Genomic DNA, 72,089 nt, shown 5'->3' on the forward strand with positions numbered 1-72,089 from the left:
TCCCCAACTACTAACTGTTCCTTCTCACGACTTGCTAGCATAACAGTCGTGGTTTCAAGTAGAGCCGTCAACTTGTTCACCACTTCATCTCTCTGCGCCGCCTCATACTCAAGTTGGGCAATCCGTTCCTTATATCAGCCCTTTACCCGACTCACACCCCAATATTTACCTGCTGTCAGTCCGTACCCAATCCCTTTTTAAAAACCACATTTCTCTTTTCCAAGCACTAAGGTGACGACATCTGTGCACGGTTCAAGTGTCAGGGCTCTGGAGGCGATCTTCTATTCATGCTGAACCTGCAAGAAAACAAATGTCAAACTGTTGATTCCTTACAAGCATAAAACGTCAGATTTCATGAACTGTTTTTGAAGCTGTTAACCAGCAATCTGTGCATTTCTTTCATGTTAGTGAAATCATACTAGTACTTATTTAACTAAATAAACCAATCACACCCAGTAAAAAATATCCTAGTCCAATATCCCTAGTACTTGATAAACTACAGTAACTAAGTAAATAAACAACTGCTGGTTTGGTAGTATTGTTGTTGACCATCCTAACCAGTTGTTGTATCTGCATCAAGTGTGTGGCAATGAATTGAGTTTAACATGATTTAAAAACTTTAATACTAAAACATACTAATTTGGTTGCCACATCTTCGACAACAGCATTCTTGTATGCACCATTTTTGTCCTCCCTTGCTTTCATCCACATTAATGCACGGCCAGGCGTCTAATCCGGTGCAAGTTCCTTCATTTTTACATTGTAAAATATTCAAGAGAAAGCAGCTGACGGTCATGCATTAGACACATAACCAACAAATCATTGAACTAGAGAGTGAGGTGATTACCAGTTTCTCTCGAAGGTAGGTATAACCCCCTAGTCCCATGTGATGATTGAAAACATTGTTTGCTCGAGCTCCCTTTGTTGAAGCCGAGCGTTTCTTCAGCCACACATTATAATCATTTCATTATATATAAAAAAGCATAAACTTTATACAGTAGAGGATTTATACATGAAACTTCTCTGATAGTGTGTACTCAACGAAGTGATCCCAGTCTTCTTGCCTGATCATCGCCATGTGTCCCTTGGGTATCGCCTTCAGCTTCAGAGGTTTACCGATGTTCGGAATAATGTATTTGGCATACATTTTTCTTCGGAAATTCCGAAGAAGGTGTCCGAGCCGATTCATAACAGAAGGCCTGTGACATGCCTCAATCTCAAAATATTTCTGCATAATATAATACAGTAAATTACTTCTACAAACATAAAATGTACAAATCTAAATAAATAATAACCGTTATCTGTTCCCACAGCTTATCTCTAGGCTCCTTTGTGACCTCCCTGTAACTTAAATGTCTCGAGCCAACTATTTCCCTTACAACATCCCCTAAAAAACTTGCAAACTTTGATATGGTTTGGCCAGTGAACCTACCCGTATTATCAAACTCCACTACCAGTCTGACACCACCAGAGTTTGCATAATCGGTACGTAGCTTAGCTAGCCTCGTCAACCCCCTTGTAGGTTTTTTTGTAGTAGCCAAACTGTTGATGGGTTCGATAGCCGCCGTGGCTATATCGTCGTCTCCTTAGCGTCGTGATCGTTGGATTCCTCACTGGAGTAGTCTCCTTGAGTGTCATCTGATTGAGCGTCCTTGTCAGAGTATAAATCATGTTCATCACCGATAATTGGTTCATCGGTAAGCTTCATCTTCAATTGTTTCTCTTCTGTGCAAGGATTTGAGTGCAAGGAAGTTGATTTGTGGGGGTGAAAAAGTGTTTTTTAATAATTTGGAGTGCAATTTTGATTTTGGATATTTGAACTAATTTGGAGTTTTTGAATATTTGGAGCCAATTTGGAGCTTTTGTCTCCCTTTTAATTAAGAACCAATAGATTAATGGCATATGGCATAGTTTTTAATTTAGATTAAAGGGGATTTCAACTTGATTCAATAACTGATTTTGTACCTAAGCGTGTTACAAGCGTAATAGACTCATTTGACAAATATATAACATATTTTAACCTAATCGTTTACAAAGTGTTTTTTGTTTTATTTTTAGATTTAACAAAGTGTTGTTTATGATTTGATATGCATATCACAAGCGTTTTTAACAAAGAAAGAGATAACCATTAGATGATCAATAAATCATGTTAAGAAAGCATTGTCGGATAATCCATAACTACCATTCATAAAAAGATGCCATACAAAAAGTACCATTACAATACATCACCAAAAAACCAAGAAGAGAGAAGCTAACATCACCATCACTCCGCCTTGTCCACAATCTCCGACCACAGCTCCTTAAACTCATGTTGGTTGACACCGTAGTTATGGTGTCAACCAGAGTCCCACAAACTGAGTCGTAGCATGTAGATTGTTGTTTCAGATAATAACCATCCTTTGCCATAAACTCAGTTTCTGGTTCAATCAACATGATTTTTCATGAGTCGACGATCTTTGTTTTTTCTTCAGCGAGTCTATACTTAGTCTCCTCAATTGTCTTCAACAACTTGTAGGGTGTCTCTTTTTCAAGAGACATCCTTGCTTTCACCATGTTCTTCACGGTTTTATCACAAGAATACATTTTTATGATCTTTTTGAATATGTTAATGTGATTGAATAACAAAATTATATAGACCTAAAGTTTACTTTTTGGTAGTTGAGACAGTAATTTAATTTAGTTAAGTTGATTTGTAGCCTATTTAGTAAGACATATTTTATTAAAGCGTACTACAAGCGTGAGATATAGTTTTTTTATTTTAATTAACTTTAATGTGGGCTATCATTACATAAATATATTTCCAAAATTTTTGACATGTGAGCAGGTATAAATGTAATTAATTTCCCAAATTAATTTTGACAAGTGTATAATATAAAAATATTTTTCCCAATTTTGACAGGTAATATAAATGTAATTAATTTCTAGTTTAAAAAAATCACATGAGACAAGTGTGAGCGTTTCCCAAGCGTGGGACACCCTTTTGTTTGTTTATTACAGAGTTACTATTCGTCCGTGGGTATACTTTAAAAGTGTCTTTTCCTTTTTTAATTTGTGAGGGTACTATAAGCATTTAATAATTTTGCTTACATATTAACTGTTTGGTCCGTGAGCCTCTTGGTTATATATTCCTACACTACATTTGTAAAAATCATATACCTACATAATTTTAAATTATTTTTTTAGTTAATAATGGATTGCGCGTCATCATCATCATCCACATCCTACAAGGATGTCTTCAGGAAGCAGATAGAGGATCAAATCGAGGTAGATAAAGCTTGTCGGGAAACTCTTACTGAAGAACTTGTAAAGACTAGAAACAACTTGGATGCCAGGGATGTCATTGAAAAATTGTCTTACTCGAATGCCCACTAGTATTATCAGAGATCTTGCTATTTTGTTTATGGTTGATGTAGGACAGAAAGAGCTTGACCAGTTAAAACTTTTGGCAAGGAAATTCTTGAACTGAATTGCTCAATGGAATTGAAGTTTAAGTTTCTTATGTCACTCAGAGATTAGTATGTGATGGTGTTTCATGAGTGTTTATGATGTAGTGATGGTGTGTTTTTATCTGTGTTTTGGTAATAATAAAATTTGTATGTTTGTGTTAAAACATGGATTCAACATGTAAAGTATTAACTTACATTACAAAGTGGTAACATAAGACTAGAGATCTCCATAAGTCTATATCATAACATCCAACAAGTATCTTAAAATACATAGCAGTCAGTTTTAAAATTATTCAAATTTGTTGTTGTCTTTTCTCAAGTTTAGCAATCAACTCTTCTCCGGTTAAAACAGTGTTGTTAGTTTCATGGAATACCTTTGCTTTCTTGATAAGAGTATTTCTGTGTTGGTATACATCCTAGAGGAGGATTTTGCACAAATACTTTGCCCTTAACCTTTTTAGCTGCTTTTGTTGTTTACGACCTTCCTGGAAAAAATTACACCCCCATGGTTTCTTCCCATCATATTTCTCCATGTGTCTCATAGAAAAAATACCACAATCTATTCCATTATTTCTTGTTCTCCATACCATCTTCAATCTATTGATTGTTGCTACTTTGATTCGCTGAGCAACGGGGTGTTTGATTGTATTAAAATACATGTAAAAGACGTTTCTCTAAACAAAATAGAAAGCAATTCAAGTATTTTGACAATTTTTATAACATGTATGTATGTTTTTTGGGTTAAAGGTATGTATGTTTACCAGTATATTAGGAGTCTTTCTGTATCTTTCTTCAAAATTCTCTCTAATTGCTTTTGATTTGTCTTCTAAGCTTTTAAACTTTGCATTAGCTGGTATTTCTTGATTTGCACCGTTGTCAAGTAACTATCACTGATGTATGAAGATTGAAGGCAACCACATAGAAATGATCGTGTTGTAGAATTGGAACGAGCATTATAGCAACCTCCTTGAGTGATATGATTCCAAACATTGCCATTTGTTTTTCGATGTTGTCTGAAAACACATCCAGTTGTTATTTGTCTGTGTACCCCTTGACTCAACATAATGGTCACTTGTTTGTATAATAATTAAAATGCAGATGATTAAAGCGTTTATTGAGCGTTTTATAACATTACAAAGAAAGTAGATTAATTCGTACCAGCACAGTGCTTGTAGCAAAGAATCTGAACGGTGATGCTACAGATTTTTTCTTTTCTTCATAGTTCATTATTTTAGTGAATGCATCCATTGCTTTGGTGGTTATATAAATGCCAGGACAGTATCTTTCAAAGGTCACCTTAAACGATTCCATGTGAGTAGACTTGTAGACCTCCTCCCACAGGTTTTCAAGACAAAAATATATATACTCTGGATATGGCAACCTCTCTCTGAAGATATTGAGATTTTAGTGTAATGAAGTTATCAATTGTTGGCAATCTGGTGTGCTCCACATTTTCTTCACTAGTTCGATTACACGTTTGAGCATTTGCATCAGTATGCTCCACATTTTCTTCTTTTGACCCAAGTGGTGTAACTTTCATTCAAATTTAAAAAACAATAATTAAGTCTTTTGAGCACGCGGGTTTTTAAATTTGACTGAAAAAAAATAATTATAACTATGATTAAATACTTTCTTGAGCCGACTCAACATCAATATCTGGGCATGAGGCATTGTTTTCTTGACCTGCATCAGCTACTGGATCACCAACACCAACATCTGCATCAGCCACTGGATCAACCACTGTATTAACAACTTTATCAACTTTATCAATAACAGCATAAGCATTTTATAATCGTTTTAATTATAATTATAATTAATATAGCCCAAATACCTTTTTGAAAAGCCACTGGATCACCAACACCAACGTCTAAATCAACTGAATCTATTGCTGCAGCTGTATAATGTTGAGTCAAGATTTGACCTAAAATGATCATATGGAAGATTGGAATCTTCTCAACCTTCTCAGAAATCGCTAAGTATGGAACCGGGCACACCTCAGAACATCCGAGCAAGGTTTTACTTAGCCGGGCATGATATCTTGCCTACCGGACAAGGTTATCATCAAGATGTCTTCTTTAGTGCATACCTGAGCAAGGTTCACTAGTTAGTGAATACCCGAGCAAGGTTCACAAGTTAGTGTATACCCGAGCAAGGTTCACTGTATCAAGCAAGTTTGTTCTTCATATCCGAGTAAGGTTTACCCCTGGTAAGCTCTTGGCTAACCAAGCTCATTAAACCAAGTGATTGGAAGACCGGGCAAGGTATTCATTAATAATAGTGGTCTGAGTAAGCTTGATGTGAGTAATGATATATTCCAAGTGATATCGGGCAAGGATTAACTCTAGCAGAGTACAGTGCTACCGAGCACACTTTGCTAATAAGCTATTTCATAGCAAGGAGTTAAGGGACCATGGAAGAACAAGGTTGCTCGTAAGATCTTTCCGGGCAAAGTCTGATAAGATCAAGAAGACTGAAGTCTACTCGGTGTATGATAAAAGTCTACCCGGTAATTGTTCCCGAACACACTTCAGGGTTACCAAGTCTACCAAGGAAGGCAGAGCACAAAGTCAACTCGGAGAAGACAAAGCCTACCCGGAAGACTTATTTTACACTTAGCATAGCTTTGAATATGTAATTTCAATATGTACGTTATATTTAGGGTTTCTAGAAGGAATGACAGTTGTAAAGGAGGTGTCAGGCCTATAAAAGGAATATTTAGGGCACGCCTCCTAACAGCGGCTGACAACGAGACTCATTAATTCAGAGAGAATATTTGTGAGTGACGGCTGCTCTAAGAATTATACGGAAATAACTTTCCCATCAAGAAACCCTAGATAGATTATCGTTTGTATGCTTTATATTATATAAATGGAAATATTTTGAGTGAATCTTGTGTGTTAGTTACCTTTGATTGATTGTTCAACCATTCCACTGTTTGTTATTGATTCCGCCTTTAACAAACGGCTTTCTTTCTAAAAATAGCAACCCGTCATTAACTCCATTGTCAACACATTCATTTGTGTGAGTTATGACTTGATTTGTTAACGATCTACCAACAATCGGGGACCTGACATATAACTATTGGGATCTTTCAACTTAAAAAAATAGTTTTGAAATGGGAAAGAGAAACTTGAAAGAAGAAAATATAGTTTTTTTTCTCACCTAAATTAAAGAGTGAGTTGTTTTTTATGGTGACAGATTCTTGTGTTTTAGGACCACATTATTAGTGAATATGTCTTCCAGTTAACAACATCTAGCAAAAATATTGTGATTTAATGGATGTCTATCATTTCCTTCACAGATCAACTCGTTGATCTCTGAGCAAATTTTATCAAATTTCTTCAACTTTTTATCCATTGCCTTATTCCAAGACTGTAAAAAGAAAATATAGTTATTATTAATTCAAAAATATTTTCAAAAACATTGTCTTATTCCAAGACTGTAAGAAGATATCCTAGACAATTGTAATGGAGTTAAATAATAGTCAACCACCTCCTGGGTGTGTGTTCCCAATGGCACCTGCAAACTTAAAGGTGAATAAATGTCATCATCATCATTATCCGAATCTTCTTCAGCTGTTCGATCAGCATTATCTATTTCAGATGCACTTTGACCATCAGTTTTTGATTATATATAATGTTGTTATATAAACGTTGCATTAGATGAAATACATATAGAGATAAGAGATGAAAATAACAAGTTTCTCACCATGTTCTTGTTTCTCCGCAGTTGCAGTGTTTTTTTCAACTCCAGGCTTACAGGCATCACCATATGTACCACCACAGGCAGTCTCATCAAGCACCTTCCTGGCAGCACTAACTGTCACAGCAGCATCAGCCTCATCAATCCCCTTCCCGTCAACACTAAATGTCACAGTAGCAGCAACAGCAACCTCAATAGCATCTGCAACACCAACTGTAACATATACCTCATCTTCATCATTTCCATCATCTTCATCTAAGGGAGGACCATTATTATCCAAGTATTTTTTTCATCTTATTAAGAGTAGTTGTTGTTATGTAGTTGGCAGCAGGCGTTGTGACGGGAGTCCCAAATGGACCATTTTTTATCTGGGATTCATTCGTGTAAAGCATCACAAGGAAGGTGATGGGACCGATGTATTGACCGTTGATATCTATCCAGTCTTCCTTTGTTATTTTCAAGTTTTCAATAACATAGCTTCACCAGTACATATTTGGAATTTCCGAGGTTGTATCTATTGCGGTGATGATTCGTTGATTAACTGTTGTTGATTTTGTGATAAATCCTATACAGGTGTTGAACAACACAAGGAAATTAATCTTAAACAGGTCTTCAACTACTTGATCCGTGGCCAGTTTCTCTCTCACATGCTTTATACTTATTATTGGAGTCGGGAATTGATTTTTGAACAAATCTGTAGTAACATCATCCCTCAATCTTAGTCTACTCTTGTCTAAAACTAGAATCTTACCCATTGGTATCCCCAACACTTCATGTACTTTTTGTGGTGTTATCTTAATAACACCGCTCCCACCGTTCAATTCAGTTAAACGGTTATCATATTTCATGAGTAACCAATATCCCAAAGTTGTTGGAGTTTGGGTTACTTGAAGTCTTAACATTGACTCGAAACCCATTTATTCTATACAAGTTTTTTCGGCAGGGGTCATTGCCTTCACTGCATCAACAACATTATAAGGTGCGCACCTATTTTAAAATTTTTTGTCTACAAATTCAAAAAAAAGGTTTTCTTGATGTCCTCTCGGCTGGCTTCTTTTCTTTAATAGCTTTCTTTTTTCGGACGTTGAAAGTCCGAGTCAGAGGTGTTGTCTTCCACCTCTTTCCGCTTTGACAACAGCCTGTTAATTTTTGTTTCAAGGTCTGAATCAGAGTCTGCTACCACAACATGTTTTTTTTCACCTTTTTCACCACCATAGCAATTTTTTAGTCTTCCTTTTATCTGTATTTTCATCTCTCTTCTTGTTTAGATGCTTAGCTTTATCAGTCTTGTTTTTTCGACAACTGAATCACGTACATACAATAAAACATGGGGGTAGGGGATAACAACACGAATCACAAGTAATCTGAAAACATATCATACAATAAACTGAAAACGCTTATCAAATATCACATTGATAAATCTCATACCATAGCCATAACATGCTTAGCAGACGCTTATAACATGCTTTAATATTACACATATATTTTTAAAAAAAACAAAGATATGTATTACAACAACAACACGCTTATAAAACGCTTTAATAGATGGTGGTAGCTTTACATAAGATGATTTAAACAAATGCTTTGCAAAACTCAATTTCTAATGCTTAAATTCACAACGGTTACATTTTAAGAATAGTTAAACCTAAAACACTAAAAAATCATAAATTAGCACATGTTCCATCTTTATTTTGAGACCTATCGTGCTTGTGCTTCGACCTTCGTTCCATTCCAGAAGTAGATGAGTTAGGGTTCTTCATTTTCTCCTTGTGTTTGTGCTTCGACCTTGTGCTTCACAGTAGAAACGAATCACCGACGGTTTTAAGGGATATTGATTTACTTGCGAGGTTCAGTTGAATTTTGGGAATAATTATCGATGGTTTTAAGGTAATTATTTGACGATCTTACCCTTTTAAAAAAATCTGAGGCGCGTGCTTTTAAATTTTAATTGTACGGTTAGGTATTATTGTACAATATATATATATATATATATATATATATATATATATATATATATATATATATATTAGTGGGTGGTGGTGGTTTCAGGTGGTCATGATGGTGGTGGACGGTGGCCGAGGTGTGGTGGTGGGAGGTGGTGGTGGGTAGTGGGTGGTGGTGGCGGAGGTGTGGTTGTTCGTGGTGGAGGATGTGTGGTGATGGGTAGTGGGTGGTGGTGGAGAAGGTCGGTGGTGGCGGTGGCTGAGGTGTGGTGGTTAGTGGTGGCGGATGTGTGGTGGTGGTGGGTGGTAGGTAGTGTGTGGTGGTGGTGGTGGCGGAGGTGTGGTGGTTCGTGGTGGCGGATGTGTGGTGGTGGGTGATGGTGGTGGAGGTGTGGTGGTTCGTGGTGGTGGATATGCGGTGGTGGTGGTGGGTAGTGGGAGGTGGTGGCTGAGGTCGGTGGTGGTGGTGGTGGCGGAGGTGTGTTGGTGGTGGTGGGTAGTGGGTGGTTGTGGTGGTGGGTGGTTGTGGTGTGTGGTTAGTGGTTGGTGCTGGAGGTCGTTGTGGTTCGTGTTGGAGGTGGTGGTGGTTGGTGCCAGTGGTTGTGGCGAATGTGGGCGGTGGATGGTGGCAGTGGGTGGTGTGTAGTATGATAGAGGATATGTAATCCATGAGACAACGTCGGTGCTATCCCATATGATGACCATGATGATTGGCCCAATTATGATGACGGTGATGCCAATATAATGATACCCACGTGAGTACATAGATATGACAACCCGTGTTGGTGGCGATTATCATAATGTTACTGACGACGACTATAGCTCGTACGATGATCATGATGTCTATGATGATGATCACACATATATATGATGATGATCGATGATAGGTACCTATATGACAATACGCCACACAGATACACACATACACACACACACACACACTAGACGGGTGCCCATGCGATGCAGCGGGTGTTTGACCCTATTATCACGTAACAAATATGAGTGTTTATGGTTCGGTTAAAACCTTGAAATCCTTTAAACCGGTCATTGGTTTTGCTTTTTTCTTCTTCTTTTTTTTTTACTTTTGGTTAGTTGGTCGGTTTCAAATATTTCAAAACGTAGTGAACGATTGGTTCGCGATTTATACTGCCAACCGACAATATGGCACCATACCAGATTGTAAATGTTAAATGCATTTTAATCTTTTTTATTATTAGATATAGTTAAAATGTAATTGAACATAAATCTTTTTATTTCAAATAACTTGGCTATACAACTTTAAATTAACCTAATTGCAATATGATTCTTTTTGTGATATTTGTTGTTATCATTTCCCGTCCTAGATCTTCCATTAGTATTTACCATTTATGTGGCTAAAATTATTATTCTTTATTTATGATCCTCTCAAGTATCATATTATGTTGGTGTTTAGTTATAATTGATGGTACATTTAAATTAATAATTATTTTAAACTAAATTTATTATTAAAGTTTAAACTGTGAAGCCAAACAGGAACCAAGTCGTTGGTAACGATTTGTTTAACTTTCAATGGTTAAGTTTGGTTTTGGACGACAAAAAATTAGTATTAACGGTTGGGCTCACAAGTTTAACTTAAAACCATCAAAACCGACACTAAACACCCATACGTAACATATTAATTTATTTAAATTGAAAAAAATTATAACAATATCATATTCAAATTAAAGAGAATAAAATGTTCATTTTTATGATGTAATTTTTTTTATAAAAATATTAACGTATGAAAAGACTATAGTCGTTTAAAAATCATGGGGGGGAAGTTAGTTTAAAGTTTAAATTAATAATAATCGGAATACAACGTCATGTCAAAACACTAGTCCACGAACCACCGTGGTTCTATTGTTTCAACACAGAAAAATAGGATGACGACCGAAACGCTCGCATTCGACAACTTAAAGTGGTCATCTCATATGAGACAATCTTTAAGGAGATTTGAAACAACGGGATCCAAGTTAAGCTCGTGATCCATAAAACACAATAAAAACTAATGTTTTCGCGGTAAGGTAAGGATACCTTAGATTATTATGAGAGTATGTGTATGTGTATAATCATGATTTGATGAAATAAATAAGTATATAAATAAGCAAGTGTAATAAACAATCAAGTAGGGTAAACACGTATAGGCAACACGTATAAGGACCCTAAAGTAAAAACTATACTATGTCATTGCGTCTAACCACCTATCTTATAGTCTTGTGGCTCTGATACTAATCTGTCACACCTCGACCAAAGGCGGAACATGCCGGGGTGCAACGTAATTGGACAAATACACAAGACACTATTAAAGTGACAATATTTAATCAACTCATTTATTTCATAAATCAATAAACAATCACACAACTTGTTCATACAAAACAAATTGAATAAAAGTAAACAAATATATATATATATATATATATATATATATATATATATATATATATATATGTTCGTTTTGCTAATATCCTAATAGTCTTGATAACGTTTTTTGTCAAGTTCTTGAGTCAACCAAAGTCAAACCTATAACATTTCATAAAATAAAGTTTATCAACACAAAGGTTGGTGAGCAATTCATAAGTTTGAGCATATAGTATATAGTAAGGAAAATGCCACAACTTGTATACGAAACAATAAAGAATAGCAATAATTTGGATAAAAAGATAAAATCGCTAATAGAATTACGTTATCGACACCTAACTATAAGGGGATGCCAAATAGTCTAGGATTTTATAGTTATCATTAATTGCATTACGTTAACGACACCTTGCTATAAGGGGATGCCAAATAGTCTAGGATTTTATAGTTCAACCAACCAAAAGCGATAAACACATAAGCATATAATCATAGAACACCAAATCGAGCAATTATTTAAGTAAAGTATACAATAACGTTTGTGGTTTAAGACTCAAGTATAAAGCATTTAGTTTGAATAAGTATGAAATGTCACCCCCAAAACAGAAGATGGAAAACGGGGTATGAAAGTACTCACATTCAAGTTATAAACTTGATCGGTAAAATAACGAGTAACCGGAGTGATGAGGTTTAACGGGCAAAATTTAGGTGAAAGAAAGTCTTGTATTTGAAAGGTTGTCTAGGAAGTCCTTAAATGAAATAAATGATAAAAAAATGCAACAATTTAAAGTTTAAGGTTTAAAATGTAAATATTTACAAATTTATAATAATAACGCTTTAAAAATGCAAGTTTGCTCGAAACCGGGTTAAGGTATCTAACCTTAATATTTACACAACCTATGTTAAGTAATAAGGTGGGTAAAAATGCAAGAATGCAAGTCTTTTTGGAATAAAGATACTAAAACGGGTTTTAACGAGTGTTTCAGGTTGTTGGTTCGGGTCTTGATAATTGGTCAAACCCAAAGTCAACTTGTCAAGATAATGAATGTTATGAGATAACTCAATAAAACTTAATAAGACTTAACCAAGTATGTAGTTCTATTGTTTTAGAACTAACAACACACGTTAAGCGAGTGTTCGTTTTGTCGGTCCAAACTTTGTTAGAAGAACAAGTTGGATACAGCATTTCCAAGTACTTAAGAAAATAATTAAAATCAGTTTGTAAACTATTTTTAAAGAAATATACAAGTCTTGATAGCTAAAAACACACTTGTGTGTCTTAAGCGAGTGAAAATCGGTTTAGTTCGGTTTGGTGGTACAATTAACCTACTTCAAACCCCTGTTCAAAACGATTCCGGTGACAAGTACGTGCTGCTTTTTGATATTAACAATAAGTCAAAAATAACCCTAATTTTATTCTAACTCTATTTGATAATATTTTTGCTTTTGTATTTCAGATGATGAAGATGAAGATGCTTAGCAGGTATGGGGATCTATTATGTTTGTTACAAGGTACTTTTGTCTTAATTATTATTATTATTATTATTATTATTATTATTATTATTATTTTTTGTACTCTTGTGTTTTTCATGTCGTGTTATGTTTAGGCTATGTTTAGGCTGTAGTTTCGGTTCGTTTGCTTGTTTGGTTGTATAGTTACGTGTTGGTTTGCTTTTGCTTTGAGTGTAGGTTAATTTTGTGTATTATGGTTAAGGTGTTTGCTTCTTGATTATTGTAGGTTGCCTATGTTTTTTAGTGTAGTAGTGTGCAAAGAGGGAGTATATAATTTTGTCATTATCTTGTGTTTAGTGATGTGTTGTCATGATTTCAGATTGCATTTCAGCAAGCAGATTTTGCCGGTTGGAACATTTGGGCTGCTATTAGCAACCGTCCACTTCTTCCATTTAGGTTTGATGCTAAAATATCACTTTCTTTCCGCATACAATTTCAACAGTTGACATAATACGTATTTTTAAAGAAAATATTTGCGTATTTTTGAAATTAACTAAACTGGATGGACCAAGTTATATTAATCCATTTATTTATAATAATGATAGTGAACACATTATTTTTATTATACAACAGACAATAAAGAAAAATAAATGTTAATTTTTATGGGACTTTGTTATGTTTTGCAGCATCATTATAATGCTTGGTATTCACAACTCACAATACTATGAAACACATTTGTAATTATACTTCAATATCTGATACATATTATGTCTACAGATTTCAGAATTTGGGTGAGATGATGGTTCTAGGGAGAAACGATGCTGCCATTACACCAAGTTTTATTGACGGGTTAACATTGGAGGGCCCCATTGGCCATGCTGATAATTATTCTTCACTTTCTGTATATTACCTTCTGGTAGATGTGGCAATTTTCAACAGTGTGTTGTTCTTCATTTATAGCTTTATGCGGATTTCTATATTTAATGTTAAAAACTGAATTTAGGGTTTTTATATTATTTAGTTTGGTATACAACTCAGGACAAAGGATGCATGGGAGCCACATTGGTCAAATTGTTGTCCAGCTTTCTTGCAGCAAAAGCAAGCAGGTGAGGTTTTAATTTGGTTGTTTTGTTAAATAAAGATTGTTAATGGGTTGGCACTGCTGCTCATATCAAGGTTTGATCACCAATTTGTTCATTCTGCAAGCACATAAGAAATGGATGATTTGACGAGATCAAGCGTTAATATTTAGTTTATAAAAGAGATTTTAAGTGTTACTCAATGTTTATTATTAACTTACTTGGGTGATTGTGGATGAGAATAATAAGCAGTTTATTTCTCTCTTGGGGTCTAAAAAGTTTGTATCTTGTGTGGATCAATGAAAGTCACAAACACATTAGGAAAAAATGTGTTTGTGACTTTGTGGTGGTCAAGTGTGGTTCTTTTTTTTAACTAATGCAAAAGTGTATCCAATAAATAAGCAAAATTTGATGTGTATATTTCTATTTTCACATCTTTCTTCATAGTTCTATGAATAAAACTATAAAAGAACCCTTGACTACTTTTTTTTATGCCTACCAATGGTAACTTATTATTCTCCATGTTTTTGGTTTTTAGGGGTAGTATTGACATTTTACATCCATACCAATCAACTCTACCTCTTTAACAGAGTCAAAATCCGACGCTGCCATAGGTTTGACCCAACTATGTATAACGAACCAATTGTTTTGAATCGCAAAGCAGGATAGCATTTGTTGTTATTTTTTTAAAAAAATTTCTTATAAATAACAATAGTTACAATTTTAGGTTGTAATTGTTTTGGAATGAATACCAGGACACCGTATACTCAAGAACAGGTTAACATTGGGTCCGGACCACCTGGTTCTAAAGTGAGCTGGTTTCGTTCCGCTAGCAATGAACCACGGTTACCTTTGACAGCAAAAAGGGCTCACCCACTCTTGTAATGGTTCATGGATATGCAGCTGGTCAAGGTTTCTTTTTCAGAAATTTTGATGTTCTTGCACAACACTTCAGAGCGATTGCAATATATTTTCCTTCAATTTCTTTCTATTTTTGGGCGGTAATTTCAGCATCTACTTTATTATCTCTTTGTTTGACAGTTGGGGTGGATCTAGCAGACCTGATTTCACTTGCACAAGTACTGAATGAAGGTTGCTTCTTTGTCTTTTACTCTATTCATGAAATATTTATGTGCACATAGTTATGAAATTATTATTAGAGTTACGTTCTGTTTTGTGTGGTTTTGGCCATTTTTACCAGTTTAGTCCAAAAATGAAACTTTTAGCTCTTTGAGTCACTATGGCTTTATTTTGTTAACCATTTTCATCCCTAACACTAACTCTGTTAGATTTTTCCTATTAGTTTTTTTGTAATGACCAAAATACCCCTGTTTATTAAAACTTTTTGGACTGAACTAACTAAAGGGACTAAACCATATAGAGAAAGTCCTCTTTACATTCATGTGGTTTGCCTATTTTAACCAGTTCAGTCCAAAAGAATTTAATGAATAGGGGTATTTTGGTCATTTCATGTAAACTGAAAAAAAATCTCACAGAGTTGGTGCTAGGTTAAAAAAGTGAAACCATTGTGACTTGAAAGGGTTAAAGACTTAAAGGTGTCAATATTAGACTGAATGTACTTCTAGATGCTAATGTGCATGAAGCCATGAGCACGTTCAAAATTATGTATATAACTTGTGACTAATATGATTACTCAATTTTTAACTGCAGGCATATAGTGAGCAGGGGTATGAATTTGCAAGCTTCAGGTACATTAAAGATATTAAATCATGGTTTATTGCATTACTCATTTACACTCATCTTTCATTTGGTTAATATAGTTTATTTAATATCAACATATTGTAGATTGTCTGGTGAAGTACGCGGTATTAACCTATTCAGCAGACGGGCAATACGTGTTTGTACATTTCGGGTGATAATCTATAGTGCTGATGCAGAGGTATATCTTTTACTTTTCACTTTCCTCTAATTTAAATCCCGATTGATAGAAGGGTATTTTTTTTGTCTCTTTAATATATGTTCGTTTGTGTTAATTTCGTTCATCTAGAAAGTAATTTTCGTTCATCTAGAAAGTTAACAAACGAACATGAACAAGTTCATTTTCTTAACGGATGAACACGGACACGAAATTTTGTTCAGTTATTGTTGGCCCGGTTTATTATATGAAGTCAAAAGAGGAGACGGGTGTGGGCGGTCGGGCCCAAGCCCGGCCCGGTTTAGATTTCTTGCATAATAATTTACTAACCCTAGTTCAGTCTCTATATAAACAACATTATGTACTTGTAATATTTGGTCACTCAATAAAGAAATACCTAGTTGCCACCCGTGGACGTAGGTCAGTTTAGACCGAACCACGTTAAATCCTCGTGTTCGTTTATTGCTTTCGTGTCGTGTTCAGTTTCGTGTGTGCGTTTAATCCTAACAAGTGGTATCTAGAGCTTAGGTTCGGATCACGCGAAGAACACGTTGAACCAGCCGAGTCGCCGCCAAACCATCCAGCCGCCGCCACCCTACTGCGCTAGGGTTCCGCCGCTGCTACGGTTTTCCGATTGTCGTTAGGGTATACGCCGCCGCCGCTGTTTCGCCGCTGCTAAACCCAGCCCGACGATCACGACTAGGGTTCAGTCGAGCACCGCATCACCACCCTTTGACCACCATCTCGTGTAATCTGATTTGTCGCGTCGTCCTTCGATTGCCGCTTCTTGTTTTTTTTTGATCCTGCTGTTTGCGATTGACAAGAAAGTATAGGTATTATTATTTTCTTGGAGTTTGCACCATTAAAGGGAAAAGAAGAAGCCATATTGCTTCTTGGAGTTTACGTGACAGAGGATTACTATTGTTATTATTATTTTATATTTGGGATGGTTTGCTAAGAAACAAAAATAATATATTGGTTTTATATATTTTTTGTTTGGAGATCATATCTTGTAAAAGGCGCAGAACGAGCCAATCAAGATCCTATTTTTTGTTGAAGAACAGTTGAAGTCGTTTAAAGAAACGGAGAACCAGTGCCAACCGCGTTTGTCAGGTTTATCGTTTCAGTTTAAAGTTTCGGTTTCTGATTTACAGTTCGTATTTCCGTTGCGTATAAATAGGTTGATTTTTTAACAGAGTTCAGTAGAACAATCGTTAAGTTCAGGCTCGTGTTGCTGTGTCTGTCTCTGTTTTATCCAGTTTTTCGTTTTAGTCATTGCCATGGCAGAAGACGGAAAGGTTTCGATACAGAATTTTGACGGACAGAAGTTCGGTTGGTGGAAGATGCAGATTGAGGCACTACTTTGTCAGAAAGACTTGGATGTAGTGTTCGAGGATGAAAAACCAGAAAAGTTGTCAGAAGCAGATTGGAAGAAGTTAGACAAGAAAGCTAGGGCTTGTATTACATTGTCGTTGTCGGAAGATGTGGCGTTTAACGTCATGAAAGAAACCACAGCCCGTGGTATGATGGACGCACTATCCAACATGTATGAGAAGCCTTCGGCAGCGAATAAGGTCTATCTTATCAGAGAGCTAGTGACAACTCGAATGAAAGAGGGTGGGTCAGTTACAACTCATATCAATAATCTTAATTCTATCTTGTCCCGCTTAGTGTCAGTTGACATTAAGTTTGATGATGAAGTTCAAGGCCTCTTGTTATTATCCTCTTTGCCCGACAGTTGGTCGCAAACAGTGACTGCAGTTTGTAGTTCGTCTACAAATATTACTTTCGATGGGATTCGAGATCTGATTCTGGGAGAAGATTCAAGACGCAGAAGTTCAGGTGAATCATCAGGCAATATGCTAGTCACAGAAGGTAGAGGTAGGGGAAAACAGCGAGGCAGTGGGAGCAGGAAGAGGAGTCAGTCTAAGACTCGTAAGGATATTGAATGTTGGGGTTGTAAAGAGAAAGGACACTTCAGGAATCAGTGTCCGAATGGTAAGAAAGAGGTGAACGTTACAGAAGACGACACAGATGACGGGGTCAGTAGTGATGAGGCTTTGGTTTGTAGTGTTGAGAGTAGCGTTGATGCTTGGGTGATGGATTCTGGTGCATCGTTTCATGCCACTCACTGTAGTGAAACGATGAAGAATCTTAAATTTGGGGATTTTGGAAAGGTTCGACTAGCGAATGATGATATTTTAGAGGTTACGGGTATGGGAGACGTTGATTTGATAACTTCAGCCGGTACTTCTTGGAGTTTGAAAGACGTGAGGGTTATTCCAAGTTTGAAGAAACGTTTGATATCAGTTGGGCAGTTGGATGACCAAGGGCACGATGTTAAGTTCGGGAATGGGCAGTGGAAGGTAGTCAAAGGGAATCTCGTGGTTGCTCGTGGCAAGAAAATGGGTTCGTTGTATATGGTCGATATGTCACCGAAAGGAGTGGATCCAGTTTTGGTGAAAGACAAAGTCCGGTTCACAGAATCTCGTGGGCAGAAGAAGGTTCGTTTTGCAAGTAACAAACCCAGAGCCAAAGTGAAGATTCAGGATGAACGAGCTAGGAAGGTTAAATCAGTTGGGGGACATCGTGACAGTGGGAGCACAGGTCGTGTTTCAGTTACAGTCCCAGGTCGACAGTGGATTAAGAAAACCAGTATTCCAGCTGTAAAAGTCTCTCCAATGAATTACTTGCTGAATATGGAGAGTGTTTGTTCTCAGGTTATCTCAGGATCCGGTAGTTCGTTACAGTGGGAGCCGGTAGGGACAGAGAACGGGTCAGGGGCAGTTTCAGCCATGACTGACGTGTTGGAGCTCCGGGGAGCTTCAACGGGCCTTCAGGTTAATTGATGAGAAGGCGGTGGCAACTAGAAGAAGTTTAATGTTCAGATTACAGAAGTACAATCAGGAGTGCAGACGAGAGTACTCAAGGCCTCCGAGTGGGAGATTGTTGGGTTCGTAGGCCTTGTTGGCCCGGTTTATTATATGAAGTCAAAAGAGGAGACGGGTGTGGGCGGTCGGGCCCAAGCCCGGCCGGTTTAGATTTCTTGCATAATAGTTTACTAACCCCAGTTCAGTCTCTATATAAACAACATTATGTACTTGTAATATTTGGTCACTCAATAAAGAAATACCTAGTTGCCACCCGTGGACGTAGGTCAGTTTAGACCGAACCACGTTGAATCCTCGTGTTCGTTTATTGCTTTCGTGTCGTGTTCAGTTTCGTGTGTGCGTTTAATCCTAACAGTTATGTGTTCGTGAACCGTTTGTGTGTCCGTTTAAAGCTTAACGAACGAACACGAACAAGGCTTCGTTCGTTCGGCTTTTTTTTTTCCAGTAAGATCGTGTTCGTTCATTTATGTTTGAGAATGTCCGATAACGTGTCCGTTCATTTACTTCGTTAAAGTGCGTTTGTTTACGTTCATTCAAGTTCGTTTTTTAATGTTTGGTCATTAAACGCTTTTTATATTTTTATAAATTATATTTTTTTTATTCAAAGATCCTTTTTCGCATTGTTCTTATGCAACTGCTGATAAATTTTTATATTCTCAGTTTATCGGACTTCTAATTAAAGGAGAGCAGCGGTGATTATGTAACATTTATTTGTTTATAGGCTGAGCAAGATATGGTTTATGTTTATTATACTCAAATCACTTTACATCCGGAAAGATGCCTTGAATTTTGAGGCATATGTCTTGAATTTATCGATTGTCTTAGTACGTTTTGTGGGTTTGTTAATTATTTATGTTTCTTAGTGTCTTTGTTTTGCAGGTGGTCTTTTCACGTCTATTTCCATACTTGATATTCTCTCAACTTGGGCAAACCATCACTTTTGAAGAATGATCGAGTCGTAAGATTTCTTTACTTTGATTAAAAGTTCAATTATAAATTTGAATTAGAAGTATAAAAAAGTTACCATTTTCTGTCAATAGCTTTTAATATACCATATGGTGTTTTGATGTGTGTTTGAAAAATAATAATGATTATGTGATTTCAAATAATCTAAATAAAATGTCAAAATAAGTCAATTACTAGAACTGTTTTCTTTTTTTGCAGAATCTAATTGCTGCTCTATGTCAAGATAAATCAAACATGTTAGCGGTTCGATTGCTAAGGCGTTTTGATCGAGGGGCTGCAAGTCTACCAAATCACGATTTGGTGCTTATTTTAAACGAGACAGTTTTTACGACCATGGGTAGTTCTGGTATTATTAAAAGTTTTGTGACATAATTTGAATTACAAACTATCAACATGTTAACGGGATTGTTTTGTTCATAGGCTTTGCTAACAATCAGTTTTGGAAACTTTTTGTAAAGGTATTTTGAGAGTATACGTTTAGTATTTGTTAATTTTTTGGAATCTATACTAGACTGTTAGGTTAGGTTAATTTGTCTTTAACTTAAGGGTAAAACCAAGCTGTTGAAGTTATAATGAATTTGTGATTAATATGCATTTTCATGATTATAAATTTTACCATTAAAAAAGCAAATTATTAGGTGATGAAAGAATCATAGGGCAACCCAATTCGTGGCTTCCGAATAAGATTCTTATATAAAGACATTGCGATTGTAGTATGTATTTGACAGCTGTCTTGAATAGTTATATATACCTTAATTTGAATAGTTGTTCTTGCTTATCACCAAGTTTATTTTAAAGCGCAGATCATAAATTATAAAATGTGACGTTATAATAACTTTGTTAAATGAAAACAAAATGGTGGTAGTTGAAATTGTTCACCCAAAAAGTAGAAATTAATAATTCTGAATCATTTAAATTTAAATTAGTAAGTTTTTCTTCACCCAAACAAGTTAAATCAAGATGATTCAGAACCAGAAACGTCAATATTTTTCTAAACTCATTTAATAATCATCAATTTTATACAAAAAGTTTTAGGTGCACAAATGAGATGAATTTACCAAAGTTTATGGTCCGAAAGCTAATAATAGTTGTCTTTCAATGGAGCTAAAGCGAAGACATGTTAATGGTGACCGCGATTGTATCATAAAGAAATCTGCAAATGAGTTTAAAGTAACGTGCATAACCTCCATACATATTTTTTCTATTTCAAAATTCCCGCTTTAAAGTTATAAATTGTGTATTTCAGTGCTTTACACCAAACAGGTATCAAATCCTATACTCAATACATGAACCCAATTTTAATTTTTCAGCCTTACTAAGGGGCTGTTTGGTTCATTCAGATCTGAATGAACATCTGTCCCATTCAGCAACAACAGCAAGTCTGAATGATTCAGACCTAATTTTAACCATTCAGATGTCCTTGACTTTTATTTATAGTCATTGCAAAATAAACCGATATAGGAAACTGTCTCCTTTATAACTTGAATGGAAGCTTCTTATCAAACGGTGTAAGACTTATTCTGCTAAGTAAAGTACAAAATCCAATATTAGTACCAGAAGCAACTTTAGCTTCAATGACGCGTTTACCCAAACTAACAACTTGTAGTCGAGTTCCATTGCACAACCCTTTTTTCTGATTAATATTCCGTAGTAACATAATAGGAACTCCAACCTTAAGTAACAAACGGTGGTTTGGCATTCCGGACATCTTTATACCATTAAGAAAATCAGGAGAGTACAACGTGGGATCAAAATCCTCAGATACACTTTCAACCTCGTCGATGCTATCTAAACTTAAGTACTCCATTTCTTGACCAGGAAAATACGCTAACATACTGTAAGGCCCCGTTACCGGTAACCCTACTTTCGTGTTGGATTTACTCATAAACACAGTTCTAAATATCAGAGTTAATTTAAAACTTTACGCGGAATATAAAACTTTCATAAAACATTACATATCAATTCATAATCATGTCTTAAAACATTCCTCTTGTCTTTCAAAATCAAAACATAACTTATAAAACATATCAGATCTTCAGATGCCAGGCTTTAGTCTTCTGCCATGTGTCCTCCACTCAAGCCAGCTGTCTCATCCTACTCACCTGCGTGCATACTAAAAGTCAGCTACGCTGAGTGAGTTCTAGTTAATCATACAATACCATACAATACCTTATTACATACATACGTACTTAACCTCATAACTTTCTTTCATACACACATAAGTACTCATACCTTCATTCTTACTTACATACTTTCCTTCTTACTTACATACTTTCTTTACATTCATAATCATACGTTTTTAAGAGCCTTTCGCCCTATAACCTCACAGATATTATAAGGGTCTGGTCCCTAACATCACAGATATTATAAGGGTCTGGTCCCTAACATCACAGATATTATGAGGGTCTGGTCCCAATCCTCACAGATATTGTAAGGGTCTGGTCCCTAACATCACAGATATTATAAGGGTCTGGTCCCTAACATCACAGATATTATAAGGGTCTGGTCCCTTGTTTTCGAATATTAGTAGGGTTCGATTCCCTCTTCGTTACCATACAATCATACATCATACCTCGAGTATTATTAGGGCTCGGTACCCTTTTCGTAACCATACAACCATACAACCGTCATTTCCTTCTTTTATTAACTTTATTACGTTCATACACATAAACATACATATCATACTTGCCATATTTATAACGTTACAACCTGACAGTACGTGCAATATCCGAAGATCGTTCACGAACCATCAAGCAATCATTCATACATATCACATATATCACATATGGCTTTATAACGTTACAACCTGACAGTACGTGCAATATCCGAAGATCGTTCGCGAACCATCAAGCAATCATTTATACATATCACATATATCACCTATGGCATACACTTATCACTTAGGATAAATGTATTAACAACACATCAAGTATGCACACAGCCCCGAAAACATAACAAGGAATGGGGCTAGAAACTCACCTGGATCCTGTTACGCTCGCCGTTGATCGTAATTCCTTTCTTTAACTGGGCTCGGCTAACTGTATAATATTTACACATATCAATTAACTACTACTACTCTTTTTGTATTTCTATCTATATATGACCCACAACGAACGGGGGTCCGGGGGCAGCGCCCCTGGCAGCGGGGTTCTAGGGGCGGCAGCCCCTAGCGGGGTCCAAGGGGCAGAGCCCCTGGCTGGGGTTAAGCTGCCAGGTCAGCTTGGAAAAATTTTATTTTCGATAACTGCCTTAACACATTTTCCATTAGGTTTTTAATTTATTTTATAGGCGAACTTGGCTTCAGGCGAAGTTAAACCTTAGGCGAACTTGGCTTCAGGCGAAGTTAAACCTTAGGCGAACTTGGCTTCAGGCGAAGTTAAACCTTAGGCGAACTTGGCTTCAGGCGAAGTTATACCTTAGGCGAACTTGGCCGTAGGCGAAGTTATACCTTAGGCGAACTTGGCCGTAGGCGAAGTTATACCTTAGGCGAACTTGGCCGTAGGCGAAGTTACGCTTGAAGGCGAAGTTACGCTTGAAGGCGAAGTTCATCAGGCGAACTTAATCTTGCAGGCGAAGTTATCGCGCTGCAGATCTGTTTGCCCATAACTCCTTCGTTTCTTAGCCAAATAACTCGATTTTGGTACCCACGGAATCGTATGATCGGCGCCTACAAATCCCAACCATCAAATCGGCCTAAAATCGACGTTTTAGGGGTCCGATTTGGGCAGTTTGGGTTTCGGGTCCGGTTAACCCATCCAATCCTAACCATTTTCAGTAATATTAACTTTGTTGGATTTGTTCTTACCTTACCAACTCAGATCTATCACGAAATCTCGGGTCTCGGCTTCGAATCTTGATCGGTTAGAAAGCGGTGTTTTGAGGAGTGTGTGGAGTGTGTGTGGAGTTTGGTGAGAAATGAGATATTTTGGGATTTTGGGGGTATTTATATCCCTGAAATCCCATTCTCATTTATCCTATCTCAATTAATCCAAGTCCATGACCCGCTCCTACCCGATATTAATAATTAAAAACGCGAAATCACTAACATAACTTTCTTTATTCAACATTATAAATTTTAGGATGTTACAAGTCTTCCCCCCTTAAGGAGGTTTCGTCCCCGAAACCTAACTATTACATAAACAAACTAGGGTAAAACTTGCGCATCTCATCCTCGGCTTCCCAAGTAGCATCTGATCCCTTGCGGTGTTTCCATATTACTTTTACCAAAGGTATAGTTTTGTGACGAAGCTGCTTCTCCTTGCGATCAACGATCTTTATCGGTTGCTCGATGTAGTTCAATTGTTCATCAACCTCAATGTCCATTAATGGCACGTGAGACGTGTCATCAGCTAGACACTTCCTCAGATGAGAAACATGGAAGGTTGAATGAATTCCTTCTAACTCGTCGGGTAAATCCAGCTTATAAGCTACTTCCCCCACACGATACAAAATTTTAAATGATCCAATGTACCTCGGACTTAGCTTCCCTCTCTTTCTAAAACGGATAATTCCTTTCCAAGGCGAGACCTTAAGCATCACATAGTCGCCAACGTTAAACTCAATTGGTCGTCGCCGCTTATCTGCATAAGACTTTTGTCTGTCTTGAGCGGCTTTCATTCTTGCTTTGATCTGATCGAACTTTGAAGACGTTTCTTGAACCACTTCTAGGCTTCCCATTTCCTTCTGACCAATCTCACCCCAACACACCGGGGTTCTACATCGTCGACCGTAAAGCATCTCAAACGGTGGCATACCAATGCTCGAATGGTAACTGTTGTTATAGGAGAACTCTGCCAGATGCAGATGATCATCCCAACTTCCACCAAAATCTAAAACGCAAGCACGTAGCATATCCTCAAGGGTTTGGATCGTCCTTTCAGACTGTCCATCGGTTTGAGGATGATACGCCGTACTGATGTTCAACCTCGTCCCCATAGCTTCATGAAATTTCTTCCAGAACCTCGAAGTAAACCGTGTGTCCCTATCAGACACGATCGATAACGGTACTCCATGCTTGGTTACCACTTCCTTGATGAACAAGCTTGCTAACATTTCTGACGAGATGGCCTCTCGTATGGGCAGAAAGTGAGCACTCTTGGTCAAACGGTCCACAATCACCCAGATGGTATCATGTTGCTTAGCTGTACGAGGTAGCTTAGTTATGAAATCCATGGTGATGTGTTCCCATTTCCACTCAGGTATCTCTAGCGGTTGCATCTTCCCATAAGGCTTTTGGTGCTCGGCTTTGACTTGTAAGCAAGTTAAGCACTTACTAACATAATCCACTACATCGTTCTTCATTCCTGGCCACCAGTAATCTCTTTTCAAGTCTTGGTACATCTTTGTAGCTCCTGGATGGATTGAGTACCTTGACTTATGAGCTTCATCTAAGATTCGACTTCTAAGATCACCATGGCGTGGGATCCACATACGGTCGAACCTAGTCTTAACTCCATGAGTGTTTTCCATCAACTCATCTTGCTGGCCATAAATCCTTTCTTTCTTTACTAACCCTTCGTCTACTAACACTTCGGACTGCACTTTGATGATTTCTTCAAAAAGACTTGAGTTCATGATCAACTTGTATGACTTCACGGTTGCAAGGACTTCCTCATTCTTACGACTTAACGCATCAGCGACCACGTTAGCTTTACCGGGGTAATATTTAATCTCACAATCGTAATCCTTTATCAATTCTAACCATCTTCTCTGCCTCATGTTCAATTCTTTCTGCTCGAAGAAGTACTTTAAACTCTTATGATCTGTATAGATAGTGCACTTAGTACCGTACAGGTAATGCCTCCATATCTTAAGAGCATGCACTACAGCTGCTAACTCCAAATCATGCGTCGGATAAGTACTCTCATGGACCTTCAACTGTCTAGACGCTTAAGCTATCACCTTCCCTCGTTGCATCAACACGCAACCTAACCCTTGATGCGAGGCATCAGCACAAACAACGAAATCCTCATCACCATCGGGTAAAGTAAGGATTGGAGCTTGCGTGAGTCTCTTCTTCAATTCTTCAAAGGCTTCCTCCTGAAACTTTCCCCAATTGAATACTATCGTCTTTCGGGTCATACCGGTCAGCGGTGCGGCTATCTTGGAGAAACCTTCGATGAATCTCCTATAGTAGCCAGCTAACCCTAGGAAGCTTCGTATATCAGTCGGATTCTGCGGAGTCTTCCAATTCGTTATCGCTTCAATCTTAGCTGGGTCCACGGTAATCCCCTCCGGATTAACCACATGACCTAAAAATTGCACTTCTCTTAACCAGAACGCGCACTTCGAAAACTTGGCGTACAACCTTTCTTTCTTCAGAACTTCCAATACTTCTCTCAAATGCTCCGCATGGTCAGACTCGCTCCTTGAATATATTAATATGTCATCAATGAAAACGATAACTGACTTATCCAACATTGGTCGACACACCCTGTTCATCATGTCCATAAATGCTGCAGGAGCATTTGTTAGACCGAATGACATTACGAGGAACTCGTAGTGTCCATATCGCGTTCGGAACGCCGTCTTAGGGACGTCTGCCTCCTTTACCTTCAGTTGATGGTAGCCTGATCTGATATCTATTCGTGAGAACCAACTCGAACCTTGCAGTTGGTCAAACAGATCGTCAATCCTAGGCAAGGGGTATCTATTCTTTACCGTAAGCTTATTCAACTCACGATAGTCTATGCACATTCTCATACTTCCATCCTTTTTCTTCACAAACAAAACCGGTGCGCCCCACGGAGAAACACTCGGTCTGATAAAACCCTTGTCGAGGAGTTCTTGCAGTTGGGACATCAATTCCTTCATCTCGGACGGTGCTAGACGGTAAGGCGCCTTCGCGACGGGCTGGGCTCCTGGTACTAGATCTATCTGAAATTCCATCTCTCGCTCAGGTGGCAACCCCGGAAGATCCTCAGGGAATACTTCTGGGTAGTCGCGCACAATAGGAACATTCTTCATTTCTTTCGTCTCGGCCGTAGCGTTGACAACATACGCCAGGTAGGCACCGCACCCTCGCCTTAACAAACCCTCGGCTTTTATCATCGAAATGACATTAAGCCCATAACTCTCCTTATCACCATAAACCGTCACCGCACTACCATCCAATGACTTTAACCTTACCATCTTACTTTTACATACTATCTGAGCCTCGAACTCAGACAACCAATCCATACCCAAGATTACATCGAACCCTCCTAAGGCCATAACATACAAAGTAACAGGGAACTCATGTCCCTCTAACTCTATCTTACAATTCTTAACCATTTTTGTTATTTTCACCGAAGTGTCACTTGCGGTTTCAACTACAAAAGTTTCAGACACTCGGCAGCCTTTCATTTTAGCTAGTTTACTAAACGTCGTAGCTACAAAACTTCTATTCGCACCAGAATCAAATAATACAGAAGCAGAAACATCGTTCACTAGAAACGTACCTGTGACGACATCCGGAATCTGCCTGGCTTGTTCCTGGGTCAGCATGTAGGCTCTAGTTCTGGGCCTAGCTTGATCGGCATCCTTCTTTCCACTACCTCCAGCTACACCTTCAGTGCACTCCCTTGACATATGGCCTGTCTTGCCACATTTGTAACATGCTGGCTTCGCACTGCACTCATTGGCATAATGCCCTACCTTCCCGCACTTATAACAGGCATTCGACCCCATTCTGCATTCTCCACCATGGGCCTTTCCACATTTGAGACAAACATTAGAACTTTTACCCCACTTGCACTCACCACCATGCCTCTTTCCGCAGGTCTTACACGATCTCTTCTCCCACACTCTCTGTTTCTTATCCTTGGAGTTCCATAACTGAGTACCGGGTCGTTTAGCAGGAGTGACCCCTTTCTTCTCTTTCTCTTCGTCCCTTTCCACCCTATCATCCGCGGCCACGTCAGCATAGACCATTTCCGCGAGTCCAACAGCCGAATCAAAAGTAGCAGGTTGAATCGCCCTGACTAACATGCGGACCTTTTGTGGCAACCCCCTCACATAACATTTGATTCTCTTGACCTCAGTGTCAACCATGTCAGGCACCAACCTAGATAGTCGGTTGAACTCCGTGGTATACTCACGATGCGTCATCATACCGGCTTTTAAATTCTGGAACTTCATCTCCGTTCTTTCAACCTCGGCATCTGCACAGAACTTCTTCATTACCAACTCTTTCAAATCTTCCCACCTCATCTCTTTGATCTCTTCACGGGTCTTCCTCTGCTCCACACTCTCCCACCAATACATAGCCTTATCTACGAATGACTGAGTAGCATAACCCACAGCTTGGTCGGGACGGCATTCGCTAATGCGGATAACCTTGTCCATAGCGGTTATCCACTGGAGAGTAGCGATTGCGTCTCGGGTCCGGTTAACCCATCCAATCCTAACCATTTTCAGTAATATTAACTTTGTTGGATTTGTTCTTACCTTACCAACTCAGATCTATCACGAAATCTCGGGTCTCGGCTTCGAATCTTGATCGGTTAGAAAGCGGTGTTTTGAGGAGTGTGTGGAGTGTGTGTGGAGTTTGGTGAGAAATGAGATATTTTGGGATTTTGGGGGTATTTATATCCCTGAAATCCCATTCTCATTTATCCTATCTCAATTAATCCAAGTCCATGACCCGCTCCTACCCGATATTAATAATTAAAAACGCGAAATCACTAACATAACTTTCTTTATTCAACATTATAAATTTTAGGATGTTACACATACGATCATTAATCTCTTGAACCACATCATTTAAGGGAGCAAGCAACGCCCGTTCTTGAAAGTAAGTAAGATCATTAAACCTATCTAACATAGAAGGATAAACAAAGTCTATTAAATCAGACATAGGATCAAGGGAATCTTTTATTAGAAGATCCTCTGGAATTGATATAGTTGCTTCACCATCATTAGGAACACCAAGATTACCTTGACCAATATCCAACAACCAATCCGCGAATTGTTTAATCTCTAAAGTTGTTGGTGCATTTTGTGACCGTCGCTATGCAATTCTGTTCAACGGAAACGAAGTTAGAACAACTTCGCCATAGGCGAAGTTAGAACAACTTCGCCATAGGCGAAGTTATAACAACTTCGCCTACAGGCCCAAGCCCGCGAAGTTTATATATATATATGTGTGTGTCGTTTTTAGGGTTAGTGAATCCAGAAATTAGAGTGTTTTGTGATCAGTTTATTTGTCTAGAGAGAAACTGAGAGGGTGAGTCGTGTGGGACGACCCGAGGTAGAGCTCACCTCGGGTCGGCCGTGTCTTTGTTTTCGTGTTAGGTATGTAACGAGTTATGGTTATTATATAAAAGATCTGCAGATGTGTTTATCCATTCGTGTGTTTGTTCGTGTATGTGTTTGTGTGTAATCGTGTTCTTCGTCTTCTACACCAATAAACGAGTCTAGTAGGATTCCGCACTCCTAGACCTCGTGCGGATCTCGTATCGATCGGCGACGCCGCGCGGGAACTTACAAAAGTATTTGACATGTGAGAACCAACAGTCAACCTCATGTTCTTAGTTAGTTTCAAAACCTTACAATTTGACCATATGTAAGAAGAACTAATTGTGGCGTTCACACAATCGTTTCTTGTTCCATCTGTACAACAGGTAAAATCTGTCTGAAATCACCACCAAGAACAACCACCTTACCTCCAAACAATGATCCAGAAGTGTTGGCCAAATCAACGTTCATAACATCTTTTAGGGTTCTGTCCAACGCTTCGAACGCATGTTTATGAATCATGGGAGCTTCATCCCAAATTATTAATGATGTTTTATTCAATAACTCAGAAACATCTGTATTTCCCTTAACCTGAAAATGTTGAATATGTCAACATTATATTCAATAAAATAATTAAAAACATAATTTTAAATTGGAAATAATCTAGACTTAATGAAATTTATAATAGTTACCTGACATTGGGAGTCCTCGGTAAGATTGATTGGAATAAGGAATCTGGAATGAGCCGTTCTACCGCCTTCTAATAATAAAGATGCTATTCCACTTGAAACAACATTAAGAACAATTTCTCCCTTTGACCGAATTGAGGCAGATAAAGTTTTCCATAAGTATATTTTCCCAGTACCGCCGTAACCATACACGAAAAAAACACCACCTTTTTTACGTTTCACGGAGTTGAATATTTTGTTGTAAACATTTTTTTGTTCATCAGTTAGAGAAGTGTACAAAAGCTTAAAATCATTTGACAAAGAATCCTTATCATAAGATAATTCTTCCATCATAAGAGGATTCATTGACGTAGACACAGATTCCTGATCTGGAAAAGGCATGTGTGAAAACCTACGTAGAGATGAATTGTTTGATACCAAAAACTCCTCAATCTGAAGTAATGCCAAGTTCTTCAGTTGCTCGTCACTAAGAGACAAACATGGAAAAAAAATCTACCTTAAACTAAACTACAAAAAGACAAGTTCACACATATAACAAAGCTAACCTGGATTCTTGTGTTTCTTTTGTTGATGATAAAGAATCCCGTCGACTAAAAATTGCCATGTAATATCCCAAACGTAATCAGGTCTTGATAAAGAGGATGTTATAAGCATTGTTGCAAACAAATTTCTTAAATAATATCCGTTTGCGGTATGGCTTGCTTCCTCAATTGCTTCTATGTACTCCTTATCATCGTCTAAAAGCCCTCTTCTATAACATGCATCTCTAAAAGAATCACAAACAAAACCAGCTACTGTTCGAATATCTTCAAAACATTTCGGTTCCTTAACCTTGTTTAAAAGTATTCTTAAGTAATATGCCTCGTCAAATGATGCGGGAACGGCATGAATTCTACCAATAGCAAACCCACTTTGCCTTTCTACCCATTTTGGTGGTGATGTTTTTTTCCATGCAAACTGTGTTGGAAACTCAGCATATGATAGCCTCCTTGCATGCTCGTAGTTTCTATTTGCTTCCATCCAACCAGTAAACATTGAAACTGAATTGTAAGTCTTGGTAAGAACATCTTCAATATCTTCCTCAGGGCCATAAATTACTTGTTGTTGACCAGGTAAATGAAAAGGAAGTCTCGTAACAGCCGGGACCCTGTAATGAACATCAAAAGCAAATATTCTCCAAGCAGCCTCACATGCAGAAAGATATCTACAATCGTAAAAGGATTTAATCTCATCTACTTGAGGATCTTCATTGTCGGCGGTGTTATTTTGGACAAGGGAAATTGTAGCTCGATCTGGACCCTTATTTATATATTTAAACAAATACTTGATTGATCCTTCTTGATTGCACCACTCGACATTTATATGGGCTTGATACTTTCATAAAAGAATTTTGTTGTAAGGCACAACACTTTTATTATCTAGATTTATACTTTTCTTAACGACGTAACGTCCATTGTCTCTTCTTTTATAAAGCGGAAAACCGTTGGAATCTATACTTGTCTCATTTTGAAATCGTTTTGGAAATTTTTGGAACATTCTCTATCAATCATGCAGCTACAGCTCGGATTAGCCTCACCACAAGGACCATGAAGCATATGATCTGACACAAGCTGGTATAGGTCTGGTTTAGTGACCTTGTTAGGAATTTCACTTGAAATAAAATTATCTATATGGGACGGATTGTGAATTTTATTCTCTGGAGCAATGAATAGGCAAATATGGGCATGAGGCAGACCACGTTTCTGAAACTCAATCGTGTAAACGGCTGCATTTGGAATAAAACAAATAAATTATCAAAAATTATATGAAAAAAAATCAGGAATAAAAAGTAAACAAAATATGAAAACAAAAATATTAAAAAGAAAACCAAACCTGCTTTAATTTATCCAAACAAAGCCTTATCCTTCAACAACTTAATCATTGAATCAAGCTTCATTTTAAAAATCCGACATAGTATATCTGGCCTGTCTTCAGAATTTAAATTGGTATCCTTTAAAAAAAGTTTGACTTCTGGCCAACCGGGATTGCACGTAATGGTTAAGAAAAAATCTGGATAACCGTACCATCTACAAAGACACATAGCGTCCAAGTAATTTTGCATCATATAGTAAAAGATGAGGGAAGAATTACACGCCGCCCAGATGTTGAAACATCTGAATTTCCTGCTGTCTTAAGGTTTTGAAGGCTTTCGTAGGTGTCAGACCTAAGTTCACTCTGTTTTTCACATATAAAATGCAACCTTTGACTCTCAACCATGGTATATTTGTCAACCAAAAGCTGCTGAAAAAGCCGTCTTCCATTTAAGGGTAGTGAGAATTTGTTCGGCCTATCTTGTAACCTATATGCAAAGAACTCTCACATCGTGACCTTCTTACGGGCAGCCGTAGATGAAGTATCTACATTCCTATGAGCAATGTCTACCTTATGACCATCCTCACCAAAAGGATAAATCAACGGAAATTGAAGAGGAGTATAAGAAGGATGAAGTTCACTAATTCGTCGAAGACCACCAGACCTGGAGTTAACTATTATATCTCCCTTGTCCATGGCATCACCAATATCTCCAATAATAAGAGCGGCCACCTCAGAGGCCATTGGTAAGTTATAAGTTCTACCATCGTATTTCCTTGTTCCAACAATGCGGAGCTTAAAATCATTCTGAGGATTTTGTTTATAAGTATCACGTACCATACGATATGCCTGAACCAATGGATTTTGTGAGTCTAGCATTTCCTTGAGATAATTAATAATATAATTTTCGTAATTCTCGGCATCTGAAGATGATTGACTATAAGACAAACAAATAAACTTTAACATTAATATAAATGAAATTTTAGATAAAACAGAAATTGTTTTATAAATGAAAAACATATAATGTTTAAAAGTAAGCCTTACCCAAAAACTTTTTGTCGGTTTGATATTTCGTTCTCCATATCATAAATGTATAGTTGGAGCAAACAGAGGTTTGTTACCATCTAATGGAAGAAGGCTTCCTATAGAATGGTAGTTTTCTCCGTCAAGTCTAAACGTGTAAGGAGCGTTTCCTCTATTAATGGAATTGTCAACTTTTCCACCCATTGATGTAAAGGAGAACATAGAATTGAATCGTCTAATATTTTTCAAAAAATACTTGCTTATAGGATCTTCGCCACGAAATAACTTTACATAACTTTCATGAGGTTGCTTTAAATCAGGAAGTTTAACATTTCCATTGTGACAACATAAAGAGAACGTTGTATAGGCACTGCCTTTTTTTCCTCTCTTAGATTCAAATTCCCACAAGCAAGCGTTTCAAGACTCACATTGGAAACTTTGATCACCATGATCAATGTAATCTATAAAATAAATGACACATATAAGTTTATGACAAAGATTTATAATATTTAATGTAAAATTATATAATGTATTAACTACTAACCTGTTGATATGCCTTTAAAAACATCAACAATAAACTCAAAATTGTTTAACTGCTGCATAGGTATAGGAGTAATATGGGTTGTTTTCCTTGGTCTTCCAACACGCCTTTTTGATGAGGTACTTCCATGATTTATGTGGTTAGAAACAAAACCTCTAAAATTTGATGTTACATTAGGGCTGATGTTAGAGGAAATAACACAACCTGCTAAAAAAAATATTATATAACTATTAAAACAACAAATAGATTAAATATTACAAATGTATGAATAAAAGGATAAAGGTTTTACTTGAAGAATACTGAAATGTTTGAGAAGCTTCCTTTAATGAGTGTTTTACTTTCTCACGTTTACCATCTAAAATTTGCTTTCTTTGTTTTCGATTTGAAGAATAATAACTACCAAGTTGCGTAGAAGTATCATCTAGAAATATATTTATAATGTAAATATAATGAAAAATGAAAAATGCAAATAACAATAGCTAGAGAATTAGAATACTTATGAGTGAAAAAAAAAAGAAACGAACGTTGGTTATATAGGGAATTATTGTTTACGCTTGGTAGTGTTGACGGAGATAAGTTTTCCTTCCCTTTAATAATTGTAGAAACACAACTCTTTTGAACTTCATAGAGAGTACGGGTTGTAATGTTAGAATCTGCGTTTATAAATTTAAAATAAGTCCAACAAAATATTATAAATAAATTTACAAATATATTAAAAATATAATACATATAAAACTTACTTGAACAGTTTTGTGATGAATAATTATTTGATGTGTAATTTTGAGATATAATAACCGGTGTATTGCTTAAAACATTACCTAACAGCCCGATTTGAGATTGACCTTTATTTCAACAAACATAGCATATGAAAATAGATTAATCCAAATTAAATGAAAACGTTAATAATAGAAAACAACCAAAGTAGACATTGTTAAAATGTTATCTTTAAAATGTTGACGCATTGAGATTTTACCGTATTGATTGGAAGCATATACCGGATATGATTATCCGTTAAAGAAACTTGTGTTAGGTGGATTCGAATGAACATTTTGAAGATTATTTGACTGGGTTGTGTTGGAAACATCAGACAATGGCTCTCTTGGAAGATTACCTACATAAAACATAAAAAAATACGTTTAAATTTTATAAAAAAAACGACTGAGTTAATACAAAGACTGAAATACACGTTGGATCGTAGTTCTTACTCTTTGAAGTGGAGAGAACAGTTTTACGTTTTTTAGAAGATGAATACATGATTATACGAATAATAGAAAAAAGTAGTGGAAGATATCTTGAGAAATCATAAAAATTGGTAAATAAAGGAGAAAATTATGAAACAGAATGGAAATATTTATAATATTAAAAACTTTCCATAATGTCATTAATGTAACAAAATGGAAAGAATCAGAAATTAGGGAATAAGATATAAATTGAATTTAGGAAAATCTTTAGAAAATCGTAATTAAGTTTAATGTAAGTCAATCATTTAATATTAATATATTTTGATCATGTTTAAAAATAGTATGAATATCATAAGTTTTCGGAAGAGATACGTTATGGTTATAGCAAGATTTTGGTTATCGTGAATATGATTATGTTGACAATCATTGGGTATACACATTAATGAATGAAAAAAATAACAATAAATAAAGACATTATTTCTATAGGAAAGAAAAAAATAAAGATACATTGTTTCTTACATTAAAGTTTTAATAAAGTCGAAATTAAAAAAAAATAAAAACAAAAAGAAAACATCATAACTAAATAACTTTAAGAACAACCAAAGCAAGATCATTCTTATAATAACGAATAACTAAACTCTTGCCAACACATAATCGATTGTTGATTACGTAATCCTTCCATCCGATTAACGTAAACCGACCCTTCTCTTTTTCTCCTCCGTTTTTAACTTTAAAGATTGTTTCATTGCCTCCCAAACTCCTTAACTTAATTATACGCCTTCTTTGGAGATTTGCCAGTCTACCAACTTCAGCAGGTAGACGCTTACATATATTAAAAACAAAATAAATTAGAAAATTAAGATGGTCAATTTAAACTTAAAAAAACAAAGATATAACAAAATAGCTTTCAAACATATAAAATTTATTACCATACGATATTCAATTTTTTATGGAACTCTAAATAACAGTTAGAGTTTTCAGCCTTATTTTTATCACCATGTTCTGTAACGGGATTCTGAGAATAACCAACTACCGGTTGACAATATGGAGACTCCACGGTTTGTTCACCATTTGTAATGAAATTTGACAATTGATGACAAATAATTGGTGGTAAATGTGGAAAAAATAAAGGAATACCGTTTTTGTCATACACTATTAAATCAATAGTAGACGTGTTGACATACTTTAACCAAAGAACGCCACCATCTCTGAACGCCAAATCCTGACCAAACTGTTTCCACCCATCACCAAATAAATAGTGTTTTTTATAAAACTTATAATTTATCTCCCATGAATGGTTATGATCAAATATGAACTTAACTATTCCGATTTGAAGCGCGTCTTGAAACTGAGATTCAATATTCTTTTTTGAAACAACCTGTTAGGAAAAGAGGAAAACATAATACATGTTAAATCCATTCTAATATACATGTTTCTAACACTGACTATTAATTAAAAACAGATAAAATGAATTTTACCAATTTATCATTCATTCTTTTATTATCATATAAAACAAATGTCTGTCGATGACCGGTGTAAATTGCCTTCTTGGAAGGAGTTCTAACTAACCATTTACTTTCATCTTCAAATAAAATAAAAATTATCCTCTCATAAGGACACATTAGATCTGTAACTCCATCACCAAAACAAACTGTGTTTTCATGCTTTTTTAACTCCACTATCGATGATCCTTTGTAATGATCAATTTCAACTGTTTTAGGCAAGATGTTAAACATCACAGAATTTTGCAAGATAAATTCTTTTGGAATTTCCTATATAAAAAATTAAGATTTACAACAATTAGATATTGAACGTTTAGACAAAAATATTGTCACAGAATTTTAAGAATACCTGAATCGGAAATTTCGGATATTCTATTTGCATAAGAAAAGAAGTTGTCATTACAAATATAATCTTACTACATGAAACAAAATAAGAAAAAATTTAAAAAATACTTAGTAAGGTATTAATCTAAGAAATACAAGTTATATAAGAATAGTTAAAAGTAAATTATACATTATAAGTAGTAAATTAAAAATTAAGGGATGGATACATACATGAATGACGGCAGGGAGAATGATGAAAAAGATGTAAAACCTAAAAGATGATTAGGGATTTAAAACCCTTTTTAAAATAATAGTCTAAGTTAGGTAATAGGCGCCAATTTTGTTATAATGAAAATTAACATAAAATCAATATAAGAGGGGTGGTTATTGAAATTGATAACTACATTCTAGAAGAATCATAACAAATTAACAAATAAAAAACATTTATTTGTTACTTATAATAAAACATTTAAACATCAACTATTAATATCTAAAGTAATATATATAATACAAACATAACATATTCTAACATTTATGACGAATCAACCACATAAACATTTATTTTTACCATATGTTCAACGAATGGTTGATTAAACACAGCTAATGCAGGGTAATTCATCTGATTAGGAAATATCATTGGTAATTAGCTTGACGGTAAAAATAACAAATATATGAAATTGAAGTAAATGATGAAGAGTATGTGTACTAATGAAGAAAAATATAATAATAAAGATTGTTTGGGAACAAAATCAAAAACTAATTAGGGTTGAAGTGACCAACTAACCTTCAAAACACGGAAGAAGAAACAAAGAATGATGTTGATATTGACCGAATTGTTGAAATAGAGTAATAATAATTTAAAATTGGTTATAAATCATACCAAAAGTCGGTTTGAACTGGGTCACTAATTGATAAACGGGTTTCTTGAAAATATAAACATCACATTTATTATTGGAATATATTACTATATAACCTAGATAGCATATCTATGATATTTATATTAATCTTAAACTTTAATATTCGTAGAAGGTAATTACATTTTTTATAGTCAATATTGAATTATGTAATCCAAAATTTATAGAATTAAATTTTAAAAAGCAGTTCCTAAAACAATAAAACTAAAATTTATGAGTTGCAATAAACAATAGAAATAAAATAAGGTTAAGGCTAATATAAAGAAATTAAAAAAACACCATGATAAATAAGAAATGTATGTAAATAAAATAAAAACCGAACAATCAAGTCTTCAAAAACACCACCAAAATGAAGTCTTAAAATTGAAATAACACCGAACACACTCAGGTGTATTTATTCTTAATATGTATATAAAATAAAAAACACAAAAATAAAGTCTTCAAATCACTTCTCGACCTTCGGAGTAAGAAATTTAACACCATTCTTGCTTGATCCAACAACGCTGACCAACTCAGAATCATCTTGAACATCGCTTGTCTTTGACTTAGTGGAAGAAAATCCGGACGGTTGATCACCATCAAAAACATCCACAAGCTTACGCTTCAGTTTCTCATCTGAATCACTACTTGACAACTTGATCTCATTCACTTCATCATCAACCAAACGATAAGAAACTGGAGTCTTGTTATCCCCATTATCAGAAATCTGTAAAAAAAAATAAGGTGTAAACAATATAAAATCAAACCAACAAACAAAATCATGTAAATTATATAGAATTGGAAATAAACCTTTAAAGAAGCAGAGCTTGTAGATTGAAGATCAGTTAAAGAATTTCCAAATATTAGAGATCCGGAATCAGAAGGCTACAAATATAATACAAAAAAAAAATATAAGCCTATAATGTATTTTATACAAGTTAAAGGCAGATGAATTCACCACTATAAACTCAGGCATTAGTCTTTTCTCAATAGCAGCAAGTATTTGTTGATCATCTGTTAGCTTTGATATACCGTATACCTCAACATTGTTCCTAAAATTGAAATCGGCAATCTCAACTTTAAAAGCAAACTTCTTTTCCAACAAATAGTTCAACTCACTGGGAAATCCACTATGCCCAACATCATCCTAAAAGTTTTTAATTAAAACATGTGTTACATTAATAGTGTTTTATATAAATAAAAAAAGGAGCAGTAGAATATGAATACATAATAACATAACATCATCTTTAGTAGCAAGCAATTCAGATACTGTTTTGTTGATAATAAGTTTGGCATCCCGATCAAAAAGTGTCAACGAAACAATACCACTGCCATCTTGAACTCTTAGCCGAATCTTAAACCTGAAATAATTTTTTTAATCAACAACATAGTAACATTTATTATTAAAAAATATTTACTTATACAATATACACTATACCTAGGAGTAGGTGTAACACCCAAAGTGTTACATCTCTGATTCTTGCATTCATAAACATCTTCGCCTTCCACCACATTCACGATCACCTTACGACTACAAGTATTGCAACCGACATAGTACCATTCTGAATCAGGACAAACCGCCTTTATAGTCCCGAGTACTATAATACTCTTTGGCTGAAATAAACCAATTAAAAAAGATAACATAACCTTCTGCTAAATGTTATAAATTATAATAAGATGTTATTATTAAAAATTACCTGCAGTATAGTGCAAATTTCACAAATGTTGAAAAATGATGTAGCCAACAGAAACTCCTCATCAAGAGTAGACATCAATTTTACAGGAATAGGCCTACGAACAGCACCATCAACATTGGAGTCCAAAAATTCAAACAAACTGACAAACAAAATTATAAGGAGTTAGAAAAGGAAACAAAATAATTATTGAACACACATTGCGGAAATCTATTAATAATATTACCGGGTCTTATAATCTTCAATCTCAGAAATACTCTCATTGAGGAACACACGAGTAACATCAGAACCGTAGGAATTAGAAACATACGGTTTCTCTACAAATTTAAACAAAAGACACTCATTATGATATTAAAATAAGAAAGATTTGGAAAAAAATATTACATATTAAAAATAAAAAACAAACCTTTATGGTATTTAACTCTACCAAATTGCATGAGAATAATCATATGTGATTTATCAAAATGGTCAACAACATACTTAGAGAACTGTGATACGTAATCACCCCAAAGAGTTACGTAAACACTGTCACCGCTGTAAACAAAAATTATTTTAGAATAAACATTTTTTAGTGTTCAAATATTAATAAATATTAATACAAACGGACATATAAATTATTGATAAACATGTACCTGATATCAGAAACCTCCATAGTTAATCTTGCATTTTTTTAACATCTCTCAGATTAGAATTGTTATCTTTAAAAACATGAACAACATGTCCAATTATATCTGGAAGACATCCGATTAAAGAATTAGAAATAAAAAATATGTTCATAAATAATAAAAAAGAGTAAACTATTTTAATAATACCTATAGTAGCTTTCAACGGGATCTCTTTATCAATAACTGACTTGAATGAGTAAAACTTAAAACCGAATGTAGGACCATCAAACTGGCTACAAGGATTAACATGGGTACTGGAGTTTAAAACCAACTTATTAGGGCAGTCGATAACCTTGTAATTCGACGCATTAGATCCAAGGATAGGATTGACTATAGTTAATGTAGCATTCTCGTTTAAATATCGTTTGAAACGGAATATATCTTGTTTAAAAACTGTAGACTGCATTCGGTTACCCTGAAATTTTTAAAATAAACAAACAAAAAATTATGAACAACAACAAATGGGACAAATAATCATAAACATAAATGGTAAAACTAAAGATTACCAATTCATTCATAAAAACCATTTCAAGCAAGAAATCCTCATTAGTTTTATTGTTATCCTTTACACTCCAAACCTTCAACACTTTTACCTTAATGGTAGATGGAGTAGATCTAAGCACATCAATCTCGTGTAACATAGTAAACTTCTGTGCCTCCATTGACCTTAAGAAATAATAAAAAAAATTAATTAGTAACGTATATTGAATGTAAAAGTTGATAGACAAAACAAAAAATATTAAAAATAAAATTGACATTAACTTGGATGAAGAAAAACACACGAGTATTGTAATGTCTGAATGTGAGAAGAAAGATTAAGAAATGAAACAATATATAGTGTAAAATACTTAGTTACGTATGTCAAGTTTAATATAAATAGTAATGATTGAGAATAATTGGGAATTATAATTATAATTATGGAGAAATTGATTTGGACATCATATCAAAGTTTTAACTTGATTTTGACTAATTGCCAATTATATTGTTCAACCAATAAAATATTTTTAGTGTTACAAAATAATCTGAAACATTAATATATTTGATTTGGACTAAAATATTTTTAGTATTAAAAAATATATTTGTCACATATATTGTTTAAATAAATAAAATATAGATTGTCAACATAATATGTCAAAACATTTAGAACCATGAGACTTTTTGACCAAATCAAATATATTAAATCGAAAGAATTAAAGGAAACATGTTAGATAGAAAATCAAATCGAAACATTTTGAATGAATATTGACTCACAAGAATTAAAGGAAACATGTTAAATAGGAAACAGGAGACTTTTTGACCGTATATTAAACGAAATATTTATTTATTTTGTTTGCTAATAAATTATGAGACTTTCTTAATTTGTACAAATAAATGTAAATTAGTAAAGTTGTTACTCCGTATTAGGTATTATTATTTATAAATTATCAACATTTAATTTTAGATAATTTATTATTATGTAAATTATGGTTAATTAATTTTAAGAATTTTATTATAGATGGTAGTGACAAAGTTCCATGTCATTGTGCAAAAGGTTCCATATCGGTTATGTTCACAAATCATTGTGTATAAATATAAATGATATTAATTGTATTAATTGAGAAAAGTCAATGTATAACACGAATACGGTTATGTCCACAAATTAGGAAAGTCAAACTATTAAATGGAATACTTAATGGTGTAATTTATTAACAAAATGGAAAACAAATACTTTTAACTTTTAACTAAAATATATGAAGTTGAATTATTTAAATACAGAAACATTGAAAATTTAAAATAAATATATACATGAAAAAATAATAAAAAAACAGATACTAAAGTCTTCATCAATAGGGATATTAGTATAGATGAGTCGAACAATAACTTGAAATAATAAAATCGAGAATTAATAATTATATTATGAAGTTTTAAACAATAATTAAAAGACGGAAAATTTAAAAGGTGTTACCGGAAAAACGATATTGTCTGAATGACCATGGTATACCGGAAAAGCGAAAGGAGCATCTATTAATCTTGCCATTAACCTGAAATTATAAAGTATAATATTAATGTTGAATGTTTTACCGGTAAATAACAAATATCGTTTTTAACCATTAAATCTCATATTTTGATTAACAAAGTTAAATTAAGTATTGCAACAAATATAAAAAAATCATTGTTATAAACATGAAAGGAAAAATTAACCGGAAAAACTTACCGGAAAAAAGTAGAACGTCCACATATCACCTTCATGACCGTTTATGATTTACAACATAAACTGATTTTTTTAAATTCAGTTAACAATGAAAAAAAACATAAAAAGGTTAGAAGAAAGAATAACCGGAAAAATTAATAAGGTTGCCGGAAATTATTTTATATAACTTTACCTTGAATCGGAAATATTAACCGGAAATAAGAGGCTTAGAGAGGCAATTAGAGTTTCTGAATAGTGGCCGCAGACGAAATTATACTTAAATATAGTATTTTAATTAACGGGTCAATGGGTTAAAGGCATATCCAAAACCCGCAAGAAAATGTGCTTAAATGGGTTAATGGGTTAAATATTGTTTAATTGCTGAGTTGGCATGCTTAAGAAAGGAAATGGATGACATGGAGTTGATGTGACATTCTATGTGGACACCCTAGAATGGTGCTATGTGGAAATTGTTCCTTGCTTTAATAGTATGTATAGATTACCATAATTATATAGTTATTTATGGGTATATATATATAATTAATATGATTATGATAAACATTTAATAGTTGATTTGACTAACAATAATGATTTCCTTAATTACATATCAATATCAATATTTGAATATCTGTATTTTAATACGTTTATATACGTCCTATATCATATTATTGTTACGAGATTTTAATACTTTCAGACAAATTAAAATTAATCAAATTATTAAGTCATTTTAAGATTTCTCAAATTTTGACACATATATTTTTTATTTCTAATTTTATATTTTACTTTGTGATTGATTTTTTTTTCTTTTTATGTTAATGGTGTCAACAAGTGGATTCATAAACATTCAATTGAGTATCTTTATATTATTTTCTGCGATTGTATTTTAATGTGATAGGCTAAAACAAGAAGAGTTTAAGGATCATAACAATACTTGCATTCTTATTTGATCATTTTCAAAGAAAGTTTAGTGAGTAGTTCAGTAAATGAAATAATTTCATAAGATTATAATTATTAGGTATGGCTTTTATACATTCTATTTATGGATACATTTAAAAAACATAACATTTATATAAAATTATCCGTTCATATAAATACAAAATTTACAATATATTATCATATATTTATAATTGGCGTTTTTTATATAATTTTCTTCTGTTTAGTACACGGGTCACTAACCTATAACATATTAAAGGATATATTTTTGAACGTTTTTCTTAAATTTACAAGGTTTTTGGGCATGCAGCATATGAATTAAATAGATTTTGCATTTTTTTTCTTAGTGTATTATTTTGGTTCATGGTTTAAGTTAAAAAGATGATCGAACTTGTAATTTTACTCTTATAAATACCGTATAATTCATATAGTATTATATTTTTTCTTATAAATACAACTTGTTACAATTCATTATAGTGTGTAACATGTGCATATATATGACATATTATATATTTTCCACCTGTGTGGTAAATGATTCTTTGATTTACTAACACGTGTTGAACATTTCTCTTTTTATTTTAAGATAATTTATTTTTTACAACAAAATCTTAGTCTTTGTAAATTTATATTTTAAATCCGTGACAATGTTTATTTTCCTAAATATCTTTTTTATACACACAAAATGTAATATAATAATATCTGTATGAATGTTTTATTTTTGAAATAAATCACACCAAATTTTGGTTTGCCATTTTGAATTAATAGTGCATAAATATATAAAACCTTACTAAAAAGTCATAAATAAATATTATAATATAAAATAACTGAATTTGCGTATTATATATCATAATTGTCATGACTCAAAGGGGATATTTAAAACATCATTTATTATTTTTATGAACAATCTAAATTATAAGTAATTTAATTAAATTATTTTTAACACATAACCATTTTCTTACGCAACAACACAGAAATAAGTTCGGAAATGTTATATACAGAAATAATAAATTACTTGAAGACAATGTTGGATTCTCAAAATCCTTTGGTTCAAGGATATCAGATGGTAAGTGATTGTTTAAAAAACGATCTCGATATGGATTTAAAGTTGTGCATTATTGGAACAAGTAAAAAAGATGCAAGGATTTACAACCTGCCAAAAACTTCTAAGTTGCAGCGTTAATCGTTGTGATATTGGTGACACAATAAATAAGGGCGATATAATTGTAACAACTCAAGCAGATCTCTAGCAAAAGTTGGAATATACTTGAGAGACCCGTTTTTACTTACGGACAACTATATGTTACTTTTTCAAGAATGAATAGTAGATATTGTATTAAAATGCATATTTTGGAAAAGAAATGTAAAGTTACAAACAAGACAACAAATATGATTTATAAAGAAATATTTAGCAGCTTATGAAGTTGTAATTTTTAAAGTTTTAAATTATGTTTCCAAACAATGTCCTATAAATCTTATTTTTTAGTAAGTTTATGTTTTTAAGTACTTTGTTTACATAGGAATATGAATTGCAATTATATCAAATAATTCTCCACATAAACATATTAAACAAACTTTAATCACCTTAAATATGTCTTTAGTTGACGATTTCTATATTTCCACCCGTATCAGTAAGACAGTAACCTAGTGATGATATTAAAAGAAAAGAAAAGGATAAAAAGTAAGCAAAGTTAGAAGTTAAAGGACTAAATACATATACTCTCTATTCTACAAATTTGAATAAAGCAAGCAGACAAGGAAGGCGGCCTCGGTTGATTCAAAATATTTCAACTCTGAGAATGCAGACTCGATTTGGATATTCAGACCACAATCGGCCGTCCGAATCATCATCATCGCAGCATCCGCCGGTGATGTTGAAGGAAACTCCGTCCAGTTTCCGCGGTGACTATTCATCTGTTGCGGTTAATCTCAACGATAGTTTTGAGTTCCGAGAGGATCCTGCCTTCTGGAAAGATCATAATGTTCAGGTACCAATCCTTTAGGGTTTTCAATTTCACTAATCACATTGATTACTTGATTTTTAGTTTCTACTATAACTTTCTTTAATCAACCTCGAATGAATTGCTAGTGTTATTACTGACTAAAATGTGCCTGCCTTAGCTTGTTTATATCTATCTATCTATCTATCACAATATGAGATTGAGATGTTTTGAATGCAGGTTATCATACGAGTACGACCTCTCAGCACTTCTGAGATTGCTGTACAGGGACCATGTAGATGTGTCAGGCAAGGCAGCAGTCAAACTATAACATGGACTGGCCCACCTGAAGCCCACTTTACCTTTGACCATGTTGCTGATGAACATGTTACTCAGGAAATGCTATTCAAAGTTGCTGGTGTACCCATGGTGGAAAACTGCATGGGAGGCTACAATAGTTGCATGTTTGCATACGGTCAAGTGAGTTTATTCTTATTTAGTATACTTTTTAGGAACATCATTTTAATTGGCTTATGTACAGACTGGTAGTGGCAAAACACATACAATGCTTGGGGACATCGATGGGGGGTCTAGAAGACACAGTGTCAACTCAGGGATGACACCCAGGGTCTTTGAGTATCTATTTACACGAATTCAAAAAGTAATTACTTTTATAAGATTTAACTCATTTTACTTGTTTATACGCTAATGTGCTTTGTTGCAGGAAAGGGAGGCTCGGAGAGAAGAAAAAATACACTACACTTGCAAATGCTCATTTTTAGAGATATATAACGAGCAAATTCTTGATTTGCTAGATCCATCATCTACCAACTTGCAGGTCACATATACTTTAATTTTATTTCTCTACCTTTGACATTGATTTGGTTGCTATTGCTTTATTATTTTCAGGACATGATACATTTAACTTGAAATATATTTATACTAACAAAAATGTTTTTTTTTGTTATCTCTAGATTAGAGAAGACACTAAGAAAGGGATATTTGTTGATAATCTCAAGGAAATTGAGGTTACCAGTGCTAGAGACGTTATTCAACAACTTATTCAGGTTTTTTTTAAGTTCTAACTTACAAGTTGGTTGTTTCATCATTTTTGTTATTCATATTTTATGTTTCTAATCACAAGTTTAGATAGAATCATTCATTTGCAGGTTAATTATCTTATCTTAAAATGTATTTCAGGGTGCTGCAAACAGAAAGGTTGCTTCTACAAACATGAATCGTGCTAGCAGTCGCTCTCATAGCGTGTTTACTTGTATAATAGAAAGCAAAGTTAGTCTCTCATTTCCTTTGTATTGTTGTGATGATGAAATATAAGACTCTTGTTAATGATTAATTTTCAGTTCTAACTAATTTTATTGATTATAGTGGGTCTCTCAAGGTGTGACACATCATCGATTTGCTCGTCTGAATCTTGTGGATTTGGCAGGATCTGAGAGGTCGGTAGAATTTAAAATTTTTATATAATTCAAAGATTTTTAGGATCTAGACTAGGTGAAAGAGTTTGCCATAATGCAGGCAGAAGAGTTCTGGTGCTGAAGGAGAACGTTTAAAAGAGGCAACCAATATAAATAAATCACTCTCAACTCTAGGGTATTTATATACGTTTTCAATCATGCACGTCGTTAAGTTGATAAAATACATATTCTCTAATAACTGTATATTAAACTTAAATTGTTTCTTCTACTGTATATGCAGACTTGTTATCATGAATCTTGTCAGTGTGTCAAATGGGAAAAATCCTCATGTTCCATATAGGGATTCCAAACTCACATTTTTACTTCAGGTTTGTTATGCTTCACTAACACATTTATACAAATCGGCTATGCAGTCGATATCGCCGATATATCAGTGATATATCGGTTATCGGTCCCTTAGTGATATATAAATCAAAATATCGGTGCCGATAATATCAATGATATTGACCGTTATTGGACTAATATTTTACCGATATTCTTGATATTAGTGTTTTAAGTCTTAATTATCAACTTTTAATGTTCAATGTTAGTGTTTTAAGTCTTACTCAGTCCTTACTTGCTACGATTGTTAGTGTTTTGCAATTTGCAAAAGGTTAATTTGTTAATTTTAGGAGACTATACTCAATTATTAGTGTTAAATTGCTATATATATGGATGTTTCATGATATTAAAATTACCGATATCTCACTGCGATAACTAATATCTCAGATATCGGTCCTTGACCGATATCCGATATTTTTCCGCATTAACTGCTTAGCAAATTGGTGAAAAATTTAGATTATTAGTGCTTTTGGTTGTAGAACGTCGATCTTTTTTGCATAAGATATAATGAGGAAATAACAAATTGTCATGAGGACAGAGTATAATATGTATATTTTCTTCTTGTTCAATTTCTCTTCGTTCTTTGTAAAGTTTGTTTTCACTTTGCCTTAACATGTAATACTAATATTGTAATTTGCATGAATTTCAGGATTCTTTAGGTGGAAATTCAAAAACTACAATAATCGCAAATATCAGTCCATCTACTTGGTGAGTACATTTAAAACACTACAGATTTACATAATGCCACTTCTTATTTTTTGGAATTAGCATGCAGAGTTTGAAGTGATAATGAACTAAAACTCAGTTTATCATTAGATGATTTTGTTTCAACTGCATACAATTACAAGACGTTTAAAAATTTCTAGTGATTACTATAAAGTGTTGACTTTCAAAAGGTCCGGTGCCACGATTGATGAAAACTGCAAAAAGTTATACAGATAGTTAATTGAACACGATCACCCTTAAAGTATCTTTTACTATTTTCTGCTGTACGCAAATATTGCTTTTTATAAGTACGTGTTTGGAATAACCCGTGTATGGTGGTGCAGCAATTCATTGGAGACATTGAGCACACTCAAGTTTGCTCAACGTGCAAAATTCATCAAAAATCATGTACGTTAATTCCTATTCATATCAGACATCTGTTTTTTTATTTATATCATGTGAGTAAAAATAGTTTGTTACTTCAATCTTTGCGAAAACTGTACACTGCTCATTAAGTGTTAGTATTCAACATCACTAATCACTATGGACTTCTGTAATTATATAACTTCACATACCAACCTGAGATTTGGAGTGCTATAAATTTATAACTGCAGGCTACCATAAATGAAGATGCTTCTGGAGATGTTCTTGCTATGAGGACGCAGATTCAACAACTGAAGGTCTTACTTTCATCCTTTTTTTTCATTCTCATTCTCCATAAATTTGCTTGAAATTTGATATTAACATATTCTTTGATTGCAAATATTACACTATATAGTCAGAGCCTTTGCTGCTTTTGAATTTATAAATGTCAATGTGATGCTATTGTTTCGAAATTGTATCAGAACGAAGTATCTCGTTTGCAAAATGTGATCAATGGAGGAACCGAGAACAATGGAGATGATACTTGGACAGTGTCTTTTCCTGGATCTCCGGGGTCATTCAAGTGGGAGGGGATTCAAGGATCATTCAGTCCAGTTACTGCTGTTAAACGAATATCAAATGTACTAATTCATATATAGTTAATTAAGCAATCTTTTAGCATTTTTGCTTGAATTATGAACTTAAAAAAGCCTGTCTCTAATGCAGAAAAAAGAGTATGAAGTAGCTCTTGTTGGTGCTTTTAGAAGGGTAAAAGATAAAGACATCAGATTGCAGGCACTTACTGCTAAAAGTCAGGCTGCTTTACAATTGGTATGCTTTGAGATCAAACTGAACCGAAAACCAAAAAATTGGTTCCTGAAGACCATTCGGTTTCTGTATTTTCAGTTTTGCTAATTGGGCTTGAAGACAAAGGGCCCAACATAATTGATTTGAGCCTGAAATGTCAAAACTGAATCCGAACCGGAATTTCAGTTTTTGGAAAAACATAAAACCAAAAGTTTGATTTTTGGGTTCTGTAAACTGTTCGGTTTTGGTTGTTTTAGTTTTGCCATTTAGGCTTGAAACTTTAGGGGAAAATGGCCCCAATTAATGAATTTGCGCTTGAAACTTTGAGTGTAAAACGCTTTTGTTTCATGTGAAACTGAAACCGAACCAGAGATTCAGTTTTTGAAGAAACATAAAACCATACTTTCAGTTTTGGGTTGGGTACGGGCATTTTGGTTGGGGGTTGGTTATTTCGGTTTTATGCACTTCCTTATCTCTAACGTGTAAACCCTCTGAAATCATTTTTTAAAAACGAGCTATACTGTTATCTTTTTTAAACCGCAAAAGTTTATGTTGTTACTGAAGTAATATAAATTCTGTTTTTGTATTTGACAATCTAATCTTCTATATAATCCTTGACATCCCATTTTGTTATCTGTATGATTTTTAGTAAAACATTCAATAATTCAATTTTTTGGGAAAAATAGGCAAAACAAAGGGAAGATGAGATACAAGGTTTAAAAATGAGACTAAGGTTTCGTGAGGCTGCAATAAAAAGGCTAGAAGGTGTTGCATCTGGGAAAATATCTGCTGAGCCACATTTATTAAAAGAGAAAGAAGAACATTTAAAGGAGCTTGATGTCTTACGTTCACAAGTTGATAGAAATCAAGAAGTCACACGATTTGCAATGGAAAATCTGAGACTAAAAGAAGAAATCAGAAGGTGTGTTTGTTTAGATTTTCTGAATTCTTATTTTTCTTAAATGAAATGATAGTTTTACTAAATTCATGGTTTGAAATGCAGATTAAAGTCATTTTATGAGGAAGGTGAACAGGAAAGGATGAATGAACAGATCACGATACTTGAGAATAAGGTCTGGTCCATCTGGCTAGTATTTGACTTACGTTGACTTTACTTATATTTGTTTTTTTAGTATTATTTTTCACTTATCTAACGGTGTTGCATAATATGCAGTTGCTTGAGGCGCTTGACTGGAAACTTATGCACGAAACACAGCCTACACCTGCCAAGGTATATTTTTGAGTTGTAAACTTTGATCATATGCTATGTTTATTATAAAGAAAATGGAATATTGTAACATCATCATTTTGTATCCAATGAACCAGAAATCAAGTTTTGACTTTATGCTGGACAGTCAAAGGGACGGTGACTTTTTTAGTCTTAAGGTAAATTCTATTTCTCATGTAATTTTGACCCATTACTAATAAACGGGTCCGACGGTAGTAAGTGGATCGAACGAACACAAACGGAGCGTGTTCGTGTTTGTTTGTGTAACTTCAATCAAACAAACGATTCAACAAGAAACAGTTAGACAAACAGGGTTTTTGTTGTTCGTGTTCATTTGTTAAAAAAATGAGCATGTTTGTGTTCATTTATGCGTCTTTATAAACGAATGGAATATGAATGAACATAAATGAACGAAGCTAACTGAGGTGAAACTAGTTAAAAGTAATGTGACCAACAATGTGTTGGGCCTAAAAAGTTGTTAAAACTATACTAAGTTGTATTGGGCCACCAAATTTTTAATGAATATGTTTACCAACGTAAAGAACAAACTTAATTAAACTAACGATCATAAAGGGGCAAACTTAAATGAATGAATTGTTGGGTTTTATACAAGTTTATCAAGTCAAGTTAACCACATTTAACTAGAAAACGCAACGGAAGCTTATATTTTAAGACTTGTTATTGAACATACCATTATGTAAAACTAAAACCCAAAGCCAAGGATCAATATTACAAGAACAAAAATGCTCACATAATGTAAATGTACCTCTTTTTACCTTTAGAAGAAGATGTAGGTGGATGAAGATGATGATGTCTTCAAATGGCAAGGTTGCAAGGTAGAAACCCTCAAGCTAGTATACCCCAAGCTTTGTAGCAACAACACCAATTAATTGCTAGGATTAGAACACTTGAACAAGCTCAACAAAACCCCTAAAATCTGCCCACTTTGGCCGTGGGTTTTAGAGAGAAAGAGAGAGAGATTGTAACTTGATTCAACACACTTGAAAATTCAAAAATGAAAGATTACTTTTGCATGTCTTGGATGGAGGTAATAATAAAGAGATCACATGGACCCAAAAGGAAGGAAGGCATATTGATTGGACCAAAAAACCCACCCACATGGGGTGGCCGTTTTTTGTTATTTCCCCTTTTTTTTTTTTTTTTTTTTTTTATTATTTTGTTTTAACATTTAAAACATCTCCATCTCCATTCATTTTATAAAACTCACTTATATAAAATGTACATACATATATATATAATTATTTAACCAATTAAATAATTAATTTATATAAACAAATTATCCAAATAATTTATTTAAATCCTCAAGTGTGTTTGTTTAGAAAACCAATTTTCTAAACGCGTAGTGTTCGGTATTTGTTTAAATGATCAAATCACTAAAAGAATACATTTGGTGTTGTCTAGCTTGTTATTGGGTATGACCCGACTTGGATCAAACACAGTTAGCCACATTAATATAAATATGTGTCTCGGGCATACGTAATTCCAACAATCTCCCACTTGCACGAGATACATAGAAAATTAATGCAAGTGGTGAATACCGCCTAACAACAGTTCACCACCCCTAATGTGTTTGACGAAGTGCCATTCAATAACATCATCCCTTCAAGTCCCTTACTTGATATGATTTAGGTGAATCTATCATTATATCCCTTTGTTACTAGATGTCATGTTGGATCTAAGAGACATAGGTGATCATTCTCTTTACAATTCAACTTTATCAGGCCTTAGACATCTAAACTCTCAACACATAAGAGGAACAAATTCCGTCTTGACTGTATACGCCTCTCACTATCACTTTATACTCCACCCGAGCTCATCCTTATGTACCATCTTTTACGAATAGCGAAGGGGAGAGTCAAAGTGTAATACTCGGTGAAAATCAAGACCCAATATACATCTCAGGTCTAAGGATAATATGAAATTCTCCTTTACTCAAGATTACTAATGATCAAGTCAATCGACTCCATGTAGTAATATTGAGAGCGGGTCAGTCCAATATTTGTATCCCACAAATATCTATGAACTTTGGCAGCAAACCTATGCTCCATATTCATTTCTTATGAATATCCACCAAACCTAGTTCATAATAGTCTTGCTTCATATTTGTTCCCACAAATGTGATCGACTACGGACTTTTAGAATAAGATAACTTATTCATGGATTAAACATGCAAAATTAGAATTTAACTCAAGATTCCATAATCATATAAAAGAGTTAAATTACAAAAGTCTTTTAAACTTTAATACAAAATAGATCAAATCCAATTACTAGAATATCGAAGTCCTAAGCCACTCGCATGACGCTCATGTTTAGGTCTTTCTAGGAGCTTCGTGAATGGATCCGCAAGATTTTGATCAGTTCCAACTTTGCGAATACATATCTTTCCCTTTTCAACTTCATCCCTTATGTAGTTGAATCTCCGCTCTATGTGCCTTGTCTTTTGGTGCGAACGAGGTTCCTTGATTTGTGCAATCGCACCCTCGTTGTCACAAAAGATTTCTAGGGGGTCTTGAATGGAAGAGACCACCCCTAGATCAGTAATGAATTTCTTCAACCATGCAGCTTCTTGAGCTGCCAATGAAGCGGCGATGTATTCTGATTCTGTAGTGGATAATGCTACCACTTCCTGTTTTGAGCTCTTCCAAGAGACAGCTCCTCCATTAAGAGTGAACACATACCCAGATTGTGATCGAGAATCATCTCGATCAGTTTGGAAGCTCGCATCCGTGTAACCTTTTATAGCGAGTTCCTCCTCACCAGATCCATATATCAGAAACATATCCTTAGTTCTCCTAAGGTATTTCAATATGCTCTTAACAGCCATCCAATGACTGTCTCCTGGATTCTGTTGGTATCTGCTTGTCATGCTCAAAGCGCATGACACATCCGGTCTAGTACATATCATCGCATACATGATGGATCCTATAGCAGAAGCATATGGGATTTGTTTCATCATGTCTTGCTCACCCTTTGAGCTTGGACATTGAGCTGAACTCAATATGGTCCCTCTTTGAATAGGTACAAAACCTTTCTTTGAGTTTTCCATCTTGAACCTTTTCAAGATTTTATCAATGTATGTACTTTGGTTCAAACCTATCAAGCGCCTTGACCTATCCCTATAGATCTTTATTCCCAAAATATAGGCAGCTTCACCAAGATCCTTGATGGAAAATCTACTTCCAAGCCAAGCCTTAACGCTTTCCATGGTTGGAATGTCATTTCCAAATAGTAGAATGTCATCGACATACAATACTAAGAAGGTAATTATACTCCCACTAGCTTTCTTATACACACAAGCCTCATCAGCGTTCTTGATGAATCCAAAACTTTTGATTTCTTCATCAAAACGATGATTCCAAGTTCTAGATGCTTGTTTCAATCCATAGATTGATTTCTTTAACTTGCATACTTTATTAGGATGTTTTGGATCGACAAAACCTTCAGGCTGAACCATATAGACATCTTCCTCAAGATATCCATTTAGGAAAGCGGTCTTGACATCCATTTGCCAAATTTCATAATCATAATGTGCAGCTATGGCAAATAATATCCTAATAGACTTAAGCATTGCCACAGGCGAAAAAGTTTCATCATAATCAACCCCTTGAGTTTGAGTGAAACCCTTAGCTACAAGTCTTGCTTTATAAGTATCCAAGTTTCCATGCATATCAGTTTTCCTTTTGAAAACCCACTTGCTTCCAACAGCTTTGGAGTTGAGTGGTGGTTCAACCAATTCCCAAACTTGGTTGTCATACATGGATTGCATCTCAACGTTCATGGCTTCAAGCCATTTGTCACAATCATTCTTGGACATTGCATCACGGTATGTGGTCGGTTCATCCGAATCTACCACGTAGCAACCTTCTACAAAAAATCCATATTTTTCAGGTGGATTGCTAATTCTACCAGATCTGCGAACGTTTTGTGTGTTTTGATCAACCACTTGATCACTTTCAACAACCTCTTGTTGAGTGCTAGTATCAACCAATTGTGTATCATCTTGTGATTCTTGATCCTCATCAAATTTCACTGTTCTACTATTAGTTCCTTCCTCAAGGAACTTAGTTTCCAAGAACTTACCCTTTCGAGCAATAATAACATTTTGCTCACTAGGATCGTAAAAGTAATATCCTAAATCATCTTTAGGATAACCTATAAAGATACACTTAGTGGATCGGACTTCTAATTTGTTTGGGGTGTATTGCTTTACATAAGCTTCACAACCCCAAACTTTTAAGAATGATAGCGATGGAGCCTTTCCATGCCATACTTCAAAAGGTGTCTTCTCCACTTTCTTGGTTGGAGCCATATTCAATATGCGAATAGCGGAAAGTAAAGCATAGCCCCAAAATGATAGAGGTAAAGTGCTTCTAGCCATCATCGATCGAACCATATCTAATAGGGTACGATTTCTCCTTTCAGACACACCATTATGTTGAGGTGTTCCAGGTGGAGTAAGTTGTGAAATAATTCCACAACTCTTAAGATGATCTTGAAAAACACCACTTAGGTATTCACCTCCTCTATCACTACGAAGTACTTTGATTGTTGTCTTAAGTTGTCTTTCTACTTCAGTTTTGAAGTCTTTGAACATTTCAAAAGCTTCATCTTTGTGTTTCATTAAGTACACATAACCATATCGACTATAATCGTCAATAAAGGTAATGAAGTATCTTTCACCATTCCTAGTCATTGGTCTAAAAGGACCACATATATCCGAATGTATGATACCCAATAATTCTTTTGACCTTTCAAAAGTCTTATTAAAGGGTTGCTTTGTCATTTTGCCTTGTAAACAAGATTCACATACATCAAATGAATCAAACTCATTGGTTTCTAGAATACCACTCTTGCGAAGAGTTTGCATGCGATTCTTGCTTATATGTCCAAGGCGACAATGCCAAAGATAGGAATCACCCAAGTCTTTCTTGAGTTTCTTGGTGTTGACATTATACATTGAACTACTATGTGACATACCACTTTGATCTATTTCATATATACCATTCATGGGTATAGCTTTAAAATAAAATATGCCATTCATCAAAACATGAATATCATAATCAATAAACTTAAGATCAAAGCCACATTGTTTTAAAAGAGACACGGAAATAATGTTTCTCCTTAACTTAGGAGCATACAAAACATTCTTCAAAATTACTTCCAAACCACTTGGAAGCTTTAATATGTAGTCTCCTTGAGCTTGGACTTCAACTCTTGCTCCATTGCCCATAAAGAGACTAATGTCCCCTTTGTTGAGTTGTTTACTTCTTTTGAACCCCTGCAACAAATTGCAAATGTGAGTTCCACATCCGGTATCAAGTACCCATGTATTTGAAGAAATAACATTTAGTTCAACATATATAGTAAAGATAATACCTGAGGTTTGCTCCGCATCCCTCTTATCTTTTAACGCTTTGAGATAGGTCGGACAATTTCTTTTCCAATGACCTATCTCTCCACACTCAAAGCATGGATCTTGCGTCGCAACCTTTTGCTTCTTTTCCTTCGGTTTGTAGGGCGTAATGGCTTTCCTCTTTCCCTTTCCTTGGACGTGGCCCTTGCCCTTAGCAACACTTGCTTTGGGTTTGGAGTTATGTCCCTTTTTGCCTTCATTGATTGTTAGAACGGGTAAAACCCTTTTACCCATTCCCGCTTCGGCCGTTCTTAGCATTGCGTGAAGCTCTCCAATGCTTTTGTCCCACCCATTCATGTTATAGTTCATGACAAAGGTTTCAAACCTTTTGGTCAAAGAGTTGAGGATCAAATCCGTAGCCAACTCATTAGAGACGGGACAATTCAACCTACGAAGTTTTTCAATGTAGCTTTTCATCTTTAGGACATAAGATGAGACGCTTTGGGTTTCCTCCATACGACATGCATGAAACGCTCGAACCGTTTCGAAACGTTCCGCTCTAGCTTGTTGAAGGAACATTTCCTTCAATTGAGTTATCATGTCGTATGCCCCATGATGCTCGAAATCCTTTTGGATTTCGGGAATCATAGTTCCCAACATGAGGCAAGAGGCTTGCACCGAATCTTTGGTGTACTTGACCCAATCGTAATAAGCCTCCTCATCTTCCACGTTAGGCTCGTCGGGAATGGGATCGTCTAAGACATATGATATCTCTTCTTGCTTGAGAACTATTCTCAAGTTGCGATACCAATCCATAAAGTTATTATGGTTTAGACGATCCTTTTCAAGGATGGTTCTTAAGGATAGGTTACGGGTGTTATGGGTAGAGGTGTTTGCATTGTTAGCGGCCATCTACAAAATTTTAACAAAGTTTTATTTAGTATTATAAACAATTTAATTATTAATACCCTTTTATTCCAAAATTTAAAATAATAATTAAATTCTAGAATCCAACGATAAATCAAATTTCGGTTAGGTGACCTTTATCCCGTTATTTGATTTAACAAGGTAGTCAACCTTGACGATTGCAACCCTTTGCAACTTCTAGAGGTATGGGACCATTCGAAATCCTTATTTCGTGTTGGCATGTTTATCCCATCAACACCATTGGACCCCATGCTTAGGTGACCTTTATCACATGGTTTCCAATTCAAGTCGTCCTACTTGTAAAAACATGTAAGATTAACATACAAGTGGTTAGGTGACCTTTATCCCACAAATATGTTAATATTACCTTAAGTATATTAGTTTGCTCTAAAATGGTTAGGTGACCTTTATCCCATTTAAAGTTTCCTAATACGTTAAGTGTCTTACAAAAGGATGGTGTTAGACTTGTTTCCTTGGTAATTATGAAAAAGGGATTTTTAAGTTTTCCAATATTCTAGTTTGAAAAACATTATGCCATATCCTAACATGCATTTAGAAATATGGCGATTTTGAAAACCAATTTTCAAGGTTCTAGTTATAATAAAACCAATTTTATTATATGTGAGTAATCGCTTAGTTTTAATAAACCCATTTAATTAAACTAATTGACGCGATATTACCAAATATATATTAGAACCCGTTTTATGCTTGTTGTCGTTCCTATGTGACGGTTTGGATATCCTAATATCTATCAACCACACATTACAATAAGTAAAACAAACAACCAAGCAAACACATGCAAAATATAGTCATAACCGAGAACCGCTAAGTTTGACCATACTTGTTAGCCGAAACAAGTATAGGTCATAAGTCACACCTAAGGGACAAAACATGACACAAGGATGGAATGTTGACTCCCACTTGATCTTGCATCCAAATGCTTCAAGTATCCTCTCCAAGTTGTTGTGTTCTTGTTGGGCTTGTTAATGGGCTCCAAACTCCCAAAAGTCTTCTTGGGCCCAAGAGTGAAATTTATGGGCCTAATGGGCTTGAATCCCATGATGGGCCGGTGAGGCCCAACAAGCCCAAAATTTCGGTCCAAGGCCCAAATCCACCAATTCTTGCATCTTCAATTTTTACAAAATGTATCCTAATACATATTTTTCTAAAAAAAAGAAAATGCAACTAATCTATTTATTACAAACCAACTTATGAATAAATAAATTACACAAGCCTAAGATTATGAATTATTACAACCATATTGAATAATAAACATAATCAACATACACAAACAACAATCAACACATCCAAGGTCTAGGTTTCGGTTATGACACATCCAAACATACCAAATGTTCTAAGCATGCAACCTAAGCAACCAATGCCCAAAACCCCAAAAAAAAAACGGCCCCCCCCCCCCCCAAGAGGCTACGGCCCAAAAAATTTTTTTTTTTTTTATATATATTTTTTATTTTCAACATCCAAATGTTAATAATGGTTTCCTAAGATCTTTGCATGCATGTCAAGATCTTACAAAACCATGGGGTAAAATCCACCAAAATTTCGGACCCCTTTTCACCCATGAAAACCCGAAATCTATGAACATGCAAGGAGCATAAGTCCTTGTAACCGGCTCTTGATGCCATTGTTGGGTTTTATACAAGTTTATCAAGTCAAGTTAACCACATTTAACTAGAAAACGCAACGGAAGCTTATATTTTAAGACTTGTTATTGAACATACCATTATGTAAAACTAAAACCCAAAGCCAAGGATCAATATTACAAGAACAAAAATGCTCACATAATGTAAATGTACCTCTTTTTACCTTTAGAAGAAGATGTAGGTGGATGAAGATGATGATGTCTTCAAATGGCAAGGTTGCAAGGTAGAAACCCTCAAGCTAGTATACCCCAAGCTTTGTAGCAACAACACCAATTAATTGCTAGGATTAGAACACTTGAACAAGCTCAACAAAACCCCTAAAATCTGCCCACTTTGGCCGTGGGTTTTAGAGAGAAAGAGAGAGAGATTGTAACTTGATTCAACACACTTGAAAATTCAAAAATGAAAGATTACTTTTGCATGTCTTGGATGGAGGTAATAATAAAGAGATCACATGGACCCAAAAGGAAGGAAGGCATATTGATTGGACCAAAAAACCCACCCACATGGGGTGGCCGTTTTTTGTTATTTCCCCTTTTTTTTTTTTTTTTTTTTTTATTATTTTGTTTTAACATTTAAAACATCTCCATCTCCATTCATTTTATAAAACTCACTTATATAAAATGTACATACATATATATATAATTATTTAACCAATTAAATAATTAATTTATATAAACAAATTATCCAAATAATTTATTTAAATCCTCAAGTGTGTTTGTTTAGAAAACCAATTTTCTAAACGCGTAGTGTTCGGTATTTGTTTAAATGATCAAATCACTAAAAGAATACATTTGGTGTTGTCTAGCTTGTTATTGGGTATGACCCGACTTGGATCAAACACAGTTAGCCACATTAATATAAATATGTGTCTCGGGCATACGTAATTCCAACATGAATGTTCCTGAACAAGACTTGTGTTTATGTGCATTCGTTTAACTAAATGAACAAAGTTATTTGTTGACTAAACGTTCAGTTCTTTGAACAGATACGGGCACATTTATTATTATTATTTGGCTAAAACAGATATGGGGTGTGTTTTATCTCTAGTGGGTTGGACGGGTGTGTTTTAAAACGAAAACGGGTAATTATTCTTTAAAGATATAAGTTGACAAGCTAATCATTCCTTAAAAGTATAAGTTTCTGGACAAAAATGTTCTTAACAAATGGTTAGTAACCCGTCTTTTTGCCGCTTCATTTATCTGTTTTATGGTCATTTTTATTTTGTTTAATGTTTAAAATGTGTGGTATTATTGTAAGACCCGGTAACTCCTCAGAAGACACAATTTGAGTTCCCTTTAATAACCACACCCAATGTTACTCATGTAACCACACCTAATGTTACTCATGTAAGTGATCAAAGAGAGCTACAAACCATGGTTGATGCAATTGCAGCTGCAAGTCAACGAGAAGCCGAGGCTCACGAAACAGCAATCATATTATCGAAAGAAAACGACGAATTAAAAGCGAAGCTCAAAATGCTAATCAACGACAACAATAAACTCATTGAACTTTATGATCATGCAGTTGCCGACAGTCAACAAAACATTAACCGAATTGAAGAAAGTCATAACAACAGTGTTGACCAAACTGAGCTTGCTCAAAAAGAAACTGAACTGAGAAGATTAAACGAGAAGTTAGAGCAGCAGTTAGCTGAAGTGCATGAAGAGAATGATAAATTACTTGGACTGTATGAAAAGGCATTGCAAGAAAGTCAACAGAACAATGTTGACCAAAAAGAAGTTGAATTGAGAAGACTAAATGAGAAGTTAACAGAACTGCATGAAGAGAATGATAGATTGCTTGGATTGTATGAAAACACAATGCTAGAAAAAAGTCAACAGAATCGTGTTGATCAAGCCGAGTTTGGTCAAAAGGAAGTTGAATTGAGAAGTCTGAATAAGAATTTAGAGCATCAGTTAACCGAACTGCATGAAGAGAATGAAAGATTACTTGGCATGTATGAAAAGGCAATGCAAGAACGAGATGAATTAAAAAGATTATTTTCTTCAATCGATCAAAAAAGTCAAAGTGCCCGAGTCAATGAAGGAAGTGAAGTTCAGATAAATTATTTAATTGATGATAATCTGGTTGAAGTCAGTGTGAACGATGAACATAGTCAATACTCAAGTCAAACAAGTGATTTTTTTGACCCAGATGTACAGATGGTTGAAAAATCGACTTATTGTGATGAAAAAACTCAAGTTGACCTCGTCTCTGCAAACAAGAATCTTCAAGAAAAGCTGGATAACGTCCACAAATTGCTTTCTAAATCTTCCGAGAATGTCGGTTTATTCACTTCACTTGAACGAGAGATTATCGACATTGACCGCCTTTCGCGAATCTTACAAAACGTCAAAGACGATGTTTTGGACAAACAGAAACATCACAAGTCAACCAATGTTGTCGCCTCTCATATAAAAGAACGCGAAAACACGCTTCAGAGAAAGATGAGTGCAGTCAAACAATCAATGTCAAACTTTTCAAAATCTCTCTATTACTTCGTGCAACGTGAAGCTCAATCCCGAGCCAAAGCACACGCTGCATCATCTCATCTAAAGTCAAAGAAAAACGTGTTGATCCGTATTTTGACTGTCAAGGAAGAAAACGAGCGTGCTTTGTCAAAGATTAAACAATCAGACGCTGAGTTAAAGAACCATATAGCAACATTAAAGGTAAGGATTGAAGAAGTAAAAAAACGTGAAAGTGACAAAGTTCTTCTTGCTATCGATAATGTGAAGTGGGAGTTAGGTAAAGCAACGGAATTACTCAAATCTGAAGAGGAAAAAACGCAACTGCAGATTGAAATGAAGCAAGATCAAGAAAAACTCGCGACCGTTAAATCAGAATATGAAAGAATAATGAAAATGTCACATGATTTGGATACAAAACAGAAGGCGATCGAGTCAGAAATTCAAAAATTGTCAAAGTTAACGGAGGAGACCGAGATGAAGCTTCAAAGTAACATTCAAGAGAAGCAGATGCTATTAGAGATGAAAGAAAACGGGACAGCCGAGTTTGAGAACTTGTTTCTTGAATTTCAAGAAAGCATGTTTCAAGGAAAGTTGAAAGATGAAGAGATACTGATTTTGAGTGAAGAAATAGAGATGGGTGTGAAAAGGTTGGAGGATTTGGAGGTTGAAAGAAGTGTTTGTGTGCAGAAAGTGAGTGATATGGTTGAGGAAACAAGAGGAGGCTGGTTGTTTGAAAAGATTGTTGAGCAACTTGAAAGCATATGTTCATGTCTTAAGGATTTAAAAGCTGGAATTTGATTTTAGTGTGTTTTATTAAGTTTTATATTATAACATGTTAATTCTCTCTTGGAGTTGCATGTTATGGGATTAACACTGTAATGTTACTTTTAATGTCAAGGGTGTGATCATGCTTTTGTATTTCCTTTTTTGTTTTTATTGGATTTAAGGGTGTTATATGGTTCGGGTTTTGATTATTTTTTTAATCTAACGTGAAAACAAACTTAACCAAATTCAAGATGGTCAAAAATGAAGTTTAACTTAGTTTGGTTTTGGCTTTCAAAATCAGTGTTTATCAATTTGGATTTTGGGTTTCAGTTTGTTCCCTTTGTTTTTTAATGGGATAAATGTTAATGGTTTGTACTTAAGAAAATAGTCTAATTTTAATACACTAATTCGGTTTCTTGATTAAATAAATAAAATATACTTTTGATGTGTTTGAGATATACGATATACTTGAGAATTGACCTAAAACGGAATACGTAATTCGGTTGGGTTTTTTGGTATAGTCCGGTTGTAATAGAATTTTAGTTATCCTAATTCAAATTAAAATCAATTAAAGTGTTATAAATAACAACAATCATACCCATTAATAATCCCACCAATATCAAATACAAATAATGTAAAAATATAATTAAATAAATAAAATATACTTTTGATGTGTTTGAGATATACGATATAACGATTCACTTTTGTAGGTATATGAATCAAAATGTTACATTTAAACAACTTTTATAATATTTTATTGATGTGCGAAAAGCTATATATAAATATTAATAACTAATTTTTGCAATTCAACACTAACTCTTAAATTTATAAAACCAAACAATCATAATTAAGCTTCACAAACGGCAAGTGTACAGGTCGCTTAGCAACACGGTCTAATGGAAGTCCGGATGTCGAACACAAAGACATGTGAGAGCAGCTCAAATAATTAACCATAATCTAAGGCCTGCCTAAATAATATATTTATTTATCATAATTATTTAAACTAACTAAACTTAACTAACTTAACTTAACTAACGGTGAAACTTAACAGAACTAACGATAATAAGAAAACGAATCACCTAGGTATGATGACTTAACGGTCGTAAGATGACACAGGTGCTAATACGTGGTTGAAACCAGAGTTCTAAAGATGAGCTAACATAAGTGAGGTCAAGGCACTGGGTCCCTACGGTCAGTTTTACCAGAAAACCCTAACAACGTCTAGATAGCTTTTAATTCGTAATTGTTTATATACGTACCCTAATGACTCATCACTCGAGCTATTACAAACCTAGGAGAAGAGGGGTAATTCAATACTAATGATAAAATAACTCAACTTACAAACTAACCTAGTTAACAGCTGGAAAACCGCACGTGGTCTCGCAACGACGAACCAAATCAACTAAATCAACAAGATAAGCCGACACCTAAGATCTTGGTCCAACTCAAAGGTGGTGAACCTACTGACTTCAATGATCCAAGAAACACAAACCCTAATGGTATGCCTACCACAATCGATCAACACACAAAGTAGCCTACACGAAACTAATTCATGTAATAATCAACCACACGGGACACATGCAACCTAAGACACATCTATGGCAGCAGGTATACACGGAATAATATCACAAAATATGAACTTTACAATAGGAAAACAATTAACCACTTGTTAAGCACCCTAAACTAGTTAATTTAAACCGTTAAACATCAAACCTAGGTGATTCTAACCAATCTAGCCAATCATAATCAATGAACAGCAGAAAAAATAGACATAAATGATAAACATGTTCATTAGAATCTGATTACAAAAGGTTTGAATGATTAAAACTCAAAAACAACTTAAAATCGTTAAAACAATCAAAACCGACAACCGAAGGATAAAAGATAGAACCGTAAGCTCCACCTTCTTGGTTTCTCTCTTCAAACAGGTGTGGTGGCTGGAAATATGATGTATATCTCGTTTTGGGGTCATAGAGTTCTTTAAATAGATCATTAAACTTGTTTAACAAGTCAAAACTAGGTCAAAACAAGCACACAAGCTCATATAAGAACAAAACAGTCGGGCTAGATGATTTTTGGGCAGCTGGTTGATGTTGGGACGCCGCGTAGCGTGGCCTGGGGGGCTAATGTAACAACTCGGGTATTCTGAACCAATATTTTTATTAAATACCGACCCATTTCGATGTTCGGGAAGTTTTATCGCGTATATCGAGTGTAAATTATTATTATAATATTTTTTTGTTTATTATTTATCTAATATATATTTATAACTTTCAATCTTTGGCGAATTTAACCCTAAACCAAAGTTTTACCCAAAGATGTTTCCATCTCCAAACTTCAGGGGCTAAACTGCAAATTTGATTATTTAATATTATTATTAATATTATTCTATTATTAGCAACCCATTTAATCTAACCCAAACCCGTTTACCCAATAACCCATAAATCAAACCCGAACCATTTAGCAACCCGTATACCAAATTCAATAGCTTGGACCAAAATTCCCGTAACTAACTTGATAGTCAAATCAAAAATAAGTTATTCTTGCCAAATACGGCCTGTCGACATCGATTAATTATCTTAAAAGATCACTTTTGATACGGATTGCTTATTTTAATTAGGCCGCCATAACTCGCAAATCATAATACACCTTAGCGAGCATTACAGTTCAATTCAATCAACATAAACCATCATATGAACATCGCCTATCAAACCCCTAAGACCGATTGTATATCCGTAAGTATTTGTGCCCGTTTTTTATTAAGTTCTGGGCCGGCTGTTCATCGCACTAATTGATCATCAAATCAGCGTCTTTTCAGGTAATTGTAAGGCCGCGTTACCGGTGCCCTACTTGGGACGTTGGATTTACTCATAAACACAGTTCTAAATATCAGAGTTAATTAAAACTTTCGCGGAATAATATAAAAGTCAACCATTCATTACAAGCATCCATAACTTGTCTTTTAAAAACATAACATATAACATTGTATTTCAAACATCACAACAAATCTCCAGATGCCAGCCTCTTCGGATCCTGCCATATGTCTTCCTCAAACCAGCTGTCTCAGTCGATTAACCTGCGTGAATACTAAAAGTCAGCTACGCTGAGTGAGTTCTAGTTAATCGTACAACATACAATACATTCATAACTACGTACTTCCATACGTACTTCATACTTTCATAATTCATTCATAATATACATACTTTCCTTCATACTTTATCTTGATATTATTAGGGTCCGGTCCCTTTTTCTGCCTTGAGTATTATTAGGGTTCAGTCCCTTTCTGCCTCGAGATTTATAAATGGCTCGGTCCCTTTTCTGCCTCGGATATTATTAGGGTTCGGTCCCTGTCTACCTTGAGTATTATTAGGGCTCAGTCCCTTTCTTCTGTACCTGACTATCTCTTACATTTATTCATAACATACCTACATATCATTCGTACATTATACATAACATTATAACTTGACAGTACGCACAATATCCGAATATCGTTCACGTATCGACAAGCAATCATTCATACTTTATATACATATCATTCATATCTTCAAACTATCACTCGACGGTACATGCAATATCCGAAGATCGTTCACACACCGTCAAGCATTCATTCATACAACATCATATAAGGCATACACTTACCACTTAAGGTAAGTGTATTAACTAATCACTTCGAGTATGCACACAGCCCCGAAAAACATAACAAGGAATGGGGCTAGAAGCTCACCTGAACTCGATTACGTTCACCGTTAATTGTTATTCCTTTCCTTAGCTGTGCGCGACTAACTGTATAACAATTACATGTATCAATTAACTATCACTACTCATATCGCGTTTCTAGTCTAGTTATAACCCTCAACAAATGGAGGTCCGGGGGCAGCGGGGGTTCTAGGGGCGGCAGCCCCTAGCGGGGTCCAAGGGGCAGAGCCCCTGGTTGGGGTTAAGCTGCCAGGTCAGCTTGGAAAAATTTTATTTTCATTAACTGTCTAAACACATTTTCCATTAGGATTTCATGATAATATTTTATTGTTAACCTCTCAATCCTTTAAGGTAACTTCTATAAATTAACAAAGTTCGAGGGCTATTTTGTAATTAATTCATTCTTTTCTAAGCCCAGGGACTATTCTGTAATTCTTTCAAAGTCTACTTCGTTATTCTGCTCTTTAACGAATTGGGGTTCATTCGTTATTTCTGTCTTCCATAACGAATTGGCCTTTATAACGAATTGGTCCTTATAACGACATAGGCGGATGGACTTGGTGGGTAGGGGGGGGGGTGTAGACTCCCACTCAATTTTTTAGATTTAGTGAATTTTGTTACCTTAAAACTCAATATTCCCCCATTAATTTTTTTCCATGCCCCTAAATTCCTGATCTTTTCTTTTAGATCAAATTCAAGCCCAACTATAATAAGTCATTATCCTTATACTTCACATCTTTATAGCTACTCAGGGTCCGCAAAATGAGTAAAATTCAATATTTCAACAACTTTTAACCTTGTTTTTCTGTTATTATATTTAAATTTATTGACTTACGGATGGTAATTGCTATATGTTCATAAATTTTCTTTTATAAATACTTATAATTGTGTGAAAATCATAATTATATCTAACAAGTTTGCATTGAACAAAGAAACAGATTTTCCTTATACATGTTTACTTAAGCGATCTTTTCCCCTAACTGAATAAAATTTCTGGACCCGCCATTGTATAATGAACTGGACCTTATTCGTTTGGTCTGGTTAACGAATTGAACATCTTAGCGAATTGAACCCTTATAACGAACCAATCCTCATAATGAATTAGACCTTATAACGAACTGGTTATCATAACGAATTGGACCTTAACGAATGAAGCTAATTCGTTATCTTTCCTTAACGAATTACTTGCTAGTTCGTCCTTTCCCCGCTAACGAGCTAGGGTTAGGTCAGAGAATGTCAGAAACATTCTATGACATTCCCTTACCTCATATAATTTTCCGGCGCCGTCGTTGCCGCCGGAAAGTCGCGATTTCACCGGAAAAACGAGATCTCACTCGTTTTCCACCGTTTTTCACCGTTTTTCGTCCCGTTCGATCCAGATTTGAGCTAGGGTGACCCCTAAGCTCATCTTTTGTTCGGTTTATACCCGATTCCACCCGAATCTCATGTCTTTAACGGTTTAAGGGTGTCGCTCGTCGTTTCGGAACTAAATCTAGCGGGTTTGGACTCGTACAACATCATACTATCATTACATTGAGTCGGGATCGATTTACCTTCTTGGTTCGGCTAGAGAAAAGAGAGGAACTAGAGAGAAAGCTCAAGTGTGTGTTTTGGGTGGTGTATGGAATATGTGTAAATGAATGGATTATTTGGTATAAGGTTTATATAATTATGAATCATGGGCTTAAGCCCATGGTCTTTCCTTCATAACCCAAGTCCATAACCCATATCCATTTAACCCAACACTAGCTCGACTCATAATAACTCGTATTTTCATTTATTAACCGAAACTAGAAAACGGGATGTTACAGTAATTAAGTATGTTACTGTGTTCGTCAGGTGTCACTCGTCATTAACCCTAACTTTAACCGATCAATCTTATAACGGTTTAAGCAAATAGATTTTCTAGGGTTTGTTCTTGTCCAGGGTGAAGGGTCTTTGTGGATTTATATTTTGGTTTCTGGTTCATAACATCTGTAACACCCAGCTCAGTTGGCTGGCTGGGTTTGCGTGTGTTGAGCGCGACCGTCCATGCTGCGCTGGTTCGAGTCCCGGCAACCCTAATTTTTTTGGATATTTTATATAATCTTATGTATTAATATAATTAATAACTCAAATTATATTAATAATATTAAAAATATAATAATTGATTAGTATTTTTTTTAAAAACGACATGTTAATTAATCATGTTTCTGAATCTTGGTTAAAATCACATATTTTTATATATGTATATATATATATATATATATATATATATATATATATATATATATATATATATATATATATATATTTGTCACACCCCCATTTAGGGCCTAGGAGTGTAATCAATAGTTAGTACCACATTTGTAAATAAATCAGAGTTGCGGGTTAATGCGGAAGACTTTAATAAACATGTGGATTTAAAGTTAAAATATTTACATTACAAAAGACGAGACAAACAGTCTCGTTTAGATTTACTTGTTTATAAGTTTTACAAAAACATCATATTTTATTATTTAAACAAAATATCCGAGCCATCGGATTCTTGAGCTTCTTCGTCCTTCACGCTCTAATCTTGATTACCTGCAAAATATTTTAAAATACGTCAGCAACGAATGCTGGTGAATATGCTGACGTAAAAATATTTTCTTTACTTAATTACCCCTCGAGACCACGTAAGCCTCGGCCCATCTTGGCTTAGGAATAATCAAGTTACAATAAACATCATTATAAATTCGAGTCTCTACACTAGGTCACCCCAGCAAAACACAACACCGCAGCGTTTCGACGTACTTAGGTACCATAAATATACACAATGTCATTCTCACTCGAACATACTTTGGTTCGGCCCATCGTGGCTGGAGGTCGTGATCAGGCGTGGTGCGATGTGCCCACCGCATAGCACATATGTAAGGATCCAGACAAACGTATACCACAGCCTGAGGGCTAGGCTCATACTCTTATTTATAATGTTTTTAGAGACACGTAGCCTCATGTAAAGTTTTACACATAACACGTTTGATTGTTTGAAAACAAGTTTATAAAAGTGGGGCGTATTCACCTTTTGATAGGGATCGGTTTCCAACACCGTCCGTGAGTTCTTCTCTTGCTATCTCGCACCTATAGTACGAGTATAACTTTTGTTAGTCGGATACACGATCCGGCTTAAGACCTTTAGTCTTATTTATCTCGATGAACCTTTAGTTCATAATCTCTTTTACTTTAAAACCTTTAGTTTTAATAGTAATTTATAAACGTTTAGTTTATTCTTAAAACCTGACGTTTCTTCTTCTTTAAGAAACATATTCTTTTCTTTATTATTTAAGTATACTCATTATACTTAAATAATATATTTTATAACAAAGAATAATCGTATACATATATATACTCATATATACATATTTTATTTTTCTTTCTTTATTTTCTTTGTTATATATTTCTTTGTTTATCGAGAATAACATCGACTTGGGTATTATGACTTTATAATATTTTATTATTATTTTGGTCGGGCATCATGCCTACCTTGCTAGGCTTAGAAATACCCTAGACACTGGGGTAGTACTTCGACGCCGCTCAATCAATACTTCTTCCTTGCAAACTCTTTCTCCTCACTTGGCACGCTTTTCGAGACACCAACACTCTTTGGCACGCACTTCAAGATAATCGTCGGGACGTCAGAACATCACCTCCTTCTTGTTTGGAATATTTTCGGGGAAAATAGTACGTTTATCGAGGTTTCGGGGCACGTTTATTGAGGTGGATCGATGGCACGTATTTCGAGGTAGTGAGAGAAGTTAGAGAGAGAGTAATGTGTGTGATTTGAGGTGTGAGGGATCTGAATTCGTAGCTGCCTATTTATAGGCTGAAATTGGACCTCATCGCGGTACGCGATGGGTCCTTTGGCAAGCCTATCGCGTACCGCGATATAGGCTTGCTGAGTCATTGTGTAGACCTGCCACGTGTAGGTGCCGAGCCACATGGCGACACATGGCGTACGTGTTGCCACGTGGTGACACGTGGCGGCAGTCGTTGCCACCGTGTGCCACGTGGCACGTTGTGTCAGATACCCCATCGCGGTACGCGATGGGGCACTCTTCTGATCCATCGCGTAGCGCGACGGGTCAGAAATTTTAGAATTTACACTTTACTCCCTGGAGTTTGGAATTTGGCAGAATTGGTCCCTTGATTTTGAAAATTTGACATTTTTGGCCCAAAAATTATGTGTTGTTACAATATTGTTTTTATATTTAATATAATTTTGTTAATTAACATGTTAAATATATTAATTCAAGAATTTTATAAAATATTATATTTTTAATAAATAATAATATTATTATTTATTACTTACGATATTTATTTAAAAAGAAATCTTTACTAATAATAATAAAAATACATTAAACGTGTTTTTTTAAATACTCATTTTAAAGCGAATCTCCTTATATAATGTTTTCAAAATTTATAAATATTTATTTAATAATTTTACTTATAATTATAAATGTTATATAAATAAAATATGTTATTTCTATAAATCTTTGATAAATAAAGTGATAACAAAATTTATAATAAATTAATGTAATATTTAATTTTCGCAAGAAACACTCGATCACCAATCCCGATGTCTATCTAATTTTAGATTCCTTGTTGAGAGCATAGATATTTATATTCCGCAATTATTCTTTATTAGGCTGTCTCGTCAGAGTTAATCTACCTTTATAGCTTAACGAATCGTATCTCTTGCTTAATTACTAAGGTGAGTAATCACTCCCCTTTTTACTTATTTCAAACCTTTTTGGGGACATGTGCGTATCTTATATATTTATCTATTATCTAGTATTCAAAACTGCAACTGTTAATCCTTGTGTGTATATCGGTTTATGCTTAACTTGCTATTTGCTTACTTGCTTTATTTGAACGCTATTGCTTACTTCGGCAACCGATGTCCATTTTTATAGCACGGTTTAGTCCTGTTGGTAACCAATGTCCATTTATATGGATTGGTTGAGCCATTTCTTTATGGTTGATTATTTGTGTATGTGCTATGGCTTAACTGTTTATTCTCACAGGAATAGTTTGCATCTTTCTTTATCTTACTATATATTATTATTGTTGTGTCTTAAACTGGTGTTTTACTCACTCAACATGTGTTGTTGACAAAAATTCTATTTTATGCGCATATGCAGGTTATCGTAGAATTTTAATACAGGTTGGTGAAGACTTAGTGAAGAATTTAGTTAGAAGAACATTTTAATCAAGAATTATAAAATTTGTATTGTTGTATGAATTATGTACTTGTTTGTATTTGATTAATTTGAATAATTGAATTTAATTGATAGATATTGTCACTTAAATATTGCATGATAGTATCTTGAGAGCTGTAGCAATCAGTCCACGCTCCGGCATTTCCGCCGTAGGTTGGGGTGTGACAAATTGGTATCAGAGCCGAAGGTTTAAGATACGTCGTTAGTGGTGTCCTAGTAACATGCTTAGGAGCCCCATACATGCTTATTTGTTTACCTGACGTGTTCTTTTTATTGTTGCAGCTTACGTAATTGCTTGCTAGATTAATTACTTATTTAACTGTTAAAATAATGATTATTCTTATTATTATATTGTTATGCACACACACACACACACACACAACTCTGAGGCTATGCCTCAACCTTCAAAGAAAATTTTTCATAAATATTTTAAATTATAATTGCCTTTTTATTTTTTGGGAAATTCCTTAAGAAATCTCTACTTTTGTTTTTACTCCTTCATCTTAAGACTAGGTAGCATGACAAGTTCCTCTCGGCCAAGAGGAACACAACTGTCATACGACCGGCAACTTAGGTTGTTTTTAAACCGAATTCACAGTGGTTCTTGGCTTAAATTCGGTAACCTTCCGATTATAGTTTTTACGTTATTTTAAATGGTTAGTAGGGAATCCCGGCTATTCATTTATCACTTTGTTTTATGTTTTTGTTGGATTCATCCTACGTGGTGATTCACGAGATACTCCAATTACCCAAATTTTATTTCGTTATTTAGTTTAGTCGGTTAAAATGCCATGTAACGCTCATCGGGCCGACAAACTTCATTGAATTGTTAATTCGTTAATTAGTTGGGACAATCAAATTGCCATGTAACACTCATGGGCTGTCGAACTCAGTTATTTTATTCGTTAGTTCGTTGGGCCATTCTAATTGCCATGGAAAGCTCATCCAACATCCACAATTTATATTTCATTAGTTGTAAACTTAATTAAATAAAAATCTAAATTTTTAAACTGACTTATCTCCTCGTGTAGTCATCACACTTTAATCATACTGAACACATCATCTAAAAACTATTTACGTTATATATCCCTTACCTTATAAACTTTTATCTTTATCCCTCATGATACGACACGTATCCCCCATTTCTTAAAAGCAAAGTTATTATAAGACAATTAAACTTTATTATTTAAATGATTTCCTCAATTCATCCTTCATCTTATAAATCTTTATTTTTGGTCCTCATAGAACGTCTTATCTAAGAAATCATTGTCGTCCTCGACATCAATCGTCCTGTTCTCATGACCAACGCGTGTATATCCAATGAGTTAACTACTGCAACCTCTAAAATATAAACTCAAATTCAAAACATTAATACAACCAATTCAAACTTGTTCATTAACTTCCTTGATTGAAATTTCAATTAATTTACCCCTTACTCATTCTCGCGACAACAACAAGCTCAAGTCTAATTATAAAAATTATGATGTTAATCAAATCAATTATCAACCTCGACAAAATCAAAGTATCATGAGCAGGAAACTCTCCATCAGTATTCACTCGTTATGCCCACTAGTAACTTTCATGAATCGACTCAATCCACCCAATGTAATCGTTTCGATCATCCTTGCCTATACTTGCCCTACACCGTCTAATGCACAAGTTGTCCCGCAACAGTCTACCCCTCATGCTCAACCTGATGCCCTTACTACTATTCAGGAGACCCTAATCCTCTCCGCGATATGTGCCCTCAGATTATCCAAACTAATTAAGTTCAAACAATAGTTACACTCTACTACACTACCCATCAAGTCCAAACCTATCGATCCCTCGTCCTTCAAGCTCCTCACGTCAAGCAAGATCACTCATACACAACCCAGACTTGACAAGTTCCGCATCCACAGACTCAAGTTTACCAAGCCTACAGGCCCTACACTAATCAAACAACACTCTTGCAACCCGTTCAAGCTCAAGTTATTCAAGCAATGCCGAATCAATTTACCATGAAAGCTCAAGTCCCAAGGCTTCAAGTCATGCGCAACTGAGGATTCAAGCTACTAGAAGAACTTGCCGCTCGTCGTATATTATCTTTTATCGACTCCTTAATAAAGTTTGAATTAACGTTTTTATGAAATGTTGAAGTACTAATTAAGATTTTCTATTATTATGCCCCTCGAGTAAAGTTTAAAATTATTGAAGGGTTGTTTTATAAAATTTCCCATTTTAATTAACCAAACTATAAACTTTTGTCTATTTAAAGACGTCTCACTTAAAACTCCTTTCCTTAAAGGACTTATATTCTTTAAATTATATTTTCAAACGTTTTGTAAATCTACACGATGGGACGAATCATGTGAACTATCCGACGATCTAAATAATTATGGTCCGGAACATAATTATCGAAATCCTCGCATGGAAATCATGATGCGTAAGATTGTGTGTCATACTATGGAATTGAAAGTGGTTGGGATAACGGTACAAATGTAAAAATGATAAGGACATGGTGGATACATCGCTGGTACATCCTATATATAAGTGCCTTTATCGGATGACATTTGGAACGTTGTTTTAACTATTCAAAGTTCTGTGCTATGATATATTTTTTTTAAAATTTTATTCTAAAATTTTCCTTTCCTAAAAAAAAGTTTAATGGTTTGTTAATTTCGGGACGAAATTTCCAAAAGTAGGGGA

General features: G+C 34.9%; 5 protein-coding genes across 5 annotated transcripts; 2 read left to right on the plus strand and 3 right to left on the minus strand.

Moving 5' to 3' along the window:
* Nucleotides 1–21,199: 21,199 nt before the first annotated feature.
* Nucleotides 21,200–21,532, minus strand: LOC143576598 (uncharacterized). The gene has a single exon (XM_077060652.1). It carries the CDS (start codon nucleotides 21,530–21,532, stop codon nucleotides 21,200–21,202), a length of 333 nt encoding a protein of 110 aa, XP_076916767.1.
* A 7,760-nt stretch (nucleotides 21,533–29,292) lies between these two features.
* On the minus strand, nucleotides 29,293–30,011 carry LOC143576599 (ATP-dependent DNA helicase RRM3-like). Its single transcript, XM_077060653.1, has 2 exons — nucleotides 29,634–30,011; nucleotides 29,293–29,532 (listed from the first exon to the last, which is right to left on the minus strand). The coding sequence occupies exons 1-2, from the start codon at nucleotides 30,009–30,011 to the stop codon at nucleotides 29,293–29,295; spliced, it is 618 nt and encodes a 205-aa protein (XP_076916768.1).
* Nucleotides 30,012–39,293: 9,282 nt separating this feature from the next.
* Nucleotides 39,294–39,966, minus strand: LOC143576600 (uncharacterized). The gene is made up of 3 exons (XM_077060654.1): nucleotides 39,811–39,966; nucleotides 39,452–39,719; nucleotides 39,294–39,370 (listed from the first exon to the last, which is right to left on the minus strand). Exons 1-3 carry the CDS (start codon nucleotides 39,964–39,966, stop codon nucleotides 39,294–39,296), a joined length of 501 nt encoding a protein of 166 aa, XP_076916769.1.
* Nucleotides 39,967–44,203: 4,237 nt separating this feature from the next.
* LOC143576602 (kinesin-like protein KIN-12E) lies at nucleotides 44,204–58,601 on the plus strand. Its single transcript, XM_077060655.1, has 19 exons — nucleotides 44,204–44,392; nucleotides 44,585–44,824; nucleotides 44,886–44,972; nucleotides 45,069–45,182; nucleotides 45,319–45,411; nucleotides 45,545–45,634; nucleotides 45,731–45,801; nucleotides 45,881–45,955; nucleotides 46,061–46,148; nucleotides 46,811–46,869; nucleotides 47,211–47,274; nucleotides 47,481–47,546; nucleotides 47,712–47,870; nucleotides 47,956–48,060; nucleotides 48,723–48,958; nucleotides 49,040–49,109; nucleotides 49,211–49,267; nucleotides 49,363–49,422; nucleotides 58,487–58,601. Exons 1-19 carry the CDS (start codon nucleotides 44,204–44,206, stop codon nucleotides 58,493–58,495), a joined length of 1,932 nt encoding a protein of 643 aa, XP_076916770.1. The 3' UTR covers nucleotides 58,496–58,601.
* Nucleotide 58,602: 1 nt separating this feature from the next.
* On the plus strand, nucleotides 58,603–60,498 carry LOC143576603 (kinesin-like protein KIN-12E). The gene has a single exon (XM_077060656.1). The coding sequence runs from the start codon at nucleotides 58,603–58,605 to the stop codon at nucleotides 60,496–60,498; it is 1,896 nt and encodes a 631-aa protein (XP_076916771.1).
* The last annotated feature ends 11,591 nt before the right edge of the window (nucleotides 60,499–72,089 follow it).

This window comes from Bidens hawaiensis, unplaced genomic scaffold (genome assembly GCF_021521415.1).
Source record: "Bidens hawaiensis isolate Kalapana, Puna unplaced genomic scaffold, B.hawaiensis_p1.1 tig00028245_1, whole genome shotgun sequence".
Taxonomy (NCBI): Eukaryota; Viridiplantae; Streptophyta; class Magnoliopsida; order Asterales; family Asteraceae; genus Bidens; species Bidens hawaiensis.

Bases quoted from the DNA above. Each gene is read 5' to 3' on its own strand.
- LOC143576598 (XM_077060652.1), bottom strand. From the start codon at position 21,532: ATGGAGTACTTAAGTTTAGATAGCATCGACGAGGTTGAAAGTGTATCT.
- LOC143576599 (XM_077060653.1), bottom strand. From the start codon at position 30,011: ATGCCTTTTCCAGATCAGGAATCTGTGTCTACGTCAATGAATCCTCTT. The intron at 29,533-29,633 runs GTAACTATTATA...CAACATTTTCAG, and splicing joins CCGAGGACTCCCAATGTCAG to GTTAAGGGAAATACAGATGT.
- LOC143576600 (XM_077060654.1), bottom strand. From the start codon at position 39,966: ATGGAGGCACAGAAGTTTACTATGTTACACGAGATTGATGTGCTTAGA. The intron at 39,720-39,810 runs GTAATCTTTAGT...TAAAAATTTCAG, and splicing joins TGGTTTTTATGAATGAATTG to GGTAACCGAATGCAGTCTAC. The intron at 39,371-39,451 runs GTATTATTAAAA...GATGTCTTCCAG, and splicing joins CCCGTTGAAAGCTACTATAG to ATATAATTGGACATGTTGTT.
- LOC143576602 (XM_077060655.1), top strand. From the start codon at position 44,204: ATGCAGACTCGATTTGGATATTCAGACCACAATCGGCCGTCCGAATCA. The intron at 44,393-44,584 runs GTACCAATCCTT...TTTTGAATGCAG, and splicing joins GGAAAGATCATAATGTTCAG to GTTATCATACGAGTACGACC. The intron at 48,959-49,039 runs GTGTGTTTGTTT...TTTGAAATGCAG, and splicing joins CTAAAAGAAGAAATCAGAAG to ATTAAAGTCATTTTATGAGG.
- LOC143576603 (XM_077060656.1), top strand. From the start codon at position 58,603: ATGGTTGATGCAATTGCAGCTGCAAGTCAACGAGAAGCCGAGGCTCAC.